Raw genomic sequence first — 72,089 nt, 5'->3', positions numbered from 1 at the left:
TTGAGCCACCCAGATGCCCCAGCACTGGTACTTTGGATGACACGAGGTTAAAACTGTCTCATACATTGTAGGATATTTAGCTTTCTGGTGCTCCAAATTAATAAATGACAATAGTGGTCTCCAATTATTGTGACTATGGAAAATTCCCTCTTATATTTCCAAATGATACATGGGGGTGAGTTAGTACTGATGAAATCTTCTAGTCCAGCTCCTGCATTATATAAATGAGGAAAACAGTCCAGAGAAGTCACTGAGCCAGATGATCTGACTTCTTCCCAAATGATCCTATCATTGTTGTGTATAACACTTGCTCCTCACTCTCTACTCAAGGTTAAAGGAAGAGCCGTTCAGCATTGAAATACTACCCTTATTTGGCCACCTCTTTCTTGCCTTTCCTTTCTACACTTTTTTTCTCATTTTGCAATACAATAGGTTCAAGAGTCCAATTAAACCATTTCATCCATTTATTTTATTTTTTTAATTTAAAAAAATGTTTTATTTTTTATGTTTTTACTTAAATAGTTTATTGTCAAGTTGGTTTCCATATAACACCCAGTGCTCATCGCAACAAGTGCCCTCCCCCAAGCCCTCACCCCCATTCCCCTCTCCCCCACTCCCATCAGCCCTCAGTTTGTTCTCAGCATTCAAGAGTCTGTCATCATTTGCCTCCCTCCCTCTCCCCAACTGTTTTTCCCCTTCTTCTTCCTCATGGTCCTCCATTAGCTTCCTCCTAATCCTCCTATATGTGCAAACATATGTTATTTGTCTTTCTCTGCCTGACTTATTTCGCTCAGCATAACACCCTCTAGTTCCATCCATGTTGCTACAAATGGCCAGATTTCATTCTTTCTCATTGCCATATAGTATTCCATTGTATACCACATCTTCTTGATCCATTCATCAGTTGATGGACACTTAGGTTCTTTCCATATTTTGGCTCTTGTGGAGAGTGCTGCTGTGAACATTGGGGTACAGGTGTCCCTATGCATCAGCACTCCTGTATCCCTTGGGTAAATTCCTAGCAGTGCTACTGCTGGGTCGTAGGGGAGTTCTATTGTTAATTTTTTGAGGAACCTCCACACTGTTTTCCAGATGGTTTGCACTAGTTTACATTCCCACCAACAGTGTGGGAGGGTGCCCATTTCTCCACATCCTCGCCAGCATCTAGGGTCTCTAGATTTGTTCATCTTAGCCACTCTGACTGGCATGAGGTGGTATCTCAGTGTGGTTTTGATTTGTATTTCCCTGATGATGAGGGACGCTGAACATCATTTCATCTGTCTGTTGGCCATCTGGATGTCCTCTTTGGAGAAGTGTCTGTTCATATCTTCTGCCCATTTCTTCACTGGATTATTTTTTGGGTGTGGAGTTTGGTGAGTTCCTTACAGATTTTGGATACTAGCCCTTTTTCTGATATGTCATTTGCAACTATCTTTTATCATTCCATCAGTTGTCTATTAGTTTTATGGATTGTTTCCTTTGCCATGCAGAAGCTTTTTATCTTGATGACGTCCCAATAGTTCATTTTTACTCTTGATTCCCTTGCCTTTGGGGATGTGTAAAGTAAGAAATTGCTGCGGTTGAGGTCAAGGAGGTTGTTTCCTGCCTTCTCCTCTAGGGTGTTGATGGTTTCCTGCCTCACATTCAGGTCCTTTATCCATTGTGAGTTTATTTTTGTGTATGGTGTGACAAAATGATCTAGTTTCATTCTTCTGCATGTTGCTGTCCAGTTCTCCCAGCACCATCTGTTAAAGAGGCTGTCTTTTTTCCATTGGATACTCTTTCCTGCTTTGTCAAAGATAGTTGGCCATACATTTGTGGGTCCAATTCTGAGTTCTCTTCTGTTCCATTGGTCTATGTGTCCGTTTTTGTGCCAATACCTTACTGTCTTGATGATGACAGCTTTGTAGTAGAGGCTAAAATCTGGGATGGTGATGCCTCCGGTTTTGGTTTTCTTCTTCAATATTACTTTGGCTAGTTGGGGTCTTTTGTGGTTCCATACACATTTTAGGATAGTTTGTTCTAGTTTTGAGAAGAATGCTGTTGCAATTTTGATTAGGATTGCATTGAATGTGTAGATTGCTTTGGGTAGTAATGGCATTTAACAATATTTATTCTTCCACTCCATGAGCATGGTATGTTTTTCCATTTCTTTGTGTCTTCTTCAATTTCCTTCATAAGTTTTCTGTAGTTTTCATCATACAGATCTCCTATATCTTTGGTTAGGTTTATTCCTAGGGATTTTGTGGGGTTTTTTGTGCAATTGTGAATGGGATCAGTTTCTTGATTTCTCTTTCTGTTGCTTCATTATTGGTGTATAAAAATGAAACCAATTTATGTACGTTGATTATGTACCCTGCAACTTTGCTGAATTCACGAATCAGTTCTAGTAGGCTTCTGGTAGAGTCTGTCAGGTTTTCTATGTAGAGTATCATGTCTTCTGCAAAAAGTGAAAGTTTGACTTCATCTTTGCCAATTCTGATGCCTTTTATTTCCTTTTGTTGTCTGATGGCTAATGCTAGGACTTCCAGCACTCTGTTAAACAACAGTGGTGAGAGTGGACATCCTTGTCGTGTTCCTGATCTCAGGAGGAAAGCTCTCAGTTTTTCCCCGCTGAGGATGATATTAGCTGTGAGCTTTTCATAAATGGCTTTTATGATGTTTAAGTAAGTTCCTTCTATCTCGACTTTCTCAAGGTTTTTTATTAAGAAGGGATGCTGTATTCTGTAAAATGCTGTTTCTGCATCTATCGACAGGATCATATGGTTTTTATCTTTTCTTTTGTTAATGTGATGTATCACATTGATTGATTTGCGAAGATTGAACTAACCCTGTAACCCAGGAATGAATCCCACTTGATCTTGGTAGATAATTATTTCTATGTGCTGTTAGATTCGATTTGCAAGTATCTTGTTGAGGATTTTTGCATCTTTATTCATCAAGGATATTGGTCTGTAGTTCTCTTTTTTTGCTGAGTCTCTGTCTGGCTTGGGAAGCAAAGTGATGCTGGCTTTGTAGAATGAGACTGGAAATTTTCCTTCGATTTCTATTTTTTGGAATAGCTTGAGAAGAATGGGTATTAATTCTGTTTTAAAAGCCTGGTAGAATTCCCCAGGGAAGCCATATGGCCCAGGGCTCTTATTTTTTGGGAGATTTTTGATAACTGATTCGATTTCCTCACTAGTTATGGGTCTGTTCAGATTTTCTCTCTCTTTCCATGTGAATTTTGGTAGGGAGTGTGTGTTTAGGAATTTGTCCATTTCTTCTAAGTTGTCTAGTTTGTTGGCATATATTTTTTCATAGTATTCCCTGATAATTGATTATATTTCTGAGGGGTTGGTTGTAATTAGTCCATTTTCATTCATGATTTTGTCTATTTAAGTGCTCTCTCCTTTCTTTTTGAGATGCCTGTTTAGAGGTTTGTCAATTTTGTTTATTTTTTCAAAAAACAAACTCTTGGTTTCATTGATCTGTTCAACTGTTTTTTATTTTTTTTTGGTTTCTATATTGTTTATTTCTGCCCTGATTTTTATTATTTCTCTTCTCCAACTGGGTTTGGGGTGCTCTTGTTGCTCTCCTCTAGTTCTTTTAGGTGCGCTGTTAGATTTTGCACTTGTGCTTTTTCTAATTTCTTGAAATAGGCCTGGAGTGCAGTGTACTTTCCTCTTAGGACTGCCTTTGCCACATTCTATTGAGTTTGGATTGTTGTATTTTCATTTTCATTTGTTTCCATATATTTTTACATTTCTTGTCTAATTGCCTGATTGGCCCATTCGTTCTTTAGTGGGGTGTTCTTTAATCTCCTTGTTTTTGGAGTTTTTCCAGACTTCTTCCTGTGATTGATTTCAAGTTTCATAGCATTGTGATCTGAAAGTGCATGGTATGATCTCAGTTTTTTTCTATTTATTGAGGGCTGCTTTATGTCCCAGTATGTGATCTATCTTGGAGAATGAGCCATGCGCACTTGTGAAGAAAGTGAATTCCATGGCCTCAGGAGGTAGAGTTCTAAATATATCTGTCAGATCCATCTGGTCCAATGGGTCATTCAAGTCCATCGTTTCTTTAGTAATTTTCTGTCTAGTTGATCTATCCATTGCTGTAAGTGGAGTATTAAAGCCCCCTTTTATTAGCACATTCTTATCCATAAGAGTGTTTCTGTTTGTGATTGTTTTATATATTTAGGTGCTTCCATATTTGGTGTGTAGACATTTATAATTGTTAGCTCTTCCTGATGGATAGACCCTGTAATTATTATATAATGTTCTTCTTCATCCCTTGTTACTGTCTTTACTTTAAAGTCCAGTTTGTCTGATAATAAGTATGGCTACTCCAGCTTTCTTTTGACTTCCAGTAGCATGATAGATATTTCTCCATCCCCTTACTTTTAATCTGAAGGTGTCTTCCAGTCTAAAATGAGTTTTTTTGTAGACAGCAAATAGATGGATTTTGTTTTTTTATCCATTATGCTACCCTGTGTCTTTGATTGGAGCATTCAGCCCATTTACATTCAGTGTTATTATTGAAATATATGGGTTTCAAGTCATCGTGTCCTTTGTGGGATTCATGCTTGTGGTGGTGTCTCTGGTACCTGTATTCCTTGAAACATTTCCCTCATAGAGTCCCCGTTAGGATTTCTTGTAGGGCTGGTTTAGTGGTGACGAATTCTTTCAATTTTTGTTTATTTGAGAAGACTTTTATCTCTCCTTCTATTCTGAATGACAAGCTTGCTGGATAGAGGATTCTTGGCTGCATATTTTTTTCTGTTTATCACATTGAAGATTTGCTGCCATTCCTTTCTGGCCTGCCACGTTTCAGTAGATAGGTCTGTCACCACTCTGATAGGTTTCCCTTTGCATGTTAGGGCCCTTTTATCCCTAGCTGCTTTCAGAATTCTCTCTTTGGGGGCTCCTGGGCCCTTATATTTTGCCAGTTTCACTATGATATGTCGTGCAGAAGATCGATTCAAGTTACGTCTGGAGGTAAGTTCTCTGTGCCTCTTGGATTTCAATGTCTATTTCCTTCCCCAGATTGGGGAATTTCTCTGCTATAATTTGTTCAAGGACTCCTTCAGCACCTTTCCCTCTCTCTTTCCCTTCTGGAATTCCTATGATACAGATGCTGGTCCATTTGATTGTATCTTTGAGCTCTCGATCTCTCCTTTAGTGTTCCTGGATCAGTTTATCTCTCTTTTTCTCAGTTTCTTCTTTTTCAATAATTGTGTCTTCTAAATCACTTATTCTCCTTTCTGCCTCTTCAATCCGTGTATTGGGTGCCTCCAGTTTATTAGGTATCTCATTTATAGCATTTTTTAATTCATCACAACTATTTTTAAGCTCCACAGTCTTTGTAGCAATAGTTCCTCTGATGTCTTCCATGCCTTTTTCAAGCCCAGCAATTAATTTTATGACTATTGTTCTAAATTCTTGTTCAGTTATGTTCCTTATAATTGTTTTGAGCCATTCTTTAGCTGTCATTTCTTCCTGGAATTTCTTTGGAGGAGAGTTCTTCTGTTTCATCATTTATGTTAGCTTTCTGTCTCTTGTTAATTTTAAAAGCTTGTTATGCACTCTGTGGGTGTTGCTGTATTAAAGAGGGCTCTTTGACTGTTCAGGGCCTGTCTGTTCAGTAAGTGTTCTTTGAATGGTGTCCCTTGGTGTCTCTTGTTGTGACTTTTGTTATTTTATTTTCCTGATTGTAGTGGTATTTTGGACTCTCCACCATGTGTACTTTGGCTTGTTTCTTGAGGTAGCCCTGGAAAAGAAAACAGACAACCACACAGGGAACAAAGGTACACAAACACACAGACAAATCCAACAAACATGCAAACTGAAAGCGAAAAAGAAAAAAGGAAGGGACAAAAAACAAAACAAAACAAAAAGGAAAAAGAGGAAGGAGGGAAGACCAATAATAAAAATTAAAATTAATAAAAAATAAAAAAAGAAAAGAAAAAACCCAAAAGACAAAGGACAGTCTAAAAGCATAAAACCAGAATTCCCAGCTACAAATAAAGAACAGGTGCTGATGGAAGAGCATATGCAGAGAAATGACAGGGCGGGAAGGATGCAAAATTGGAAATGAAATGACCAGACAGAGAGACTAAGAGGCTTGATTCAGAGGGGGAAATCGTAGAATGTTAGAGGCGAGAAGAAAGAAACGAAGGTGTTACTCAGAGAAACTATATAGTCTGATTACTCCAGAGGGAAAGAGATAAAAAGGTGGAGGTGTAGAATGTACATCTAGAGAATGGATTAAATGCGACTGGTTAAGCAAACCAGTGACCAGAGTGCCCCAACCCGCAGAGTGAAGGGTTACGAATGAGAAAAGGAAGAGTATATCTGAATAGAAAAGAATTACCTAGAATCAATCACGGCAATGCATCCAAGTTGGTCTTGCATCAGGCTCTGGTAAGAAGCAGCTCTCTAGCAGGGAAAGGCGTGGTTTGGTGTAGGCAGATCTTAGCCTCCACTGTGTCCCACTGGCCGCTCCCTGAGGCCCCACCTTGGTGGTTGTGGGGAGAAAAACGGCAGCGCCCCGGTCCCTTCTCGAACCAAGTGTTGCAAATCACTCCTTTGGATCCGATCTCCCTGTGCTGCGGGCATAGCCAAGGTGGGCTCTGTTCTATGCCCCATTCTCCGTCTCAGTTTCCAGGTCCCAGTCTGCGCGCTTTATTGATACCTCCGGAAACACAGTCCCGCAGGTCGCAGCTTCCCTGCTGCCAGGAGTCGAGGGGGGCAATGGCACAGCCTCAGATCCACTGGGGTCAAGTGGCGTCACAGCCTGGGATCCACTGCCTCAGCGCTGCCAGGGGTCAAGCCCAGGGAACTCAGCCTCGGCCAGCCCGCAGCATCATTGCCGCCGGGGATGGTGCCGGGAACGCAGCAGAGCAGTTTTTCCTGGCGCCCTCCGGAACCGGGGGGCACCTAGTTAAAAGGCAACATCCCAGCTAGAACTAAAAATCACTCTTCTTCCAAGCTAAGGTTTTTCTCTTCTCCAGGGACAGGTCTATGAGCAGTTTCAGCTGCTCTTTCTTTTTCCCTCTACTCACCACGGCTGCACGCTAGCGGAGCTAGCTCCCTCCCCTCTCTCCGTGTCTCTGGTCCAGCCCCGTTTATCTTGCCCAGTTCGCACTCACACACTTAGGAGGTTGCCTTCCCAGTGTACTCTGTTTCTTTCTCCTCCCAAACTCCTGTGGCTCAGTGTCCTATGACTTCAGCCCTTCTCTGTTTGAGAGATGAGTGCGAGCGAAATGCACGGAGCTCCCTACTTTGCCATCTTGCCTCCCCATATAATCTCATCTATTTATTTTAACACATATTTATTGAACACCTAGTATGTTTCAGATTCTAGACTAGGGGCTAGGAACACAGTGGTGAACAAAATAGACATGGCCACTACCCTCATGGATAAATTGAAGGAGATGAACAATTTTAAAGTAGAATAAACACATATAGATATATAATTATTAATTGTGATAGTGACAGAAGTGAAAAGAGCAATTTAGAATTGAAGCACAAGGGAATACCTCTGAGAGGATGTAACAATTAAGATTATGCCTGAAGGCCAATAGGAGTGAAGAGAAATACAGCTGAGCAAAGACCCTGAATAGGAAGGTGCTGGGAAAGACCTTTGTGGATAGAACACCATTATAATGAGCACAGGGTAGAGTCGGGAGACCATTCTGGAAGACTGAGAGGAATACAAGGGCTTGCTGGCCACAAGGAGGAGTCTGGATTTTATTCCAGGAGTAAAGATGATCCAATTTGTGTTTTAAATTTTTAAAGAGCAGGGATGCCTGGCTGGCTCAGTGGGAAGAATATGTGACTCTTGATCTTAGGGTTGTGAGTTGAAGCCCCATGTTGTGAGGAGTACAGATTACTTAAATAAATAAACTTTATTTTTTTAATGTTTTATTTACTTCTGAGAGAGAGACAGCATGAGCAGGGGAGGGTCAGAGAGAGAGGAAGACACACAATCTGAAACAGACTCCAGGATCTGAGCTGGCTGTCAGCACAGAGCCCAATGTGGGGCTCGAACCCACAAACTGTGAGATCGTGACCTGAGCCAAATTCGGATGCTTAACTGACTGAGCCACCCAGGCGCCCCATAAATAAATAAACTTTAAAAAGAAGTTTTAAACGATTTTAAAAGAAGTGATTTTAAACGGTCATTTATTTAAATGATAGAGCTCTGTGATAGAGCTTGTGATATGAGATTCAATTTCAGTGAAGTTCAAGAACTGGCAAAACTGATGTAGGCTAAATAAAGTCAGAAGAACAGTTTCCTGATGAGTGGGGAGAGTGGGAGACTGTGAAGGGCATAAGGAAACTTCCTGGGGTGATAATGACCATACAGGTGTATTCATTTATCAAAACTCATCAAAAAATATTAAGTTAGTATTTGTGCATTTCACTGTATGTACTCTTTACCTTGATTAAAAAGATAAAGATCCTTCTGGCTGCAGTTACTTAAGTGGTTTTGTTAATGGCGAGTCCCACTCCAGCTAAGAAAGAATTCAGAGCCAAACTCTTAAGTGAGAGTTTAATAGAGTTGCACGTGAATTTAGCCTCAGTCCTTCCATCTTGACGCAGAGTTTACCTTCTGGGCCTGCACTCGGAGGGCTATGTGACTATCCTCAGGTGCAAGGAAAAACCAAATAAGAAGACAAGGGTTAATGTTCCCTATTAATAGCTATTTATGATACAGTTTGCATACTTTGTCCTTAAGATAATGGCTATTCCCTTGAAACACCCCCAAAACCCTAAATCTTGCCTTCAAAATAACGAATGCTTTCCTACATACCAGGATAAGGGGTGCTCTCTTTTATCACTTTGTAGCCTTTTTACAATAACCGTTCAATTCCGCTTGTGTATTGCCCACTTGCCTGCTTGCTCATTATAAAAAGCCCTAAGTCCTTGGACTCTGGGGCCTCACATTTAGAGTTCTGTGTTAACTCTGTGCGGTCCCGGCCGGTAATAAAGACTCCCTTAATTTGGCTCCAGTGGTCTAGGTTGGCCTCTGTGTCTCTCGGCATAATAATAGTAGTTCTAGCACAGGTACATTCTGGAGATGGAATAGCAGCAGGCCCAGAGGTGGCAGTGGCCCGAGAGGGGTCAGGGCTGTCTTTCTTTCTTTTTTAAAAATTATTATTTCTTTTAAAATGTCTATTTATTTATTGGGGGTGTGTGTGCATACTCAGGGGAGGGCCAGAGGCAGAGGAGAGAGAGAATCCCAAGCAGGCTGGCAGCACAGAGCTCTATGAGGGCCTCCATCTCATGAACCTGGAAATCACTACCTGAGACAAAATCAAGAGTCTGAAACCAACAGTTGGACCCTTAACCAACTGAGCTTATTTCTTTTAAAGCAATCTCTATGCCCAGTGTGGGCTAGAACTCACAACCCCCAAGATTGAATCTCGGGCCTTACCTACTAAGCCAGCCATGTACTCCTTTTTTTTTTCCCTTAAATGTTTATTTATTTTTATGTGAGGCTCAAACCCACAAACCATGGGAACATGACCTCGCTGAAGTTGGGCACCTGACTGACTGAGCCACCCAGGCGCCTTGCCAGGTACTCCTTTTTATGTGTAGGTAGGTTATGGGTCATAGTGAGGGTGGTTCTTGACCAAGGTTGCAGCCAATCAGCTAAGGGACTCTTACTGGTTGAGAGGGTTAGTTTTGGGTCCTCTGTGGTCCTTGTCAGAGTGTCAAGGCAGCTTCCCTCCCTCCAGGGCATAGGGGGTAAAAACCACAATGTAAAAATACTTTAATGAAGCTATATATTACTGTAGAGTAGTGATCATAGGGAAGATCTTATGCGTCTCCCCTGGGGTCTGTCCAGGCTGTTTGGAACTTGGTTTCTGCCCTTTTATCAGTGAGATAGCATTTCTTTCCTGCTCATATCTAACTTAAAGCATAGTTTATCAGTGTCAGCTTCAAACTACATAAAATTGAGATTATATACTTTTTTTAATATTTATTTATTTTGAGGGGCGCCTGGGTGGCTCAGTCGGTTAAGCGTCTGACTTCGGCTCAGGTCATGATCTCATGGTTTGTGGGTTTGAGCCCCGCATCGGGTGCTGTGCTGACAGCCAACTCAGAGCCTGGAGCCTACTTTAATGTCTATTTATTTTGAGAGAGAGAGACAACACAGGGGAGGGGCAGAGAGACAGAATCCCAAGCAGGTTCCATGTAGAGGAGCTCAATGGGGGGGACTGAACCTACAAATCATGAGATCATGACCTGAGCCTAAAAGAGTTGGATGCTTAACCTACTGAGCCACCCAGGTGCCCCTATAGAATTTTTTTTTTAATCTGAGACCCAGAAAGACTAATTAAATTAGAGTCTTTCAGACCTCAAAGTATCATTTAGTTCATTTGAAACTACTGTGCTCTAAAAGGAAGGACAGGGGGAATCAACTAGTAAATATGATGAAATACCTTGTATATAGTTCCTGTGGAATATACGCTCCAATTTTCAGTTATGCCTAACACCATATCTACTCTTGAGTTTTATTGAAGACAAAATCCAACGTTTTGACTTATAAATAGACTATGTTAAATTCATTGAACGTCTGCCTGGAAGGTAAGACTTGGGCTTCCCAGCTCTTTACAAAAGTGCCCATCATTGGGGCTTCACAGGATATTGGAATCAGCTGGGCAGCTTTAAAACTATTACTGCCTGGATCCTATCCCCGGGAGATGCCAATGCAATTGGTCTGAGGTCTGACCTCAGGATTGAAATTTTTAAGCAGTCCAAGGCTGGAAGGTAGCCAAAGTTGGAAACAAATGCCTGGGCAGTTCCACCTGAGTTCCATTCTTCTGTCTCCCATCAAAGACAGACAGCATTTTTGCATAATAAGGGCCCTAGAAACTGCCATTGCCTTCTATTGGATTATTTAAAGAAAACTTTAAGATTTTACATTAAGATTTAGATTTTGGTGGCTTCTCAATCCCCAAGTCTCAAATTGTTTTAGTGCTGACCTGGAATCAAATGGCTCTCCAGTGAACTTATCCCCACTTTTGGGGCTCTGAGGCCCAAATTACATCTCCCTTTCTGGATATAATGGTTCAGTGCCCCATTCCCCTTGGTAATACTGTACTGAGTTTGCTTTTCAGTGTTTTCTGATTGACTGTCTTACAGCTTGCTAAGTTAAACTTTTTTGTCTCCCATATCCAGCTCTCTTTGGCCTAAGAAGGAAGGAATTAATGAGAGAAAAAAAGCTTCCTCCTCCCTCCTCTTTGCCCAGAAATATTGATGGGAGAATAGGAGAACTGCAAATCCCAATTCAATGGGGTCAGTACAGACCAATTACATCGTAGCCTCAGGCAAAGCACAACTACCTCCTCTGTCCTGTTGCGGTTTATTTGAAGGTATATTAATGTTTGCCCCCACGTTCCCCTCAAAAAGTCTCCCTCAACTTGTTCAGGATTTATGAAATTGCCTAATTTCCATTATATCTGTATAGTGTCCCCAGAGATTTAATTCATCGCAATACTCATTTGCTGAGCACCTACCAAGTGCCAGGTTAAAACATTTCCAAGTTCCGATGTTTAATTTACAAAATAAAGTGCTCTCTGTAAAACACATTCAACTGTGTACAGTACTGGTTTTTCTTTTAGTGCATTTATTTATTTTGAGTGACAGAGGGTGCAGGGAAGGGCAGAAAGAGAGAGAGAGATAAAATCCCAAGCAGGTTCCATGCTGTCAGCACAGAGCCCGACATGGGGCTCAAGTTCAAGAAGTGTGAGATCACCACCTGAGTTGAGGTCAAGAGTCAGCCACTTAAGCAACTGAGTCACCCAGTCACCCCCAGTACTTTTCTAACTTGGACCATGCAAATACACTGTTTGAGAATTTGTATTATAAAATGGTGAAATCCTGTGATTAAATGTTCTTTTGAATATGTAAATATGGAGATAATGTGACCTTCCTAAGTTAAAAAAAAACCCTCAAGAATAGCATGATTTCAGAACTGGGGAGCTGAGTCAACTGCAAATATTGTTGATACTTTAGCTGCTAAACAGAAAACGTTTCACCACAGACCTTTATCCAAATTAGTCTTGAAAACCGTGATACTTGAATTGATGTGAGGTCTTCAAGAACATAGATGTTGTTTAAAGCTAAATACATGATCCTATGTTTGAATTTTCTGTACATGAGTCCGTTTCCCCATCTGAACTGTGAGTTCCCAAAACTCAGGAACCTGCATCTCCTATCAGCATCCCCTTCCCCTAGTGAAGTACAGAATGTTTACATGAGGTAGGTGTTCAACAAATCTCTGTTGGAATTATAATGCTTAGAGAAGAATGGCTCATTTCACATGGTAATTTCTGAAGTAATGTGGTGGTTAAAAGATGACCTCTGGGAAATAAATGTAATGGAGAATTATGAAGGAAGAATCTGACTGGTGGGGCTCCTGGGTGGCTTAGTCGGTTAAGCGTCCGACTTTCGCTTAGGTCATGATCTCACGGTTCGTGGGTTCGAGCCCTGCGTCGGGCCCTGTGCTGACTGCCACCTCAGAGCCTGGAGCCTGTTTCAGTCTGTGACTCCCTCTCTCTCTGACCCTCCCCTGCTCACACTGTCTGTCTCTCTCTCTCCTAGAAATAAATAAAACATTAAAAAAAAAAAAGAATCTGGTTATTCTGCCCTCTTCAGGCAGAGGGACACTATTTCCGGCAGACCAGACTCAGGTGCCCTTTGAGAGCCCTTTATCTACTTTTCTATTACCTGCCTCACCTGGTGTTAAGGAAAAGGAAGAAGAGAGGGAATAAAGACCAAGAGATACAGTCACTGACCAGGATTAACTCATATTTTAGGGCTGAGGTCTTCAAGCTGGAGTACTGGAAGAATTGACAGGGAATATGTAGGTATATGTAATTTCAGAAAATTATATTCCCGTACCCTCAACTATACCTTTTGGTAGCCTGATTCAGGCTATCCTTACCCATTTCCTTTTCATGACAGCTCTACTACTTAAAAAGAAAAGTCACACCCACCTGGGTCCAGAATACTACTGCAGTGTATCAATGTTCCCAGTGCGACAACTTCTAAAATGCCATACAAATGGACAGTTGGAAGTGGACCAATTTAATGTTTTATCAAGATGCCATGAGCCCTCCTCAGCTTCTTGCCTTTTCCAGACTTAAATATATTTCTGTTAAGGGTGGATCACCGATTTATAAACGGGGTGTAGGGGCATTGGGACGTTCTGAAATCAGTGTAGACAATGGAAACAATGGTAATTCTTGTTTAACCTAATTTCTTTCATCCTTCAACTGTTGGGCAAGAATCTCTTTCCATGAAGGAAAGTCTGAGACAAAGAAAGAGAACTTCAGTTAGAAATATTGAAAGGCTTAAAATAGCTTTTATGATGAATTTAAGTTTTAAAAATTCTCTTTCATCTGTTACAGTGCTAATCCCCAAGATGTGTCATCAGCTGGAAAGAAAATACAATTGAGTAGCTGAAGTAGTACAGGTTAGTAAGGCTGATGCTTTTAAATATAACTAGAAATTTTTCTTAGAATACTTTTTTTTTTTAAAATAAACACTCTGCCAAATGTGGGGCTGGACCTCGTGGCTTGGAGATCAAGAGTCACGTGCTCTACTGACTGAGAGAGCCTGGTGCCTCTAGAGAATCAAATGTTTCAAGTTTTCAACACTGGATAAATCCTATAGATAAACATTTTACATAACTTAACTTTTTTTTAATGTTTATTTATTTTTGAGAGAGAGAGAGCACACAAGTGGGGTAAGGGCAGAGAGAAGGGGGACAGAGGATCCAAAGCAGGCTCTGTGCTGACAGCAGCAAGCCCGATGTAGTGCTTTAACTGTGAACTGTGAGATCTGAAGTTGGACGCTCAACTGACTAAGCCACTCAGGTGCCCCTTATGTAACTTATTTTAGATTCTGTGTTGTGGATTATCAAATTCTATAGTTACCACATGTCTTATTAAATCACATCAAAAATACTTCTTCCCTTACTATAGGTCATCTGTATAAGTTTCCTATGCTGCATAAAGTTACCATGAACCACACACTTGGTACCTCTAAACAGCATACATTTATTATTGCAGTTTCCATGGGTCTGGAGTCCTGGCTGGGTTTAACTGAATCTGCTACCGAGGGTCTCACACTCTGCAGTCAAGGTGTAGTCTGAAGGGTTGGTCTCATCTGAGGCTTGGGGTTCTATCTCAAGTTCACTGATTGTTGGCAGAATTCTGTTTGGCAGTTGTAGGAGTGAGGAGCCAGCTTTCTTGCTGATGACAGCTGGGATCCACTCTGCCCTTGGAGGCCCCTCAGTTCCTTATCAGGTGGCTAGCTTACAAACTCCTTCACCACAGCAGAGCTTACTTCTCAGAAGCCAGCAGGAGAATTTCTCCAGTGAGCTAAAACAGGTTTATGGAGGGGCACCTGGGTGGCTCAGGCAGTTAAGTGTCCAGTTCTTGATTTCTGCTCAGGTCAGGATTTCATGTTTTGTGAGATCAATCCCTTCTTCAGGCTCTGTGCTGGCAGCGCAAAGCCAGCTTGGGATTCTCTCTCTCTCAAAAATAAGTAAATTTAAAAAAAATGTTTAAAACAGGTTTATAGAATGTGACTTAATCAAAGGAGGAGCTATCCTGTGTGTTCATAGGCCTTGCTCACTTGGGAAGAAGAGTGATAGATACAGGAGAGCATGAATTCTAGGGAATATCTTAGAATTCTGCCTCCCCCACCATCTTCATCTCATTTCCATTTTTAAAATGTTTAGGGGTGCCTGGGTGGCTCAGTCGGTTAAGCATCCAGCTCTCACTTTAGGCTCAGGTCATGAACTCACAGTTTCGTGGGTTCCAGTCCCACATCGGGCTCTGTACTGACAGTGCAGAGCCTGCTTGGGACTCTTTCTCCCTCTCTCTGTCCCTCCCCTGCTCACTATGTCCCTCTCAAAATACATAAACTTAAAAAAAAATTTTTAATGAAATGTTTAAAATTTTTTGCCTTCTGTTACCAAGATACAAAATTGTATTTTAGTGGCTAGAGCAGCTGATTAATTTTTAGTATTATATAACTTCCTCTTTTTGCTACAATACACAGGGAAAATGTGATGATGGTGTCTAGAAAAATTAACAGAATAATTTAGGATCCATCTTTTTTTTTTTTAAACAAATTCTTTTATTTATTTATTTTTTTAATGTTTTTTATTTTATTTCTTTCTAGGAGAGAGAGAGAGAGACAGCGTGAGCAGGGGAGGGTCAGAGAGAGAGGGAGTCACAGACTGAAACAGGCTCCAGGCTCTGAGCTGGCAGTCAGCACAGAGCCCGACGCGGGGCCCGAACCCACGAACCGCGAGATCATGACCTAAGCGAAAGTCGGACGCTTAACCGACTAAGCCACCCAGGCGCCCCGGATCCATCTTTAATTAATGGAATTATTTCATAATTCTTATTTAACTATTCCCTCAAAACAATATCAGAGATATTGTACATAGATTTGCTTAGGAATGCCACATTTTTATAAATAACATAATTTTAGCTGTATATTATATTGTACTATTGTAAATTAAGTAACAAAAGCCTTAGATAAGGATCATGTTGGGGTGCCTGGGTGGCTTGGTTGGTTAGGCATCTGACTTTGGTTCAGGTCATGATCTCATGGTTTGCGGGTTCAAGCCCCACATCGTACTCTGTGCTGACAGCTCCGAGCCTGAAGCCTGTTTAGATTCTGTCTCCCTGTCTCTCTGCTCCATCCCTACTTGCACTGTCTCTCTCTTTCTCTCTCAAAAATGAATAAATGTTAAAAAATTTTAAAAAGATAATGTTTTATCATTATAATAAAAGTAAATTAATTTATATTACGTCAAAGTTGATTTAGTTTTATTTGGTTCCTTTTAATAATCTATTTAAATTATACATCCTTAGAAAAGTTTTTCCTTAAGGGGAGCCTGGATGACTCAGTTGTTTAAGTGTCTGAATTCGGCTCAGGTCACAATCTCACAGTGAGTTTGAGCCCCACATACGTCTCTGTGCTGACAGGACAGATCCTGGAGCCTGCTTGGAATTCTGTGTCTCCCTCTCTCTCTCTCTGCCCCTCCCCTGCCCCTATTCTGTCTCTCTCTTTCTCAAGAATAAATATTTTTAAAAATCGCAAGAAAAATGTTTTCTTGATTAAATTTATCAATTCTGAATCAACATCTGACTTAAACCCACAAAGTTCAGGAGAGAATAGCCTCTTCCAGAAAGTAATGTGCTTCCTAGAACAGGGTTTTGGCTGCCTAGGAATTTTACCAGTTACCTGCAGGTGATATTAATCTTGATGGTAATTTTTCTTTCATAAGAATATGGTATATTAACTGTAATTTTAATTATCTACTTTATTTCTTTTCTTTACTACTATCATCATAAATTTTTTTTTAAATTTTATGTCTTTATTTTGAGATACAGAGAGTGAGCAGAGGAGGAGCAGAGAGAGGGAGACCCAGAATTGGAGGCAGGCTCCAGGCTCTGAGATGTCAGCACAGAGCCCGACGTGGGGCTTGAACCCACAGACTGTGAGATCATGACCTGAGCCAAAGTCGACACTTAACCGACTGAGCCACTCAGGTGCCCCTAAGTGGTGTATTAATTTAACTATTTAGTGAACTTGCAGTCCAACTAATACACACACACACACACACACACAAATATATATATATATTTAAGTAATCTCTATTCCCAATGCAGGGCTTGAACTGAGGACCATGAGATCAAGTGTCGCACACTGTACCAACTGAGCCAGTCAGGTACCCTTAACTAGCTTATATTTTAAGTATAATTGCAAGAGATGCTATTTTTCAAAATCTCACCTACCATACACACATAAAACAGTTTTCTCATGTACATTCTACAAATGTTTATTGAATGCCTTCTATGTGAATGATAAGTGATATATTCCCCAAGTTCTATGTGGTCAGGAATTGTGTATTTCTTGTCCATGTTCATATCCCATTATGCTTCGTTATGTACTTGGTTGCTTTTTCTTTTCTTTTTTTTAGAGTAATCTCTATATTCAACATGGGGCCTGAACTCAGGACCCCAAGATCAAGAGTCACATGCTCTACCAAGACAGCACTCTGTATCACATTATGTATATAGTGGATATTTTGTAGTATTGATGAAATGATCAATTGAAGACTAAATAAAAAGTAACCTTAATATACTTAAAAAGCTCATTACCAAATAGGTGAGATAATACAAATGCACAAATAACTATTATAATACAAGATGTGTAAAATAAAAAATATCAGATACCAGTTTTTATAGAAACAGAGAGAAATATTCAAAAATGAAAATAAGTGATTTCAAGGTAGAATTAATATTAGTGGTAAAGGAGATTTAAAAAAAATAGGTCCCAGGGCTCCTGGGTGGCTCAGTCAGTTAGGCATCCGACTCTTGATTTTGTCTTAGGTCTATCTCACAGGTTTATGAATTTGGGCGCCACATTGAGCTCCATGACAACAGTGTGGAGCTTGCTTGGGATTCTGTCTCTCTCCCTCTCTCTCTCTGCTCCTCTCCCATTAATTCTCTCTCTCTCTCTCTCTCTCTCTCTCAAAACAAATAAATAAACTTTAAAAATAAAAAATAGGCCTCCATAAAGTTTTAAATAAAAAATATTTGATATTATTTGAACTGATAAAATTATGTAGAAACGTCAGAGGGCTCCATGAAAGAGGTGTAAGTGGCAAAGATGTTTCCAAGAAGACATTATCACCTGGATTTCTGTCCATTTCTTAATTCTTAAGGGGCTGGCCTAATAATCACAGCATACCTTGATTTTGCTCAGGGGACTTCAATATGTCTTTGAGCTGAGCCAGTGCCTCTTTGGAAACCCATGAGGTAAACAGAAAGCAGATTGTTCTGATCCATTATCTCTCAAGAATAGGGTAATTATTTAGAATGAATACATACCATTTAAGGGGCTTCCCAGCATTAGGAACTTGGAGAGATAGAAGAGATTATTACTCATCTTAGGTTTTCTCTGTTAGGTTTCGGAATCTTCCTTTGAGGCACTAGTACCAAAACTTCCTTGGCTATATGAATGATTAGGAACTTTATGATTCATTAAAAAAACATTTATTGAGCTCCAATGTTAATGCTAGACATTGAGTGAAAAGCTGAACCCAAAAGTGAAAAAAAAATGTGGTAATTGACCCTACAGAATGGAAAAGAGAAGACACTCATTTAAGTTTTTTTTTATTATCTAAAAATTTTTTTTAACATTTAATTATTTGAGGGGGGGAGCAAGCATGAGTCAGGGAAGGGCAGAGAGAGAAGGAGACAGAATCCAAAGCAGGTTCTAGGCTCTGAGCTGTCAGCACAAAGCCTGACACAAGGCTCAACAGGTGAACCGTGAGATCATGACCTGAGCCAAAGTTGGATGCTTAACCAACTTAGCCATTCAGGCACCCCTTCATTTAACTTCTTATGACATTATTAAATATCTTTGAAATTCTAGTAACACATTAAATAAATTATTTAGAGAAGTAATAGTTTGTATTTCAGTAATTTGTGAGATGATCTTATTAAAAATGAGCGATCAAGTATTTTTTGGTTTCTTTGTTTATTCTTTCTTTTTTATTGAGGTATCATTGATGTATAATGCTGTATTTGTTTCCGGTATATGACTTAATGATTCAATATGTGTATATTGGAATATTGTGAAATAATCACCATAATAAGTCTTGTTAACACCTGTCACTCACACGTTGTTACAGATACTTTTCTTGTGATGAGAACTTTTAAGACCTGCTCTCGTAGCAACTTCCAAATATACAATACAGTATTATTAACCATAGTCAACATGCTGTACATCACCCAGGACTTTTTTATTTCATTTATTTTGTTTTTTTAATGTTTATTTCTTTTTTTTAATTTTTTTAACGTTTTATTTATTTCTAGGAGAGAGAGAGAGAGAGACAGCATGCGCAGGGGAGGGTCAGAGAGAGAGGGAGTCACAGACTGAAACAGGCTCCAGGCTCCGAGCTGGCAGTCAGCACAGAGCCCGACGCGGGGCTCGAACCCATGAACCGCGAGATCATGACCTAAGCGAAAGTCGGACGCTTAACCGACTAAGCCTCCCAGGCGCCCCTGTTTCTTTTTGAGAGAGAGAGAGCGCATGCACGCAGGCGCGCACAAGTTGGGGAGGGGCAGAGAATGGGAGAGAGAGAATCCCAAGAAGGCCTGGCCTTGTCAGCACAGAGCCCAATGGGGGGCTTGATTTCACGAACAGTGAGATCATGAACTGAGCCGAAATCAAGAGTCAAATACTTGACTGACTGAGCCACCTAGGCACTCTACTAGTGTGGTTTTCAGAATGTAACAAAAGGTACAATATCCTCAGGAAAATGAGGTTAGTTGTGAGGTTCAAACAAGAGACACAAGAAGATGCTTGGAAACTGTTAAAGGTAGTAATCACTATTTTTATTATTATTATTATCATCATCATCGTTAATAGACCCTGTATTAGAGCCTCCCTTAACGGTCTAATGAGCTGGAAAGTGTTTAATACACTAAATATAAGTATATGTAGTGTACTTTACTCTGAAGACAAATCAGCATTGTCTTCAGAGGTGGAATGGTGTCAAGAATGGCATCAAATTTAGGGCACCTGGGTGGCTCAGTCGGAAAAGCAACCAACTTCAGCTCAGGTCATGATCTCACTGTTTGTGGGTTCAAGCCCTGAGTCAGGTTTTGTGCTGACAGCTCAGAGCCTGGAGCCTGCTTTGGATTCTGTGTCTCCCTCTCTCACTGCCCCTCCCCTCCCTGCTCGCTCTCTCTCTCTCTAATTAAATCATTAGAAATTAATTTTTATTTTTTTTAAGTTTATTTACTTTGAGAGAGAAAGAGACAGTGCAAGTTGGGGAAGGGCAGAGAGAGAGGGAGAGAAAGAGGGAGAGAGAGAATTATAAGCAGGCCCCACATCTCCAGTGCAGAGCCAGACATGGGGCTCGAACTCACTAAATGAGGAGATCATGACCTGAAATGAAACTAAGAGTTGGATGCTTAACTGACTGAGCCACCCAGAATCCCCGAATTCTTTTTTCTTAATGTTTTATTTATTTATTTTGAAGGAGAGAGAGAGAGAGAGAGAGAGAATGAGAAACAGCGCTTGCCAGCAGGGGAGGGGCAGAGAGAGAGGGAGAGAGAGAGCATCCTTAGCTGGATCCATGCTGTCAGTGCAGAACCCTGTGTGGGGTTCCAACTCATGAACGATGAGACCATGATCTGAGCCAAAATCAAGAGTTGGAGGCTTAACTGACTGAGCCACCCAGGCACTCCTAATTTAAAAAAAATTTTTTTTAAAGATTTAAGTATAAGTGATGCACAGTGTTACATTAGTTTCATGTGTACAACATAGCAATTCAACAAGTTTATATGTTACATTATGCCCTTATAAAATGCTTTAGTAATAGTTATCACAGTGCATAATTTCTGAGAAATGAAAACTTTTTTTTTAATGTTTTATTTATTTCTAGGAGAGAGAGAGAGAGACAGCGTGAGCAGGGGAGGGTCAGAGAGAGAGAGGGAGTCACAACTGAAACAGGCTCCAGGCTCTGAGCTGGCAGCACAGAGCCCAACACGGGGCTCGAACCCACGAACCGTGAGATCATGACCTAAGCGAAAGTCGGACGCTTAACCGACTGAGCCACCCAGGCACCTCAATGGAGAGAGAGAATTCCAAGCAAGCTCCATGCACATTGTGAAGCCAAACACAGGGCTCCATCTCACCACCATGAGATCGTGACCTAACCTGAAATCAAGAGTCAGATGCTTAACTGACTGAGCCACTCAGGTGCCCTGAATTTTTAATTTTAAAGTTAAAAAACAAAGTAGTGTAAATTTTATTATATTGATTATATTTTGAAATGATATTTCTATATACTGCTCTCAATGAAATACATTTTTAAATTAATTTTACCTATCTCTTAAATATTTTTAGTGTGGCTACTGGAAAAATTAGAATTATGTATTTGACTCTCATTCTGTTTTTACTGGACATCACTGTTCTGTACATTGTCTGAACTAAATCTGAAACTTCAAGTTTTCAACAACATATCTTCAAGCTACTTGATAAGATAAAAGGATGTTATCAAAAATGTTGTATTGAATTTAACAATATTTAATATTCTAACCTTTCCCTATTAAACAAGGTGCCTCTAATAGAAGAAAATTGGATACAATTATTTGTTTGTAAGTCTTGCTAACTTTCTCACAAAATTGAGAAAGTGAATGATTCTAATACTGAATACAAATTTTTTTTGAAGATTGGGTATTTTCCAATTCTTTCCTACCAAAATCCAAAGGAAGAACTAATCCAATTGTTAGCTATTTGATCATTAAGAATAATTTTTGAGGGGCACCTGGTGGCTCAGTCAGTTAAGCATCCGACTATCAGCTCAGGTCATGACCTCACGGTTTGTGAGCTTGAGCCGTACGTCAGACTCTGTGCTGACAGCTTGGAGCCTGCTTTGGAGTCTGTGTCCCTCTCTCCTGCTCCTGCTCTGTCTTTCTCTGTCTCTCAAAAATAAATAAAATTAAAAAATTATTTAATAAAAATTTTTAAAGAGTAATTTTTGAAAATAGAAAATTATGCGATTTTTGGCATATAACTAGGAAGAAGTTCAAACAATTGGATGACAGCAATAACAAAATTCCTTCCATTTATGGCTACTCATATATGCGGACAAAGTTTCTCAGAGCTGATTGATGCTGAACCTGTCTCATTCTAGTAATAACTAATATTCATTCACAGACACTTAAACTAATTGGAAAACATTTTAAATCCCATTTATGTCACTAAGATATGTAATTCCAATAAAAATTTATTTTTTCTTTCTTTTATTTTGAGTTTATTTATTTTGAGAGAGAGAGAGAGAGAGAGAGAGAAAGAATCACAGGCAGGCTCTACACTTTCAGCACAGCACTCTCATGAGGCTTGAACTCATGAACCAGGAGATTATGACCTGAGTCAAAATCAAGAGTTGGTTGCTCAACTGACTGAGCCACCCAGGCACCCCAAATTTTATTTTTTCTTAATAATTATTTATCTGAATTATATTAATGTTATTTTAATAAGTTGTATAATAGTAATAATGGTAACAATAGCTCAATCCAGAAGAAATGTTTTTAACCCTCAGGTGGTTTTTTAAATGAAATTTATATATATCAGCACTACATATATATATTTACATACATATGTATATGTATAGTACAAAGGTGTGATATGTGATCAATAAAAGGCTTCAAGAGGGGTGCCTGGGTGGTTCAGTGGTTAAGTATCTGACTTAGGTTCAGGTCATGATCTCACAGTTCATGAGATCAAGCTCTACTTTGGGCTCTGAGCTGACAGCTCAGAGCCTGGAGCCTGCTTTGGATTTTGTGTTTCCCTCTCTCTCTCTGCCCCTCTTCTGCTCATGCTCTCTCTCTCTCTCTCTCTCAAAAATTAAACATTAAAAAAAATTTAATAAAATTAAAAATACCATTAAAAATAAAAAACTACCACTTACAATAGCACCCCAAAAATATAGTATCTAGGTATAAGTTTAACAAAATATGTGCAGGATCTATATACTGAAAGCTACAAAACACTGATGGAAGAAATTGAAGTTCTAAATAAATAGGGAGATATACTATGTGAGAATATTGGAACATTTAGTATTATTATGTTGTTGATTCCAAATTGAACTATAGATTCAATGTGAAAATCTCAGCCTGGTTTTTTTAGATAGATATGGGCAAGCTTAATATAAAATTGTATATGGACAGGCAAAGGAATTAGAATAGCCCAAGCAATTTTGAAGAAAAGAAAAGTTGGAGGGCTGCTACTAACATTTTAAAAAAATTTTTATTTATTTATCTTGAAAAAGAGAGTGCATGCTCATGTGTGAGGGGTGGAGGGGCAGAGAGAGAGGGTGAATCCCAAGCAGGCTGCATGCTCTGCACAAAGCCTGATGCAGAGCTTGATCTCACAACCATGAGATCATGACCGTGAGATCATGACCTGAACCAACATCAGGAGTCAGACACTTAACCGACTGAGCCACCCAGGCACCCCTGCTACTATCAGATTTTTAAGATTTACTATAAAGTTATACAATCAAGATAGCATAGTATTGGAGAAAAACATATATACATCCATAGAACAAGGTAGAGTCCAGAAAGAAACCCACACAAAACCCACAATTGATTTTTGACGAAAGTGTAGAGTCAATTCAACGAAGACAGTACTTTCTAGAAGTAGTGATGGAACAAATGGATATCCATAGGCAAACAATAAGAAAACAAAAACAAAAAACACCTTGACTGATAGTTCATATAATTTTTACCAAAACTAGCCCAAATGAAGTGGAAGGAAATATAAAGTGTACAACTAAAACACTTCTGGAAGAAAAATGTAAGAAAATATTTGTGGCCTTGGGTTAAGCAAAGAGTTATTAGACATAATACCAACAGCAAAATTCATAAAAGAAAAAAAATGATAAATTGATTTTCGTTAATATTAACCTCTGCTCTGTAAAGGGATCTGGTTAAGAGAAAGACAGACCGCAGACTGGGAGAAATATTTGCAAATCACATATCCAACAAAGGACTTTAATTCAAAATATGTAGGGAATTTACAAGACACAACAAAATCTTATGACAAAAGAGCCAATAATATACAGTAGGTGAAGGATAATCTCTTCAATAATTCGTGTTGGGCAGGGCACCTGGGTGGCTCAATCCATTGAGTGTTTGACTTCAGCTGAGGTGATGATCTCATGGTTCATGTGTTCAAACCCCGAGTTGGGCTCTGTGCTGACAGCTCAGAGCCTGAAGCCTGCTTCAGATTCTGTGTCTCCATGTCTCTCTGCTTCTCCCCCGCCTGTGCTCTGTCTCTCTCTCTCTCTCTCACTGAAGATTAAATAAACCTAAAAAAGCAAAAAGAAAATGGTATTGAAAAACTGGATATCCACATGCAAAAGAATAAAGCTGACCCACTGTCTTTTACCATACACAATCATCAACTCAAAATGGATTAAAGACTTGAACATAAAACCTAAAATCATAAACTCCTAGAAGAAAACATGGGGAGTAAACTGCTAGACATCAGTCTTAGAGATGATATTTTGGATTTGACAACAAAGCAAAGGCAACAAAGCAGAAATAAACAAGTGGGACTACATCAAGCTAAAAACCTTCTGAATAGTAAAGGAAAGCATCAATGAGATGAAAAGGTAACCTATGGAATATGAAAAACTATTTGTAATTCACATATCTGATGAAAGGTTAATATCCAAAATATGTACCTAAAAAAATTCATACAACTCAAAAGGAAACAATCTAATCAAAAACACAGCAGAAGATCTGAATAGACATTTTCCAAAAAGTACATAAAGATGGCTAACAGAAACATGAAATGGTGCATCACTAATCAACAGGAAAATGCAAATCAAAACCACAATGAGATATTACCTCACACTCGTTAGAATGACTGTCATCGAAAAGATAAGAGGGGTGCCTGGGTGGCTCAGTCGGATGAGCATCTGATTCTTGATTTTGACTCAGATCAAGATCTCATGGTCTGTGAAATCAAGCCCCCCGTGTTGGGTTCCATGTTGACAGTTCAGAGCCTGCTTGAGATTTTTTGTGTGTGTCTCTCTCTGCTCCTCCCCACTTATGCTCTCTTTTTCTCTCTCTCTCTCTATCTGAAAAAAAGTAAGTAAACATTTAAAAATAAATAAATAGGGGTGCCTGGGTGGCTCAGTCGGTTGAGCGTCCGACTTTGGCTCAGGTCATATTCTCACGGCTCCTGAGTTCAAGGCCCACGTCGGGCTCTGTGCTGACAGCTGAGAGCCTGGAGCCTGCTTCAGATTCCGTGTCTCCCCCTCTCTCTGCCCCTCCCATGATCATGCTCTGTCTCTCTCTGTCTCTCAGTGATAAAAAAAACATTAAAAATTTAAAAAAAATAGTAAAGAGAGAAGATATTAAGTGCTGTCAAGGATGTGGAGAAAGAGAACCCTTGTGTACATTGTGGGAATGCAGCTACAATGGAAAACAGTATGGAGGCTCCTCAAGAAATTAAAAATAGGGGTGCCTGGGTGGCTTAGTCGATTAAGCATCTGACTTTGGCTCAGGTCATAATCTCGTGGTCCACAAGTTCAAGCCCTGCATCGGGCTCTGTGCTGACAGCTCAGAGCCTGGAGCCTGCTTCAGATTCTTTGTCTCCCTCTGTCTCTGCCCCTCCCCCGCTCATGCTCTGTTTCTCTCAGTCTCTCAAAAATAAATAAACATTACAAAAAATTTAAAAAAGAAATTAAAAATAGAATTACCAAATAATCCAGCAATTCCACTTCTGGGAATTTATGTAAAGAAATTGAAATCACTATCTTGAAAGATATCTGTAACCCCCCATATTCACTGCAGCATTATTCATAACAGCCAAGACATGGAAACAACTTAAGTGCCCATCACTGGACGAATGGATAAAGAAGATGTGAAAATATGATATATGTGGAATATCATTCAGCCATAAAAAAAGAGGGAAATCCTGCCACTTGCAAAAACATGGATCAACCTTGAGGGCATTATGCTAAGTGAAATGAGTCAGACAGAAAAAGATTAATATTGTATGATTTTATTTATATGTGGAATCTAAAACCAAACAAACCAAATGCATACAGAGAACAGATCGATGGTTGCCAGAAGCAGGGGGTGGGGAAATGGGTGAAGATGATCAAAAGACATAAATTTCCAGTAATAAATCCTAGGGATGTAGTGTACAATATGGTGACTTTTAACATAACTGTGTATATATACAAGTATATATACATTCAAATATATATATTTGAAAATTGCTAAGGAAGTAAGGCTAAAAGTTCTCACACACATATGTGCAAAATTTTGTAGCTATGTGTAGTGGTGAATGTTAACTAAACTTATTCTCGTAATCATTTTGCAATATATGCATCTATCAAACCATTATATTGTACACCTAAAACTAATACAATGTTTTGTGTAAATTATAGTTCATTTGATTAAAAAGGGGAAAAAACAAAACAAACAACTAAATACAAAAGAACTAGATTGATAAATTCGTCTACATTAAAACTAATGCTTCTAGGGGCGTCTGGGTGGCTCAGTGGGTTGGGCATCCGACTTCGGCTCAGGTCATGATCTCACGGTTTGTGGGTTCAAGCCCCACATCGGGCTCTGTGCTGACAGCTAGCTCAGAGCCTGGAGCCTGCTTCAGATTCTGTGTCTCCCTCTCTGACCCTTCCCTGATCATGCTGTCTGTCTGTCTGTCTGTCTGTCTCTCTCAGAAATAAAAACATTAAGAAAATTTAAAAAATAAATAAAACTAAGGCTTCTGTTCATCAAAAGACACCATTAAAGAGGTAGATGCATTTGGTGAAAAGCTAATAGGAAACTTTTATAAAATTGTAATGAGTGGATCCAGCTGGCGAATTGGCCATGTAGCTAGATTTTATTTTAATGCTCATCATGGTCGTCTGTTTGCCCTCAACTCCATTTTGTCACCTTGAATGATAAAATTTCCAAGGCTTCCTTGCGTGTAGTCACTTGACTGTTTCTAGACAGTTGAATGAGATGTAGTAGCATCCCTTCCAGGACTGGGCCATAAAACCTTTCAACAGATGTTACTTAATTTCCTTTGCCTGTCCAATGGCAGAGCTATAAGATAAAAGGAATAAAGGTCTCTTGGTCACTTTTTAAAGGAAAGCTGACCTCAGAAGCCATCAGATGAAAATCAGACATGTAAGATTGTTGTGAGAAGTAAACTTTTGTTATATTTAGCCATTGAAACCTCTGGATTATTATTACAGCAGCCCATCTACTCTACCCCAACTCTGACAGTAGCTTTTTTACTGTGTGCTTTTGGGACCCTGAATCTTAATGATGCCTTAAGGGATGCCATGGTAGAAACTTAGGGAGACTGCTTCAATCAGAACAGCCCTCCTTTTATATATGTAAGATATATAATGTATGACATATGAACGCACGTATGATACGTAATGATGCACATGGTGAGGACTTCAAAAGGCAAAAAGGGTTTTACAGTAAAAAAAAGCTTTTAAAAATTTATTTTATTTTGCTTTTTGAGAGAGAGGGAGAGTGCAAGCCTGAGAGAGGGGCAGAGGGAGAGGGAAAGACTCTCAAGCAGGCTCCACACTCAGCACAGAGCTGGACATGGGGCTTATTCCCATGACCGTGAGGTCATGACCTGAGCCAAAATCAAGAGTTGGATGCTTAACTGACTGAACTACCCAGGTGCACACTCCCTCAACCCCCACCTCACCTCACCTGCAAAATCTTTCACCTTTGTCTTTTAGTCTCCCATTTGCATGCCCTAGGAGCAATTTCTGTTACCCATTTCCTGAGTTTAAGTGATAATTCATATATATGTAAACAATATGTACTGGTTATATGTTTAACCAATTTCTTATTAATGGCAAATTAGTGTGTTTCCAATCTTTTGCTAGTATAAACAATGGCACAATAACTACTCTTGCATAAAAGTCATTCTACACATATGCAAGTATGTGTATCTATAAAAAATGGGTTTCTAGAATTAGAATTGCCAGATTAAAAGGCACATGCATTTTACATTTTGACAAACAGTGCCAAGCTGCTTTTGGTAGGGTTGTACTAATTTACATTTTTACTATTACTGTAAACTGGGCCTGGCTCTTCACATTCTTTTCAATACAAGCATACGATCAAATTTTCATTCCTTACTACCTTGATAATGTGAAAAATGGCATTTCATTGTAAATTAGTGTTTCTCTTTTCATGAGCGAGGTTTTACATCTTTCACATGTTTAAAAACCACTTGCATTTCTCTTTCTGTGAACTGAACTCTTCATTTTCAACTGGCTATCAATCTTTTTCTTATTGATTGGTTGGAGTCCTTAAAATATTAAAGGAAATGGATCTACATTATCTAATGGGGTTAAGATTATTCAATAGATAAATTCAGCTGCTAAAACCAAAGTCTGAACACCACTCTCTATGCTACTTTTTAACGTGGCCTTGCTAATAAAAACCTGCCCCCCCCCATTCCCTTGGGAATCTTTGTCACTTAGAGTCCCAGGCAGTACCACTTGCCCTTGTGGTTGAAACTCTAAGACAGACTTTCTCAACTGTGGCACTGCTGACGTTTTAGCTAGAAAATTCTTTTTTGTTAGGGGCTGCCCTCTGCATCATAGAATGTTGAGCAGTGTGACTGTCCTCTAACTGCCAAATGTCAGTAGTACCTTCCCTACCTCCTCCTCTTCAGGGAGCATCTTCAGGGGCGCCTGGATGGCTCAACTGGTTGGGTGTCTGACTCTTGATTTCTGCTCAGGTCACGATCTCATGGTTCATGGGATCAAGGCCTGCATCCGGCTCTGCTCTAGCAGTGATAAGTCTGCTTGGGATTCTCTCTCCCTTTCTCTCTGCTCCTCCCCAGCTCGTGCACACGTGCTCACTCTCTTTTTCAAATAAATAAACAAAAAAAATGTCTTCAGATTGTCAAAAATCCTCTGGAAGATAGGTGAGCAAAATTGCCCCAGTTGACCACCACTGGTCTAGGTCTTTATACAGCTGGTGGAAGGCAGGCCACATTACCAAACTATCTGTTGGCTTTAGTTTGGACATCCCACACATCTGCCCAAATGGTGTTTGATAATGTAGAGAATAGTAAGTTCTTTATGGAGGTACAACACTTGTATTATAAACTAATCCAAAAGACTAAATAATATACATGAAACCATGAAAGAATAATGTCTGCTAAACTTGTGATTATACTTTGGAAATTTAAAAAGAGGCAGTGTAAGACAGGAAGGTCAGCCACCACTTAAGCCTCACAGAGTTGGAGGAGCTTGAGGAGATCTCCAGAATCCAGAGTTTCAAAAAATGGTTCCTCTTTTCCTTTAAATATATAACATATATATATATATAAGCTCATTTTAATATGTGAAATTTTAGCAAGAAACATTTATTGATGTGTCCTTTACCCTTATATCTATGCCTACCCCCTCTATCAGAGATGTTAAAATGTTAATATTTTGACATGTAACTTTCCATACTTTTTCCAAGCCTCGACAGCCATATCTACATATAGGTTTGTATATAGGTATTTAGGGGTCTTATTTTTTATTTATTTAATATTTAAAGTAGCCTCCATGTCCAGCATGGAGCCCAGAGTGGAGCTTGAATTCATGCCCCTAAGATCAAGGCTTGAACTGAGATCAAGAGTCAGATGCTTTACTGGCTGAGCTACCCAGCACCCCTACAGGGATTTTAAAACTAATACAAAAAGGGGGTATTTGTTAAATAATAGAAAAGTTATTTTCTATTGCACATATTTTTGTGCAACTTCCTTTGTCACAGTGCATCATAAACATTTCTTAAGATCAGTTATAAATCATTTTCATGATTGAATAATATGCCATAGTAAGGATACACCATAATTTGATCAACAGGTTTCCTATTGAAGACATCTGGATTGTTTCTTTGTTTTTTCCTGCAACATCAATACCATAATAAACATTCTTGCATTCATGGCCTTACATATTCACACTTTTATTTCGTTAAGATAAATGGGATTTTGGGTTGAAATGTATGTGTATATTTATAATTTTAATAAATATTCCAGATTACTTTCCAACACTATAATAGCAATGTATGAGAGTATTAGTTCCCCCATATCCTGGTAAGCAATAGATGGCAACAGTAAAATTTGTTTTGTGTTTGCCTACTTAAGAAATGAAAAATGGTACCTCATTGTTTTACTTGCATATCTGACTACTAATAAATTTGAGCATACTTTAAATTTTTATGTAGTCAAATATATATTCTATTTTTTTAATTTAATTTTTTCTTTAAATTTTTTGGTGGCCCATACGGGGAAATACAGACTTTAAATGGCTCCTGTCCTGGGGTGTCTGGGTTGCTCAGTCAGTGAAGCATCTGACTTTTGATTTTGGCTCAGGTCATGATCTCACAGTTTGTGAGTTCAAGACCCATATCTGGCTCTGTGCTGACAATGCACAGCCTGCCTGGGATTCTCTGTCTGCCTCTCCCTCTTCCCCTCCTGCCTTCCCCCCAAAATAAATACAAATTCTAAGACAAAGAAACAAATAAAGAAATGGCTCCTGTCCTAGTTAAGTTCTTTCTTGATACAAAGTTATATGATGTTCTTATTGTATTTTTAAATTTAGATCCTTGGCCCACTTAGAACTTATTTTTTTAATCTACTTTGAGGTAGGAATCTATATTTTTCCATGTTAGTAACTAGTTTTGTCAATACCGTTTTTTTTTTAAAAGACAAAGAGTTGGTACTAACTCCCCTAATAAATTATAGTCATATGAGACTGATATTAAAGCTCTAAAGCCAGTTTATTTGTTTATATAAATAGAATTGCAAAGTCAGCCATACATAAATGTTGACTCTTCAAACATTTTCTCCCCAGTGAGAAATTCTATATGGAAACCAAATTACTGTTGAAAGCTGCTTAGGGGGCTTAGCACTAAAAAGCAAGTAAAATATCTTAATGACTTGGTGTCAGAAGTCTATGACAGGCTTTGGTATAATAAAAATTATTTTGTCTTTGTCCCTAATTCCTGACATAGAACTCTGTAACACTTTGCAATTTCCTGAGTGATAAGAGCATTTTGGGGGGCACGTCCGACTTCGGCTCAGGTCATGATCTCACAGTTCGTGAGTTTGAGCCCTGTGTTGGGCTCTGTGCTGACAGCTTGGAGCCTGGGACCTTTTCAGATCCTCTCTTTCTCTTTCTCTTTCTCTGCATCTGCCTCGCTTACACTCTGTCTCTATATCTCTCAAAAATAAATAAATGGTAAAAAAAATTTTAAGCGTTTTTTTGTTATTCATTATGAGCCCCTTTACATCACTTCTGAGTTCATGCTAATGATGTAGTTCTTGGGTGAGGAACCTTAGATAGCCTCAAGATGAGGCTGGTCACCAGAAAGATAAAGTGATTAAAGGTTGGGAACTTTCTGGGGCTGGGTTTGCTGGAGATTGAGCTCTATTAAAACTCTTGAACAGGGATGCCCAGGTGGCTCAGTCGGGTAAACATCCCTTTGATTTTGGCTCAGGTCATGATCACATGGTTTGTGGGTTCAAGTTTGGGAATCTCTCTCTCCTTCCCTCTCTCTCTCTCTCTTTCTCTCTGCCCCTTCCCCTTCCTCAAAATAAATAAATAAACTTTAAAAAGAAACACCCAAAAACTCTTAAACAATTCAGAGAGCTCCTGAATTGGTGAGCACATCCACATCCTGAGAGGGTGGTGAACTTCAACTCCACAGGGACAGAAGCTCCTATTTTCAGGACATTTCTGTACCCTGAACTCAAAACTTTATCATCTGGCCGTTCATTTGTATTCTTTGTAAGGATACAGAAGATATGTTTACTTTGTAAATGTAGGTAATACGTCTTCCTGAGTCCTGTGAGCCATTCTAGGAAATGATTGAACGTTAGGAGGGTATCAGGGGAACTCCCATTTTATAGTCAGAAGTACAGCACTTCTAGGACTTGTGACTGGCATCTGAATTGGGGGCAGTCCTGTGAAACAGAGCCTTTAAGCTATGAGGTCTTTACTAACTCTGGGTAGTTAGTGTCAGGATTGAGTTGAATTGTTGAACATCCATTTGGTATCTGAAGAATCAAAGAACTAGTTGTTGGTATTGGAAAGCAGATCACAGGCCAGTACACCCATGTTCCTCTTGTCTAACACGGACCACCAATCTCCTGTCATGTTTCAAAAACTTTCTCACCTGAACTGTGCTGGGGACAAACTGAATTTCCTCCCTTGCTTCTTGCCTTTTTTCCTTTTCTTTTTTAGGATCCACACTGCCCATCATCCTTCATTCAGTAATTCTTTTCCTATGTGGAAATGTTAATTTACATTCTTCATGTATTCTTTCATTTAATAAATATACATGCCAGTTACTCTAATAAAAAGCTGATGATACAGAGGTGAACCACATGGACAAAATTCCTGCTCCAGTTGGGAGAGACCATCAATAAAACATAGAGAAAAATAAATTAACACATAAAACAGGGGAATGCACTTTATAATGTATTGAATAAGGAGTAGAGAGGACTTGTTTTAGGGAAGGAGGCACAGGCAAAAAAGTATGACAAATATATGGCAGACATGTATGTATTTAAGTGCTTTCAGAGTTATTTTCCACATATATAAGCAAATACGTATATATGGTCTCCCTTCCACACTTCCTCTTCATTTTTTCGCAAATAGTATTATATTATACACTCTGTCCTACATAGTACACTGTGCAGCTTGGAGATCATCCCATATGAAAACTTAAAGAGCTTCTTCATTTAAAAAAATGGCCTCCTAAAATGATAAACTCAAGTTAAAGTATACTAATGCTAAAAATTACGTGCCATCAAAAATAAACTCAAAATGGATAAAGGACCTGAACGTGAGACAGGAAACTATCAACACCCTAGAGGAGAAAGCAGGAAACAACCTCCTTGACCTCCACCGCAGCAACTTCTTACTTGACACATCCCCAAAAGCAAGGGAATCGAGAGCAAAAATAAACTGTTGGGACCTCATCAAGATTAAAAGCTTCTGCACAGCCAAGGAAACAACCCAGAAAATTAATAGGCAACCAACGGAATGGGAAAAGATAGTTGCAAATGACATATCAGATAAAGGGTTAATATCCAGAATCTATAAGGAACTCACCAAACTCCACGCCCGAAAAACAAACAACCCAGTGAAGAAATGGGCAGAAGACATGAACAGACACTTCTCCAAAGAGGACATCCAGATGGCCAACAGACACATGAAACGATGCTCAGCATCCCTCCTCATCAGGGAAATACAAATCAAAACCACACTGAGATACCACCTCACGCCAGTCAGAGTGGCTAAAATGAGCAAATCAGAGAACTCTAGATGCTGGCGAGGATGTGGAGAAACGGGCACCCTCCTACACTGTTGGTGGGAATGTAAACTGGTACAGCCCCTCTGGAAAACAGTGTGGAGGTTCCTCAGGAAACTAACAATAGAACTCCCTTATGACCCAGCAATAGCACTGCTAGGAATTTACCCAAGGGATACAGAAATGCTGAGGCATAGGAGCACATGTACCCCAATGTTCATAGCAGCACTCTCCACAATAGCTAAAACATGGAAAGAGCCTAAGTGTCCATCAACAGATGAATGGATCAAGAAGATGTGGTTTATCTATACCATGGAATACTACATGGCAATGAGAAACAATGAAATCTGGCCATGTGTAGCAACATGGATGGACCTTGAGGGTGTTATGCTGAGCGAAATAAGTCAGGCAGAGAAGGACAAATACCATATGTTTGCACGTATAGGAGGATTAGGAGGAACTTGACAGAGGACCAAGGGGGAGAAGAAGGGCGGAAATGGTGGGGGAAAGGGAGAGAGGCAAACCATGAGAGACTCTTGAATGCTGACAAAAACTGAGGACTGATGGATGTGGGGGGAGGGGGGGATGGGCATGAAGGAGGGCACTTTGGGGATGAGCACTGAGTGTTATGTAGAAACTAATTTGACAATAAACTATTTGTAAAAAAAAAAAAAAAAAAAGAAAATAGTAAAGTTAATAGTTTATAAAACAATTAAAAAAAAAAAAGAAAATAGTAAAGTTAATAGTTTATAAAACAATTAAAAAAAAAATTACGTGCCAGATTCAGGTAACATTTGAAAAACCAAATGCTAACTTGCAAGCTTTAAGGACTAAGAATGACTTGAATTTCAGGCAAGTAGTTCTCAACTACTGGTAGGCCAGAAGTCTAGTTAAGAGGGTTTTGTTTTGTTGTTCTTTAATATCATTTGTGTCTCACTTATCCTACCTGTCATGTATACCACTTTCTGATTTTTCAGCATAGTAGCAATCATATTAATCACATAGTATTTCATAAATAACAGCAAGTATCTTTGACGTACAGTATACATAAATGAATAAATGAATCAATAAGTAATGGATGCCCATAAGCTTACAAATACCTTTCTCACAAAAAGCTGAGAATTTTCTCTCAAAACTTTTTAATTTTTTTCATGTTTATTTATTTTGAGAGAGGAGAGAGAGAGAGAAACAGAGAGAGAGAGAGAGAGAGATTGAGAATGCACAGGGGAGGCCCAGAGAGGGGGAGAGAGAGAATCCCAAACAGTCTCCACACTGTCAGAACAGAGCCAACATGAGGCTTGATCTCACAAACCATGAGATGATGTCCTGAACCAAAATCAGCAGTTGGACATTTAACTGACTGAGCCACCCAAGTGCCCTCAACTTAAAAAAAAAAGTTTTTTAATGTTTATTCATTTTTTTTTCTTTGAGAGAGAGACAGCCTGCGAGTGGGGGAGCGGCAGAGAGAGAGAGGAAGACAGAGAATCTGAAGCATGCTCCAGGCCCTGGGCTGTAAGCACAGAGCTGGTTGTGGGGTTCAATCTCTTAAACTCACAAAGCATGAGATCATGACCTGAGCCAGTCAGACACTTAATCAACTGAGCCACCTAGGTGCCCCTCAATTTTTTTTAAAGAGATAAACTGTTTTCTTTATTTTGTAGGGGCTTTTGTTTTTATTTTGTTTTTAAGTAACCTCTACACCCAAGGTGGGGCTGGAACTCACATCCCCGAGATTAAATCATATGCTCTACTGACTGAGCCAGCCAGGCACCCCAAACTTTCTCTCAATTTTGATGGAGTACTGACTTTCAACATTTCATGTATTACATCCCACCAGTGTGGGATCAATTTACGGTCCCAATTTATGAAATATTTTGTAGGTTAAGACAGAGAAAGTGGGGAGAGAACAGGATTAAGAGTGTCAGCCAGGAAGGGTGAGGTGCCTATGTAGTTAGGAACCGGAGAAAGTGTGGGAGGAAAGGAAGGACAACAGGAATTGGTCACAGATTGGTTAGAGGGCATCAATGTAAAGGAACACTTCATATATGACTCCAAGGCTTTAAGGACAAAAGAGATTACTTTCAGAAATGAAAAGTCAATAGTGTAGAGAAAGTTTCTCAGTTTAACTTGAAGTGCAATGGCTTTTGGATTTAGATGGGATCTTAGGCATACACTTGCAACATTCTAATTTTTTTTTTTTTTGAGGTTGAAGAAACAACTTAAGTTGCTTGCCTAAATAATAGGCCCAGTATAGGCAGGCCCGCATGGTAAGCTTAAGGTTGATTTCCTATAAACTTGGAGAGGTCCTTTAAGCAGTTCTAATGCCACATTGCAGGGGCAGACGCCCTACCCAACATTGGCTCCAGATCTTCCATGTATTACAGGAGTCTTTGTTAAGGCTAGATACGGAGTGACAGGCTCCTGGAATTTCAGGGAAAGTGGAAAGGCTTCTTGTATGCAAAGAGCTACACTATTTGTTTAAGGAGCTAATATTTTTGAGCCACTAGGTACTCTTCACTTTGCAGTTATCTCGTTCAATTCTCACAACCCTACGAACTAGAAATTACCATACTAAAGATGAGAACATTGAGTTTAGAAAAGCTAAATCGCTCAAGCTAGTAGGCACGTATCTCAAATTCCAACCCAAATTCGGAAGTGTATACGGGCCAACTCATGCTTTTTCTATTCTTGCCATATGGCCCGCTGGACTTAATACACTCAGAAGGTAATTCACACACCTTTGGAGCCAAGCTGGGGTCAGAAAGCAGTTAGGTTATTTTCCAACCCCCCAGGTCAGAGGTTTTTCAGGGGAACACATGCCGTTAAGGATTTGACAATCTACACCTCTGTATTCGTGATGGGGGGCGGGGAGGTAGCAGCCAAACACAGAAGAGAAAGCAAAGTGCAGCTATCAGAAGGGTGTGTGTGAAGAAGGTGCGGAGCGAACTGCCTCTTCCCCTCTACCTACGCTGGTTAATGAGACTCTCCGGTGTAATTCACGAAGCAAGCCTCGGCCAGCTTCATTCCTTATCGCTTCTCAAGAGCTACGTTTTAAACCTTTAGCTTAAATCTAGAAAAGACTAAGGCAAGCAAGGTGTGCACTTCAGACTCAAGTGGAAACTCGCAGGGTGAACCCAAACTAGGGCCACCCCAGCGGCAGTGATTTGAAGACAGTTTTGAAAATAAGTTGGGAAACAGGCGAGTTTGGCTGCGAGACGCGCCTGCCGCAGAGGGGTGGGGCCGCGCTTCCTCCCAGCCCACGCCGCCTCCGCCCGCCACGTGACCCGCTGTGTTGTGGTCCAGCCCGCGTGGGTGGCGGGAGCGGCGGGAGGGCGGGGGCGACGAGGGCCGGGTCACGTGACGGGGTTTAAATCTCCCGCAGCCGGAGCCGCGGGGGCGCCAGTGCCGCGAGTCGAGCCGGAGCAGAGAAGGCGAGGGAGGAGGGCCAGAGAGGCAGTTGGAAGATGGCGGACGAGGCGGCGCTCGCCCTTCAGCCCGGCGGCTCCCCCTCGGCTGTGGCGGCCGAGAGGGAGGCCGCGTCGCCGGCCGCCGGGGAGCCACTCCGCAAAAGGCCGCGGAGAGACTGTCCGGGCCTGGGGCGGAGCCCGGGCGAGCCCAGTGGGGCGGCCCCGGAGCGTGAGGTGCCGGCGGCGACCGGGGGCTGCCCCGCGGCGGCCGCGGCGCTGTGGCGGGAGGCGGCGGCGGCGGCGGGCGGGGAGCGGGAGGCCCAGGCGGCGACGGCCGGAGAAGGAGACAATGGGCCGGGCCTACAGGGCCTAACCCGGGAGCCGCCGCCGGCGGACGACTTCTACGACGACGATGACGACGACGAGGGCGAAGAGGAGGAAGAGGCGGCGGCGGCGATTGGGTACCGAGGTGCGCAGGGCGCGGGCGGCTGGGAGTGCGCATCCCCTCCTCCCTTTCTCGGGGCCCCTTCTGGTGTAGGGTGAGGGAGGTTCTCTGGGGCGGACTCGGGGCTCAGGGCGGGTGCTGCGGCGTCCTGCTCCCCACCGCGGGCCTCCTTAGCTGTGCGTCTCCGGGGCTGCGGGCCCGGCTGCGGGAGCGGCTCGAGTACTCCCCCCTCCTCTCCCTCTTTCCCTCCCAGCACGGCCCGCCTGGGCGGCTCTGCGCAGCCGCGGGGCCGCCAAGCTCCCGCAGTTGGTTTTAAAGTAAGTTTCTCTTTCCTCTTACTCTCTTAGCATACTGCCTTTGTTAAACGTCGTTCGCTTTCCCACACTCCTTCCCTCCACACTTAAACCTGCAACTTTTGCCTGTCCCTTGTCTTTTGCAGTTGTCATTGCAAACTGACACACCTGTACAATTGGTGTTTTGTTTTTTTTTCTTGAAGGCGTTTATTTTTAAACTTGTTTTAAATTTTAAGGAGCAAAGCTTTTTCTAAAGTCATAGCCTGCAAAATTTGAAAAGCAAAGACTTTTCTAAAGCCATTACCATTCTGGGGTGCAATTAATGCTGGGTATGGGATCATGGTAGTACCTTGAGTACTTAATATAAATAATACTTTTTTCTGATTATGTGCTTATAATGTTTTTTAGAGTAGTTGTAATTTCGTATGTATGCATATCTGTAACCCTGAAACACGAATTGACATTTTTCTGGCATACTAAAGCAGATGTGTTGTATATGTCATGTCATCTTTGAGAGTTTGATATTTTTGATCGGAGTTGTTTATGTCTTGGATGGATGTTTGTCTTTATCAGTAAATCTTATCAGTGGACCATTTGGCTATACCTAAGCATTAAGGTCTACATTAGTAAAAACAACCCCTGATTTCAATAAATATAGTTTAATATGGGAAATGAATAATGATGCAAAGAAATCTTTGTGTCTGGTATTATATAAGGGAAGGGCAAATTATTGTAGTTGTATTTGAATGACCTGTTAAATTTTTGACAAGTTAAATGCATTCCCATTTTTTGTGATCAGTCAATTCAGTCTAACTGGATTGCTACTTTTTGTGTTTTGATGAAGTACAGTTAACTTACTTCTAGGTTTTGATGAACTGAAAGTTTTAGATTATGGGCAGAATCTCTAAAGATGAAGACACACTGCTCCTATGAATGGTGCAGGCTGACCCAGTAGGCATTTTTTTTTTAACACGTAGTGAGTATGAATGAATGTTAAGTGGTTTATTCAGTGAAAATCTTCATATCTGTTACAGATCTGTATACATTTTAGATTCCAATTGTTTCAGCAGCCTTGAGTTACTTTGGTTTCTTTTGCAGATAACCTTCTGTTTGGTGATGAAATAATCACCAATGGTTTTCATTCCTGTGAAAGTGATGAGGATGATAGAGCCTCACATGCAAGTTCTAGTGACTGGACTCCAAGGCCACGTATCGGTATGCCTTCAGAGCTTTAGAGAATAGTGCCTTTTTCTTGGTATATTTTTTTGTGCCAACTGAAAATACAGTTTTCTGTACCCTTATAACCTGGTGATGAGGTCCTTAGGTACTTCCCGAGATTTAGTATCAGCTTATGTTTCTAGGGAAAGTCTGGTGCTTTGTTGTTTTTGTTTTTGAGTAGCCCAAACCCATGGAAGCTGGCCTCTGGTGTTTCTCAGTCAGGTCCTTCTCACACCTGCAGCCCTTTTCACTTGTACCCCTCTGCGGAGTTCTTTTTCTCCATTTAGAGTAGCTTGCTCTCCCTTAATTCAAATCTGTTCTTTTTTTTTTTTTTTTTTCCCTTTAACACTTACTACTCCTTAACAAAGTCTGTATCCAACTTCTTCATTGTCATACTTCCTGTGCTAGAATATAAGCCCCATGGGGGCAGGGATTTTGTTTGGTGTAGTGTTTTGTCAGTGCCTGGCACACAGTTTGTGCTCAATAAATATTAAGTATGTGGATGAAATGGGAAAGTATTTTGAAGAGAACACCATCAGATTTTTATACCAAAGTTACAACATGACCATCTTGGAAATGATCTTTCTCTTAACATGCTTTCATTCTTTTTTCAAAAGTGTCTTGACTCTTTAAACAGTGGTGATTAGTTCCTGTTTAGTGTCTGTAATGTTTACTCTATTTTTGGTTTTTTCAAACTGGGAAACTGATCTAAGAAATTTCATGGAAAAAATTATGAATGTTCAAAATATCAATAATGTATGTATCATTTTGGGAGATTGGTGAAGATCAAATTGAAGATTATTACTGGAAAAATTTTAGAAGATAGTAATTGTATATAGACTTCCTGTGGGCTTTTGGGACTGGTACCTTTCCTTAACTGATTTTTAGAACTCTTGTGTACATAACTTGTGTTATTAATTAATTTGTTTTTACTGCTTTTGTTCAATTTTATCATGGAGGTTCTAGCTACTACAATAGACAAGAAAAATAAAAGGAATCTACATTAGAAAGGCAGTTGGAAAGCTGTTACTATTTGCAGAAGACATCTAAGTAGAAATTTGATGGAAACGTCAAAAACTAGAGTTAAATGATTAGAACAAAGTTGTAGGATATATGATCATTATTAAAACTGAAGTGTATTCCTATATATTATCAACAATCATAATTTGAAATTTAGACGTGGATATCATTTGTTGGGGTGCCTGTGTGGCTCAGTCGATTGAGCTTCCGACTTCAGCTCAGGTCATGATATCACGGTTCATTCTCAAAGTCATGTTTGAACCCTAGGTCTTGCAGAGCCTGCCTCAGATCCACCACTGTTTCCCTCTCTTGTGCTCCTCCCCTGTCTCTCTCTCTCTCAGAAATAAAACACTAAAAAAAAAAAAGTGGATATCATTTGCAGTAGCATTAAAAATTAGTAGTTAATTAGATTCTTAAAATATATAGTATTTTATAGCTCAAGGAGATTGCCTCTTTTCATTTGTAATTGATATTTACCTTTCCTTGGCTTTTCATCAAATGATGGTGCTCAAAATGATTAAAAAGACAAAGAAATTGCAGAAGTAGAAACAATTGCTTTGGAAACTTATAAAATTACTTAGAGCGTGAAATTTGGCATGCAGCTCTGGGTGTGCATTTTGGCTTTGCAACTAACTCGGTACTCTTGAGCAAACTATTTTGCCTCTCTCAGTGTTTGTTTTCTTATCTGCTAAACCTCTTTCAGGGAAGATTTATGAGAATTAATAACTGACAGTTCCTGACATTAAATACATATTTAGTAAATGAAGGTGATTATTATCAGCAGTTGAATAATTAATATTTGTAGTCCTTTGATCCAAATCAAATTAACATACTGAATTAAAAAAAAAGTTTATTCATTTTGAGAGAGAGAGCAAACACATGAGCAGGGGAGGGCCAGAGAGAGAGAGGAAGAGAGAGACTCCCTTCCATCAGCACAGAGCCTTACCTGGAGCTTGATCACACGAACCAGGAGATCAGGACCTGAGCTGAATCAATTGTCACCACCTAGGCACCCCCATTAATTTTTTTTAAGTCTAACATGACAAATACTTTTTTGAAAGAGAAAATATTAAATGATCTAAAGAGTGAATTTTGGTTTTAGAAACCGGAGAGACGAGGCTTGATTCAGGAACTCCAGGGGCAGGCACAACTCTTGATTTGATCTCCCTAATGTCATTGGGGGAGAGCACTAGCACTAAAGAACAAAATACCTTTATATTGCATTTTCTTACTTTGCAAAAAAAAAAAAAAAAAAAAAAACAACTTTAAAGATTGGTAGTTCATTACTTGAAAATAAATGAGGTTTTGAATTACTTGGAAGTGGATTAGATCTAATTCTTTTTTCTCTTGATACAGGTCCGTATACTTTTGTTCAGCAACATCTCATGATTGGCACAGATCCTCGAACGATTCTTAAAGATTTATTACCAGAAACAATTCCTCCACCTGAATTGGATGATATGACACTGTGGCAGATTGTTATTAATATCCTTTCAGAACCACCAAAAAGGAAAAAAAGAAAAGATATTAATACAATTGAAGATGCTGTGAAATTACTGCAAGAGTGCAAAAAAATAATAGTTCTAACTGGAGCTGGGGTATGTAAGATGTATATAACACTAGTAAAAGGGAGAGGTGGTGTATGATTTTTCTTAAAGCTTTTCTAATTAAGAAATATTTTTCTTGTGTAAAAGAATTTATCCTAACATGATAACGGGAATTTGTGTTTAGAAACTGCTAAAAAAGTACAGCAGCAGTTGTTAAATTGGTTCAGTTTTTTAAAAACCTCTCCAACAACCTTAAAAAAGATTTGTGTTAAACAAATGGAGCCCATTGCAGGGCTCCATTCCAGGACCCTGGGATCATGACCTGAGCCAAAATCAAGAGTCAGGTGCTCAACTGAATAAGCCACCCAGGCACCCCACCCCCCTGAAATAAATTTTTTTTTAACACACTAAAAAAGATTTTTTTAACACACTAAGTGGAATTAAAGCAAGATTTTTACTTATATTAAACTACAGCTCCTAAAGGAGATGCAGGGAAGTCTGTTTGCAAAATATGTGTCAGAGTCTGATGGAAAAATTGGATATTCCATCTTTATGGGGAAACCAGGAACCTAATTGGTATTCACAAGTAAAATAACTGAGTGTTGGGAAGGCAACAGATTCCTACCTCTCTTTCATTTTAGTTTAAGGTGATGTGATGGTGGTGGCTTGACATTTTTCATTTGTCCTACTTTGGGTTCACAACTAGCTACCTAAGGCTCTTATTGTGTGTTGAATACAGAATATGTTACAAGTTAATGACCTAGTGCAGCTGTTAGAGTAAAATTCAGTCCTGCTTTTTGCCATTTCGAGTTAGGCAGAGTGCTAGTTAATCATAAATGGTTATCAGGTATCATTCTGCTTTGTTCCCAGATGTGATTTAGACTAGTTAGTTTTACTCTGAGGTCAAAATGGAGTCAACTCTGAAAATTGTGAAACAAGTAGTTAACTTCTGAAATCCGTATTTGAAATAACTGTTAAGGATTAAAAAGCTGTGTCCTAGAGTTAAAAAAATTTTTGATTTTAAATTTATTTTAGAGAGAGTGCATGAGCAGGGAGGGGGCAGAGAGAGAATCTCAAGCAGGTTCCACTAAGTGTGGAGCCTGCATGGGGTTTGATCCCATGACCTGAGCTGAAATCAAGAGTTAGATGCTCAGCCAACTGAGCCACCCAGATGCCCCTACGATAGCATTTTTAAAGAAAATATAGGAATTTAATATTCTTGAAGTAGTAGAATCCTGACCAATGACAGTTTTTTGGTTTTTGTTTTTGAAAATATTTGACTGTGATAGAAAGTCTTGCCTGCCTTCTAGTTAAAATAATTTGAAATGGTTTATTCTCAAATTGCAGTTGCTTTAATTTGTTGGCTAAATCTAGCCTGACTTAAAATTCCTTACCCCATTATGTGGTGGATTGCATTGTACTGGTTATTTGGTTTTTATTTGAATTTGAAATTAGAGCAAGACAGTCTTTTTCTTCTTCAAAATAAATTGTTTTTTTTTTTTTTTTTAAATGTTTAGAGAAAGAGAGAGGAGGGCAGAGGGAGAGAGAGAGAGAGAGAAAATCTTAAGCAGGTTCCATGCTCAGCATGGAGCCCATTGCAGGGCTCAATTCCAGGACCCTGGGATCATGACCTGAGCCAGAATCAAGAGTCAGGTGCTCAACTGAATAAGCCACCCAGGCGCCCCATCCCCCCAAAATAAATTTTTTTTTTTAGTGTTTTATTTATTTTTGAGAGAGAGAGACAGCATGAGCAGGGGAGGGTCAGAGAGAGGGAGACACAGAATCCGAAGACAGGCTCCAGGCTCTGAGCTAGCTATCAGCACAGAGCCCGACATGGGGCCAAACCCATGAACCATGAGATCATGACCTGAGCTGAAGCTGGATGGTTAACCGACTGACTGAACCACCCAGGTCCCCCCGAAATAAATTTTAAAGTAAAATATTTTTCAGTTCTTCTCTAATTATGTGATGAAAGAACTAGTAATTATAAATATAGAGGTAAAAGATTTAATTGTATATATTTCAGGTTTCTGTTTCTTGTGGAATACCTGACTTCAGGTCAAGAGATGGTATTTATGCTCGCCTTGCAATAGACTTCCCAGACCTTCCAGACCCTCAAGCAATGTTTGATATTGAATATTTCAGAAAAGATCCAAGACCTTTCTTCAAGTTTGCAAAGGTACTATGAAGTCTTTTTAGCTGTTCTTTGGTCTTCTTTCATGAAAGTATATTATTCACATTTAGTCTTCTTAAGTTTACCATTTATTGTCCGCTAAATTGGGTACTAGTACTGTGGTAGGGTAAGATCACTGAAATAAAGTTATTTCAGTCAGAATTTCCTTCTTCCCAGAAGGAACCTATCATTTACTTTTCATTTTAGGACTGGGTTTATGTTTAAAAAAGAGATTAGTTCATATTTTTCGAATTTGCACTTTAGTAATGGCCTTTCCATCACTCAGACTATTTTAGAGGTTAGTAAACCATATGAAAGTAACATCACTGTTTTTGATTTTTAATATTTTTATGGGTCATAATGCACTGTCATCTCTGTTTTGATGTGTTTTATAGTAGCTAGGTTTTAACACATGAGGATTTGCCTAAAAAATTTGTGATTAGGTATGAAGATTATTAGGTTGAATTTTAGTCAAGTTTGCTTTATTTTTCTCTTAGAGCCTCTAGGGCTGCACTGTCTAGTTCAGAAGCCACTAGCCACAAAGGGCTCTTGGTCCTTAAGTGTATTGAAATGTTATGTAAGTGTGGAAGACCTACCAGATTTTGGAAACGTAGTATGGAAAAAATAGAAAATATATCATTATATTCTATACTAACAAATACTGATTATATGTGGAAATAATTTTTTGATATTGTGTCAAAAATTATAATTTCATGCTTTTAATGTGATTACTAGAAAATTTAAAAATTGTGTATATGGCTCACATATTTCTATTGGGCAGCTTTCCTGTAGAGTATAAAGTTTGATAATTACATTGTACCATGCCCAGGAGATTTGAGTCATTAGAAAACTTCTATTTTTTTATTCTATAGTCTTCTGGAGAGAAATTATAAAATTGTTATTGCTAAACTTTAATATATTTGGTAAGGGTCTTCTGTATTATTGATTAGTTGTTCATAAATCTAGAAATTAAATGAACCTGGATTTTAATTAAAGAGTGCTACTTTCAAACCATATGGTCTATTTATTATAATTTGGAAAAGCTCTAATGTTCCAGTATTACTGGTACTACTGCATGATTTTGAAGAACAATGAAATATCACTTATAGATTTCTTGAATTGGACCTAGGATATTCATATTATAATAGCTCTAGTTAGTAGAAATCAACAAGTAAGTAACTAGAAATTATTTTGATCTTATATCTGATGATAAAAGTTGATTCACTACTGCATTTATATAATGTTCACTAGATTTTTGCTTTAAATTCTATTCTGAGAGCAAACATGTTGCCCAATTGACTTGTCAGCTTTTTTCCCTATCTTAAGTATATATTAAGTTGCCTACTAAAGGAGTAACCTGACGCATGGGAAAATGTGGTAACTGAGAATAGAAATAACAAGGGTAAGAAACCTTAGTTGTCTCATATACAAACTGGGTTCTCAGTTGTAGCTTAAATTAGCTTTGATACATAAGAATCTGTAGAAGCAATTAAGAATTTCTCTGATAGAGACAAGTTGTAGGAACTTTAAAAAATATACTCAATAGAAATCTAGACTGTGCATACGAGAAAATAAGTGAGTTACAGTAAAAATGGCACACTGTTAATGTCTTATAATGTTTTATAATCACTTGTGTACATCTTTCATGCCACCTGGGAGAAGACAAGTGTGGAGAGGCAGCATTTTTCACTCATAAAAGTTTTGAGAATTTATGTATACTAGTTAATAAAGTGAAAAAACACTAAAAATTGATAGTAATGGCAAAAGACTGAGTTAATTTGGGTCTACAAAGAATAGGGAAAAGCTTAAGGGGAAATAAGTATGGACATAGAGTGAAAAATCATATTTAAAAGTGGAGGATGGAGAGGGTATGTAAATATTACACCGTATTTTACTAGGTTCTTAAAATGCTACATAATACTCCTAACATAAAATTTTTTTGCCATTTTTTCTAACTGGGCAGAAAGTTCATAAAAGTAGCTTATGATTTTTTTCAGTTATGAGAAAGTGAATTTAATATGAAGCCATGAAAAGAGGAAACATTACTGGTGAAATTGAGACATTTTGGAAGGAAAGAATTTCTGTACATGTATGGAGGCATCAAGTGTATATAATTATTGAGAAGAAACATAGATTTTATTTAGACAAGAAATTCCAAATGAAAGAGAAGTGTGTTAAAGAGGTTACTGGCCCATTAGAGCAGTTTCTCAACCTATTGACATTTTGGGGTGGTTAATTCTTTGCTGTCAGGAGCTTTCCTATGCATTGGTGGATATGGAGCATCATCCCTGGCCTCCTCCCACTAAATGCTATTCATAACACTGTCTCTCCTAGTCTTGACAATCAAATGCCTCCAGACATTGCCAAATATCCCCTGTAAAATTGCTCCCAATTTGAGCACAACTGTATTACAGTGTGCTTACCTGTGGTTATCTCTTTGAATTCTTGAATATAAGAACAATTAAGCCCAACATGAAAGCTGTTTAGCCATATTCTGAACCATTATCCTACTGCATAGTAAGGGTTTGGAGTGATAATGAGTTTGGTCATGGTTCTCATGAGTCCAAAATAATTCACTGGTATTGTTAAAAATGAGTGGTTATATTAAGAGTTAAGGTGAAACTGAGGCTATATAAATAACTATTTGTTGTTAAAAAGGACTGTGTTCAGAGTATAGATGCTACCCCATATTGAATTCAGTGAATGTTCTTTACCATAGGGGGAATCAAGAAAAAGGGGGAAATATGTACTGAATTTTTATGTACTTAATTCCAAACCTTTATCTTTACATTTATTCAGTAAATTATTACTTTTTTGATAATGTGCAAACATAACAGTTTCTGTAGTTATAAAGTTAAGGAATCTTAAAATTAGCTCATTACCTAAAAATTAAAAAATGTAAACCCCCACCCCCAAAAGTCACAGCCCCATTTATCTGTAGACAGTTTTAATGTCCATGTGTATGTGGGTTGCATATAAATGTAAGTATAGTTTTATAGCTGGAATATATATATTATTTTTATTATAAAAATGGGCTCTTTTGTCTTTATAATTTCTACTTAATAAAACTTTTAATCTATTAAACTGTTATATATAATTGTCATAATGTTCATCAAGTGGTGTACTGTAATTCCACAAGAGTACATTTTGAGTCCTTCCTACTTACTTTTATTGTAAATAGCGTTGCTATGATTGTCCTTTTTGGTATGTTTCCAGTGTTAGAATAAATTCCTGAACATGAGATTGCTAAGGGTCAATATACTCCTATATACTCCTATCAGAAATATATAAGAAGGCTGGTTTAGCATGCCCCTGCTCCTTCCCCATCCGAAAAACCCTCCACAATACATCATTAGCATTAAAATACGTTTAAAAAAATCACTTGCACATGCGTGTTTGTGTGTTGTTGTATTTATGGTTTAAAAATTTCTTCTAATGGTAACAACACATATTTTAGTTAGCTTCTCCCTTCAGTTCTCTCTACCTCTAATCTCTTTCTTCAAAGGTCACTACCATTATAAGATGTATTCTTGGGTATCCTTCCAGGAAAAAGAATGAGTAAAATTGTTTATATAGGAGAGGGGCATTATTTTAAGTTTCCAATATTTTAAAAATAATTACCAACAGAATCATACTCCCTTTTCTCTGCCTTGCTTTTGTTTGTACTACTTAATAGTCATGAAAATAGTTTCATAATGGCACTTAACAGATACACCTCATTTTTTAAAAGGCTGCATAGTATTATAGTTGTATCACAATATGTTTAGTTTCCTGTTAGTGGATACCACTATTAGTTTAATAGATAAAAGTTAGCATCTTCTTACCATATTAGTATTTTGTTTTCATTTATTAGGATAGATGATTGCATTTTACTACTGGCCATGTGTGTATCTTTGAATTGCCTGTTCTTAACTGTTTTTTTCCTATTGGGCTGCTTTTCTTATGCCTATTTGTGGTGAGATCATGCATCCTTGAGTGTTTTTAAGTAGAATGTGATTGGAATTCCAGCTTGCTGTAATCCCATGAAAATGTGCAAAATGAAGTGTATTTTTTAAAATGTTTTATCTATTTTTGAGAGAGGGTGGGGGAAGGGCAGAGAGAGAGGGAGGCAGAGGATCTGAAGCTGGCTATGTACTGACAGCAGTGAGCCCAGTGTGGGGCTCAAACTCATGAACTGTGAGACCATGACCTGAGCCGAAGTCAGACGCTCAAGCAACTGAGCCTCCCAGGCACCCTGGAAGTATATTTACTTTTTATCTTTATTATTGAGACAGAGGGGAGGGAGAGACAGAATCCCAAGTAGGCTTGGCACTGTCAGCACAGAGCCCAATGTGGGACTCAAATTCATGGAACTTTGAGATCATGACCTGAGTGGAAATCAAGAGTTGGGACACCTGACTGAGACACCCAGGTGCCCCAAAGTGTATTTACTAGACTAGTTTTACTAGATTAGCTTGGATTACCTAATGGCAGTGGTGCTTATTAGCTTAAAAGACAAATAGGAAACTTAATGTTGGAAGGATTAAAAAAAAGGCAGTATGCATTAGTGGTTAAGAGCTACACTTTGGTGTCAAAATTGGATTTGAATGATAGCTCTGCTATGTACTGGCTCTTGTGACTTTAGGCAAGTTCTTTTTTTTTTTTTTTTTTTTTTTTTTTATGTTTTATTTATTTCTGAGAGAGAGAGAGAGCGTGAGCAGGGGAGGGTCAGAGAGAGAGTGAGACACAGAATCTGAAACAGGCTCCAGGCTCTGAGCTAGCTGTCAGCACAGAGCCCGATGCGGGGCTTGAACCCACTAACTGTGAGATCATGACCCGAGCCAAAGTTGGATGCTTAACTCACTGAGCCACCCAGGCACCCCTTGGCAAGTTATTTCTGTGCTTTAGGTTTTTCATCTACAAAATGGCGATGTATGTATCTACAGTAGAGTCTGCAAACTTCAGTATAGGGCCAGGTAGTAAATGTGATTTTCTTTGTGAATGATACAGAACTCTGTCATTTTTGATTACCTTTCCAACCAAAATGTAAAAATCCAGTCCTCATTCTGGACTACAGCATTATAATAAATAGCGTGGAGCCTACTTAAAAAAAAATAGAGGGAATAAGGGATAAGGCACAGAAAGGTCATTCCGGTAAGGTAGAGTCTTGGTACACTTGTTCCAGGCCTGTGCTAGAGGTATTCATTTATTCATCTTATGAGTTAGGCATGCTGTTCTCACTGTCCTTATTATCTTAGAACCTATTTTGTTTGTAGCCTAGCATATTGTAGTATTTGTTGTAAAAACTTTTTTTGGTAAAAACAGCTATTTCCAGAGAGCTTAGTAAGTAAGCTACAAAGCATCGTTGGGAGAAAACAGTGGTTAGTATAGCACAGTCCATTAGTTCAAAGCATAATGTAGCTTTTGGTTTTCTATGAAACACAGCTTTAATAAGCCCTTCACTTGTTACTTCTTTCTTATATGCATTGTCTGTTTTTTACATTGCAAAGTTGTCAATGAAATTCATGATAAAAATTTGAAAGTGAGGCAAAGTTTTTGGATTTTTGTATAACATTTTCAGTTGCTTTTGGACATGTACATCGTTTTTATAATGACATTTGCTTATTATTTTTATGTAAAAAGTATCCCTATTGATTTCTTAAAATTTGAAATGTTAAGTTAAAAGTAAAGTATAACCTTATTAAACTTTTTTTGTATAATGTCAGAAGTTGGAAGTTTCCCCACCTCAATTTATAGCTTGTTTGTATCCTTCTGTGTTTATATGAGTGTATACATGTGGATATAAATACCGTTTTTGTTTAATAACAAAACAACAGAAAACCAAACTATACACACTGGTGGCTAACCTGCTTTTTTTCACATGTCATAGGACCATTTTCCAGGTCAGTACATCTAGACCTCTCACATTCATTTTAATGGCTGCATACTCCACTATTACGGACGTACTATATTTCTACAACCGGTCCCCTATTGATGGACATACGGTTGTGTCTGATTTTTTGCTAGCATTGTAATACGTTAGAGGCTGTAATGAATGGTAAGGAAGTAGGTAGCATTACTACTTTAAAGAAAAAAGAGAAGAAACTTCCTTTGCCATAGTCACTTACTAAATGAAATTTAATAAAAACACTGTCAAAAGTTGAGAGGACCAAAATTGATACTTTTTTTCTGATCTTTTTGCCATGTGTATATCTGAATTCTTTGTTTTTAAAGAAGAAACAGCATTGAAGCATTATTTGGGGGGAAAAACACACACACAAAATCCAGCAACTCAGCATTCATGAGCAACTCTATACTATACCAGTATGTGCCTGTGCAGTGGAAGGAAAACAATTTTGGTAAGGAATTAAAACTTTAGCTTTAAACTTCCAACAGGTTGATATTTATAATGAATGATGAATAAACAACTTTTAATATTGTGTTGACAGTGCCTTTTTTAGTTTTTAAAAGAAGTCACCATACCTTTGATATCTTTAATTTCAACTTAAACTTTTCTTTTTCCTTAAAAAACAACAACAACAACAACAACAACAAGATACCCCAAAAAACCTGAATTCGCAGCCAACAAAATTTAGATATATTCTCAGGTGTATATTTCTTCTTTTATTTAACATTTGTTAGAGATGCTTATGGGTTGACTTTTTCCTTCAAGGGGCCAAGTTCACTAATTGCTGAGTTTTATACATCTTACAGCAGCAATCCTTTTGTAGGTGTGTGTTGCAACCATCTAGATGCTTTGAGATGCTCATGTATTGTTTTTAATTTATTTATACGTGGGGGACTATCATGGTAGTTTTTTTGGTTAAACCTAAATATCACATGTGTAATCTTTTTTTACCTTTTGCATTATGTAGGAAATATATCCTGGACAATTCCAGCCATCTCTCTGTCACAAATTCATAGCCTTGTCAGATAAGGAAGGAAAACTACTTCGGAACTATACTCAGAACATAGATACACTGGAACAGGTTGCAGGAATCCAAAGGATAATTCAGTGTCATGGTTCGTAAATTTCAGAATTGCTTTCTGTTATTTAGTTTTTTTAGGAAAAAATAGGATTAGAAAGTAGGCTACCATCCAGCACTGGAGATTTATTTAGTCCTGTTAACTGATCAATAGTAAATAAATTTTAAAAAGTAGAATGCAAAGAGTGAAACCAGAAGTATTGGCCTTGATACTTAATTGTACAAAACATCAGATTAATGTTCTGTTGTGTTTCAAAAGGGGTAGCAGTTGTATTCCATTAAATCCCTCTAAATAACCTTTTTTGGTTACAAAAGTAATAATTAGCTATGTAAAAAAATAATGACTTTTTTTAGGGTATGAAACTAAAGGAACAAGGTAGTTTAGATGTATAGAATTTAGAAATTTGGAACTCTTTAAATTTAAAACAAGTAGGAACAGACCGTTTCCTTATGTATCTAAACTTGTTTTTTTAAAAAGTATATTTATTTATTCTGAGAGGGAGAGAGAGCATCCCAAGCAGGCCCTGCGCTGCTAGAGCAGAACCCAACCTGGGGTGCAATCCCACAAATCACAAGAGCATGACCTGAGCTGTAATCAAGAGTCAGACATGGGACACCTGGTTGGCTCAGTCAGTCTAACTCTTGGTTTCGGCTCAGGTCATGATCTCAGTTTGTGAGTTTGAGCCTCACACTGGGCTCCACGCTGACCGGTGCAGAGCCTGCTTGGGATTCTCTCTCTTCCTGTCTGTCTCTGCCCCTCCCCTCCTCACTCTCTTAAAATAATTAAGCTTAAAAATAGACACTAACCTGCTGAGCCACCCAGGTGCCCCCGAACTGTTATTAATGTACAGCTGTTAAGCTAAGGTCATACAGTTGTAACCTTCCAACTCTGCAGAGTTTTGCTCTGGACGAGTTGGTTTATTTTGTGGCGCTTGGCTGGCTCAGTTAGTAGAATGTGTAACTCTTAATATTGGGTTCTGAGTTTGAGCCCCATGTTGTGGATAGAGTTCACATAAAACAGAAAAGAAAAAGAGAATAGCTTTAGGAAGAGCACTATATCAATATCTCGGTAATTGAGGATTGGATTGTCTGTATTTATTAATATATATAAGTATTTTAATTATTCATCCCTGAGATTTCCTTGTGGAGTCTTCGTGTTTAGAACCATTGTGGTATGTTTTAAGAAATAGAAACATTCCTTTAATAAAGTGTGTGTGTGTGTTGGTTATTATAGGTTCCTTTGCAACAGCATCTTGCCTGATTTGTAAATACAAAGTAGACTGTGAAGCTGTACGAGGAGATATTTTTAATCAGGTAATTCATCACCTATACTTGAGGAATTGTGCTTGTCTCTGATCTGTTTCTTCTTTTGCCTCCGAATTCTTTTTTTCCTGAAAGTATGTGGTACAGAGAGTGTTAACCACTGGGGGTGCTGATGAAATATACAAGAGCCTCTTAATCCCTTAAATTGAAAACATGGCTCTATAATGTCTCTAAAAGGATGATATAGGCTCCTTAATATCTAAGTTAAAATAAAAGCCCAAATCCTAAGTGAGGCATTGCTCTGTTAGAGTTGCTCCTTACTCTTCTTTTTTTTTTTTTTCAATTTTTAAAAAACGTTTATTCATTTTTTGAGAGGCAGAGCGTGGGTGGAGGAGGGGCAGAGAGAGAGGGAGACACAGAATCTGAAGCAGGCTCCAGGCTCCAAGCTGTCAGCACAGAGCCGGATACGGGGCTCAAACTCATGAACCACGAGATCATGACCTGAGCCAGAGTCGCACATTTAACCGACCGCGCCACCTAGGTATTCCTCCTTACTCTTCCTTTTTAAAATTGTCTGTTGGATTTTGAGTTTTAAATTCTTGGTAATTCCTTAAAACATTTAAAAAGTTATTGTAAGAGATGTTTCATTTATGATCACTGCCAAAAAAAAAAAAATTCATGAAAATAATGTCAGAATAAAAACCATCCAGAATGTAAATTCTGTGTGCTTAGCTGCATATATAGTTAATCATACATGGTGAGGGTAGCATGTTAAAATGGAATCATATCTTACATTTTTTAAAGGATTAAGGGGTGTGTGTGTGTGTGTGTGTGTGTGTATGTACATATATACAGATGTTGGTTTTTCTTAATCTGCAGTAAACTCTTAAATATCAAATGTAGGTCCAATGGATATACACCAGTAATAACCCCTTTGTGTTTTATTGTATGTTAATAAAGTAATTATTGACCCTTGATATTGCCATTGAGGTTGTATCCAGTTTTCCCTGCTATTTATCCACAGCTCTTGTTTTCTTTGATAACTTTTTTCCCTAAGGACTTAAAGCATGTATAGCTCTTTCCACAGGCTTCTCAACTTCAGTTTGAAAACCTGTCTTTTTTTTTTTTTTTAAATATTTCCCAGAATTCTAAATTTTTTTGATGTTTTTTTTTTTTCCCCGCTGAGAGAGAGAGAGTGTGAGCAGAGGAGGGTCAGGGTCAGAGAGATGGAGACACAGAATCCGAAGCAGGCTCCAGGCTCTGAGCTAGCTGTCAGCACAGAGCCCAATGTGGGGCTCGAACCCACAAACCGTGAGATCATGACCTGAGCAGAAGTCGGACGCTCAACTGACTGACCCACCCAGGCTCCCCTAATTCTTTATTTATTTATTGTTTTTAAATCTTTTAATTCTGGTATAGTTAACATATAGTGTTCTGTTAGTTTCAGGTGTACAACATAGTGATTCAACTTCTTTGATCATTTTGAAATACATTCTTCGTGTGTAATTGTTGACTCTGTCTAACTTTGGCTCTTTTCTTCCCCATCTCAACCCAAATCTGGAACATGTAGGTGGTTCCTCGTTGTCCTAGGTGCCCAGCTGATGAACCACTTGCTATCATGAAACCAGAGATTGTCTTTTTTGGTGAAAATTTACCAGAGCAGTTTCATAGAGCCATGAAGTATGACAAAGATGAAGTTGATCTCCTCATTGTTATTGGGTCTTCCTTGAAAGTAAGACCAGTAGCACTAATTCCAAGTAAGTTGGTGATGATTTTTAGAGAATACTTCTGCATGTATTGCCATGGGTTGTGGGGTCTGTACAATGGACCCCAGTGATTTTATTCTCTAGTTAAAGAGTGGTAAAGAGCCAATTTTATTTTCTAGGTGACATTTTCGTTCACAAAGATTGGTTAATATGATATTTTGGTGCAGGGGTTGGGTGGAAGGGTTGTCAGAACAGAAGTAATGTCAAATTAACAAGGGAAACAGTTCCGGTTTTCAGTGGAATGTGTTTTTAATATGACAGGAGTTAGCTTCAGCTGAGTTACATGTGTTTAGGAAACATATGTAATCTTAATCTATGTGTTCTAGTCTTAATTTGATTAAAGTTGTCAAGCTTTCAAATTTAGTTGATTTCAGGTCCAGTAAGTTGAAATGTATATATAGCTGGATACAAGTGTAATATACTCACATTAGAGAATTTGGAGGATCATTCTGATTGGTCTGTTTATATAAGAGTCATGCCTTGTGATTAATATCCTATGTGGACCAGCTTTGCCCATAAGGGTGTTTGTGTGTATGAAAATACTCAAATATAATTTAAGTCCCTTTTACTCAGGAATATTTAACATGTGCTTTCATACTATCTTTTTTCTCCCTCTAGTGAGGAAGCAAAAGGGAGAGGAAGATAGAGGCACTAATTCAGTAGCATCAGGTGTGCCCTAAAAGGTGAGGGAGAAAGAGAGGAGAGAGTATCGAACTCTTAACCAGAGAATTAAATTAGACCCTACTTCAGCAGTCATGTAGGCACCCAGAGCAAACAGTGGAAGAAACAGGAGTTCAACTCTACAGTTCTGCATCTTTTTCCTACTTACATGTGGTGGCTTTGTTTAACTTCTATAGCTGTGAAATTCTTTGAAAGTAGAATATAGAATAATTTGTAATTAAAACATGAAGTTTAATGAATAAGTTCCTTTACTTTTGAGTTATTTTTTCTCTTTAAAGGTAAGGCAGAAAAATTCTTAAAAACTTTCCGTGGGGCAGTGTAATAGTGTGTCGGTAATAGGCAAAGGCAATTTTTTAAAAATGTAAGACACAGGTATATGTGGAAAATAGGTTTGTGTGAATTTCTTCACATTATATCAGGAACCATTTCGGTAGAATAACTATCACTATGTGCCAAGCAGTTTCTATGCATTTAACATATATTCTCACTACAACCTGGTGAAAAAGTAGTTATTATCTCCATTATATATAGATAAGGAAATTTAGGTACAGAGTAGAAAACTCAGATTGCTCAGAAGTAATTAGGTGATGAGAAACAGGACCTGAAATTTTATAAAGATGTTTAAATGCTCATCTGTTTATTCGACATCTTGATGAAATGTGATGAGTTGGTTTAGTAGTAATGGTGGGTTTTTTTTTTGATATTGGGAGCATGTTGGATTTTTGCATAGTGCATTTGTTGTGGCTTTATTAACTTAGCTCCCTTCCCTTTTTCTAATGCATTTTTCACCTTAATTTTAGGTTCCATACCCCATGAAGTGCCTCAGATACTAATAAATAGGGAACCTTTGCCTCATCTGCATTTTGATGTAGAGCTTCTTGGAGACTGTGATGTCATAATTAATGAATTATGTCATAGGTTAGGTGGTGAATATGCCAAACTTTGCTGCAACCCTGTAAAGCTTTCAGAAATTACTGAAAAACCTCCACGAACACAAAAAGAGTTGGCTCATTTGTCAGAGTTGCCTCCCACACCTCTTAATATTTCAGAAGACTCAAATTCACCAGAAAGAACTTCACCACCAGATTCTTCAGTGATTGTTACACTTTTAGACCAAGCAGCTAAGAGCAATGTTGACGATCCTGAGGTGTCCAAACCAAGAGATCATATGGAAGAAAAATCACAGGAAGGACAGAATTCTACTAGGAACATTGAAAGTGTTACTGAACAGCTGGAAAGTCCGAATTTAAAGAATGTTGGTTCTAATACTGGGGAAAAAAATGAAAGAACTTCAGTTGCTGAAACAGTGAGGAAGTGTTGGCCAACTAGACTTGCAAAGGAGCAAATTAGCAAACGACTTGATGGTAAGGAAACACTGTTGAACTGTTTTGAAGGTATAATTATTTTAACAAAATATTTGAAAGAAATAAGCAATTTTGGCAGGTTAGGTGATAGCGTATAGCTTTATGTAACAGAAGATTATGTTTAGAGAAACTGTAAAGTTGAGAATTTAACCTAGAGAAAGGATAAACAGCAGTATTGTATGCTAGAGGAAAAAATAGTGTGTTTAATTAAAGTGTTCTCTGTACCTTGTTTCTCCAGGAAATGAGAAGGTAAGCATTGAATTGGGAAGAAAATTGGGAAATATATTGTGTTCTGCCATTGTCTGGTGAGCTCTAGCTTGTAGAAATGATGACTTAGATTTGGGTGGTTACTGTAGGGTAGCTGCTTTATTTATATACATTATCTGATTTTAATCTCATGAGGTAGGAACTGTTACTTTGCTGCTGCTGGTGGAGAAACTGAGACCCGTTGAGGTTAAATACCCTGTGCAAGGTTGACAATTAGGACATGGAAGAGCCAAATTGGATTCTAGGTCTATCCTCAGAACCTGTCCTCTTAACCAGAAGGCTGTGTTGTCTCAGAGCAGAAAAACATCTCTGATCCTTCTCCATAGAATTAAGAATAGCATCTACCCTGTTTTTTGTTTTAACTGAAATTTAGTTGGCACAATATTAGTTTCAGGTGTACCACAGTGATTAGATACCTTATGAAATACTTACCATGAGAAGTGTAGTACGATCTGTCACTATAGAAAGTTATTACAACACCCCACCCTCCCTTCCCTTCCGGCAGTCACCAGTTCTATTTTTATGAGTCTGTTTTGTTTTTTAGATTCCATATGTAAGTGAAACCATATGGTATTTGTTTTTCTCTGACTTACTTTACTTGGCGTAATACCCGCTAGATCCATCTGTTGCAAATGGCAAGATTTTATTTATTTTTTTTTTATGGCAAAGTAATACTCCTTTGTATTTATACAGGACAACTTTATCCATTCATGTATAGATGGATATTTAGGCTGCTTCCGTATCTTGACTATTGTAAATAAATACTGCAGTGAACATAGGGGTACACATACCTTTTCAAATTGGTGTTTTTGCTTTCTTAAGGAAGATACCCAGAAGTAGAATTGCTGAATTCATCTTCTATTTCTCAATTTTTGAGAAACCTCCATACTGTTTTCGGTAGTGGTTGCACCAGTTTACATTCCTACCAGCGAGCACTTCATGAGGGTTCGCTTTCCTCCACATTTGTGGCTAAACTTGTTATTTGTTTTTTTGATAATTAACCATTCTGACAGGTGTTCATGATCTCATTGAAGTTTCAGTTTGCATTTTTCTGATTAGTGATGTTTAGCATCTTCATGTGTCTGTTGGCCATCTGTATATCGTCTTTCGGAAAATGTCTATTTGGGGCCTGTGCCCATTTTTTTTTTTAAGTTTTTATTTTTTAACTAATCTCTACACCCAGTGTGAGGCTTGAACTCACAATCCTGAGATCAAGAGTTACATGCTCCACTGACTGAGCCAGCCAAACACCCCTGTTTGGGGCCTTTGCCCATTTTTTAATTGGGTTGGGTGTTTTTGCTGTTGTATGTTCTTTATATAATCTGGACATTAACCCCTCATCAGATACATCTTTTGCAAGTATCTTCTCCCACTCAGTAGGTTGCTTTTTTGTTCTGTTGTTTCCTTCTCTCTACAAATTAATATTTTTAGTTGATGTAGTCCCAGTTGTTTATTTTTAGATCTTTAATCAGTTTTGTGGGTGTTTGTGGTGTGAGAAAGTGGTTGAATTTCATTCTTTTGCATGTAGCTGTCTCGTTTTCCTTAACACCATTAATTGGCTAGACTGTCTTTTCCTCGTTGCATGTTCTTGCCTCCTTTATCATACATTAATTGACCATAGAAGTCTGAGTGGATTTCTGGGCTCTCTATTCTGTTCATAGATTTATGTGTCTTATTTTTGTGCTAATATGGTACTGTTTTGATTACTGTAGCTCTGTAGTATAGTTTGAAATCAGGGAGCATGATCTTCCTTTCAGTTTTGCTCTTTCTCAAGACTGTTTTGGCTATTCAGGATCTTTGTGATTCCACACACATTTTAGGATTATTTGTTCCAGTTCTGTGAAAAATGCTATTGGTATTTTGATAGGGATTGTATTGAATCTATAGATTTTTGATAATATGGACATTTTAACAATATTAATTCCAATCCATGAACATAGGTCTTTAAATTTGTCTTCAGTTTCTTTTCATCAATGTCTTATAGTTTTCAGACTATAGGTCTTTCACTTCCTTTGGTTAAACTCATTTCTTGGTCATTTTATTTTTAGTCTTTGATGCAGTTGTAAATGGGATGGATTACTTAGTTTCCCTTTCTACTACTTCACTGTTAGTGTATAACTGTGTATAGAAACATCTACCCTGTTTTGACTCATGAGAACGCTTTACCAAGTAGTATGGTGAAACATCCTAATTTAATAAATAAAAAAATATATATACTAACTTAGATATAACGATGTTGTGCAACTTAAAACATTAAGTCAGGTCCCATGGGTAAACTGACATTTTAGGCCAATGTATTATGCATTGTAATCATTTACCATAAGTGAATTTTAGTTCAGTTGAATAAGCCTTCATGCCTTTTCCATACCAGGCACACTGTAGTTAAGTTCTGGATTATACAGTGATCAATCTATTGGTGTTTGTGTAGAATTATAAAAGTAGCTGATTAAACAAAAATAGGTGATATATAGAAACATTGAAGCTGCTTGGAAGGGATTAGGTTACAGAAGGCTTTCCAAAAACCTGATTTCTGACCTTGGTCTTGATTGATATGTGGAGAGTTAAAAGTAAAGGACATATTCCAGGAGAAACTTGAAGAAGCATAGAAGAATGCTTAGGTTTATAAATGTGGCAAGAATCAGTAGAAAAATTGCTGTCTAGTCAACTGGTATCATATACAATGGCAACTTGTATACTGAAAGACTTTTGTATTTGAGATTTTTTTTTTTTTTTTGTGTATTTGAGATTTTGTGTTATCTTTTTTGTTTTTTTAACGTTTATGTATTTTGAAAGCATGCGCGAGGCGGGGAGGGAGAGACTCCACACTGTCAGCTCAGAGTTCTACACGGGCCTCCATCTCACAAACCCATGAGATCTGACATGAGCCGAAATCAAGAGTTGGACTGAGCCACCCAGGCGCCCCTCTTTGAGTATCTTTTTGACATCTGGGTCAAACACAGAAAACTCTCTGCCCCAGGAAACAAAAATTAAACTTGGATCAGTCTCTAGATTTTTCTCTACCAATTTAGGCCTTAAAGGTACAGGCTTTGGAATTAGACCCAAGTTGTCTCAGATTTACTGGGGCAAAGTTTTTAATCTGTTTCTTAATTTGTAAAATGGGAATAAAATTGTTTACATGGCAGCATTGTGAGAATTTAAAAAGATAACTGGTGTGGAGTGTAAAATTGCAGCTGTTAAAAAAAAAATTACCACACTAGTCTTTTTTTTTTTTTTTTGGAGAGAGAGCAAGTGGGTGAAGGACAAAGGGAGAATGAGAGAGAGAATCTCAAGCAGGCTCCACACCGTCAGCACAGAGCCCTATGCAGGGCTGGAACTCACAAACCGTGAGATCATGACCTGAGCCAAAACAAGCAGTCGGGTGCTTAACTAAGTCACCCAGGCAGCCTTACCACACTAGAGTTAATTTATTTTTGTTTACCATGGTTTGTCGGTAAGGTCAGATTGAAAAGGAGAAAGGAGCACATATGAAGCAAACTAAGTCTGTCTTGATGGTTCCCAAGAATAAGCAAAAACAGGTATAGGATTTTTGGATTCAGAAGTAATAGATTATTCTGTTCATCAGGTGGGATAGAGCACGTGAAGCATTTTTAGAAGCGTGTGCCAAAACTATAGAAAAATGTACAACTTCAGGACCCCTCAGTAAAAGACACATTAAGAAGTGTCAAGTGGCTTTGTTAGCTAGAATAAAGGTACTCTCCTCCAATCATGGAAATTAATACTAGTGGCTTAGAAGACTGACGAATACTGTGTATTCTCCCAAAACAGAAGGAAATAATTGGTTTTCACATTGCAATTTGTGATGTTAGTGGAATGTGAAATCAGTTTTGTGTGTTCAGATCAGAATTATACACCTACGAGGTTGTTCAAAGTGAGAATCTGGGTCATGATGGGGTATAAAGTTTGAAAGCTATTTTGAAGAGAAACCTGGATATGCTTGACAGATGGCATGTCACTTCAACTATGTTAGTAGCCAGGTTTTTGCGAATTAGTCTGGGATGTGGTGCAGTAAATAATGACATTTATTTTGTGTAGAAAGATTTAAGTTCGAAGTTAGTTGTTCTTGTGAATTCCAGGGTAGAAAACATTTCATCATTAATGTTTAAGGTTCCCACCAAGAGGTGCTCTTAACCTGGGACTTATAATAGCTTAGGGTGAGGGAGGGAATTCTCTTTACCATTATATGTCACATGTTATAATGTGAATGCACATTTTGGTGGGGGTTGGAGAAGACAGGTTAACGTCCAATTCTGGATCAGCGTTTCTCATAATGTGTCTAAGACTCTGGTAAAAATAAATACTGATTCAGTAGGTGGGTGGTGGGGCCTGAGAATCTAAACTTCTAATAAACTCTCAGGTGATGCCATTGCTTGCATACTACACTTTTGAATAGGTGGTGAAGCTCTTAATGAATTAAAACTCTTAATTTTAGGTTCATCATCTAAAGTTAAGTGAATATAATGAAAGTGCTTTGAAGGCATTTATACTTTAGAGAAGCACATATTTTCGGTGAACATGAATTGAGTAATGTAGGCTGGCCTGGATATTTAATATCATGAGATCTGTTTGGAGGAGTTGGTTAAGCTTTATTGAACATTGTCCTCTACATTCATATTTAAGCAACTTAATAGAGTTGTGAAAATCACTTAATTTTCCAGATGAGGAAATTGAGGCATAGAGACAACTGCCTGAATTTATGAAGGTGGCAGAACTAAGATTTGCAGCTAGGACTGGAGCTTGTTTTTAAAGACCGCTATTGTAATAACCATTAGTAATGACACTCCGGTAAAGGCAGAGCTGGAATGTACAACCAAAGTTAGTCTTAAGAAAACTTGGAATAATTCATTTCTCTTTTGTTAACTGTATTTCAGATAATCAGTATCTGTTTTTACCACCAAATCGTTATATTTTCCATGGCGCTGAGGTATATTCAGACTCTGAAGATGACGTGTTATCCTCTAGTTCTTGTGGCAGTAACAGTGATAGTGGAACATGCCAGAGTCCAAGTTTAGAAGAACACTTGGAGGATGAAAGTGAAATTGAAGAATTTTATAACGGTTTGGAAGATGATGCTGATGTTAATGACAGAGCTGGAGGAACTGGATTTGGAGTTGATGGAGGTGATCAAGAGGCCGTTAATGAAGCTATATCCATGAAACAGGAAGCAACAGACATTAATTATCCATCAAACAAATCATAATGTATTAATCGTCCAGGTACAGGAAATGTTCCACCAGCATTAGGAACTTTAGCATGTCAAAAGGAATGTTTACTTGTGAATTCAACGGAACAAGGAAACCAGAAAGGTGTAATATTTATAGACTGGTAAAATAAGATTGCTTTTTCATGGGTAATTTTTAACTTCTTATTTCTGTACTTGTACACTCAACACTAACTTTTTAAAAGAAGGGTACTAAGTATCTTTAATCACCTATTGGTCAAGACTTTTCTTTTAAAAATTCATTTGTATGATACATCCGTTATGTATATATAATTTTGTTCTTGCCTAGTGAGTTTCAACATTTTAAAGTTTTCAAAAAGCCATTGGAATGTTAAATTAATGTAAAGGGAACAGCTTATCTAGACCAAAGAATGGTATTTTCACACTTTTCTTTGTAACATTGAATAGTTTGAACTCCTCAGATGTCTGTTCTGCTAAACTTTTGATTCTTTATTAGCACAATTACCTATTTTTAAACACTGGCATTTTCCAAAACTTGTGGCAGCTAACTTTTTAAAAATCTCATAACCTGCAGTGTGTGTAGAAGGGAGTCAACAATATGTGGGAGAGCACTTTGTTGTCTTTGCTTTTTAAAGTAAGACTTGGTGCTAAGAATTTCAGGAATATTGTATTGAAATGAAGACGGCTTTTGTACTTCCTGTGGACATGTAGTAATGTCTATATTGGCTCCTAAAACTAACCTGAAAAACAACAAATAAATGCTTTGGAAATGTTTCAATTGCTTTAGAAACAATAGTGCCTGCCTGGGTACCCTTAGTTTCAAGAATATTTGCCATTGTTTAAATACCTATCACTGTGGTAGAGCTTGCATCGATTCTTTCCCACAGGTATTCAACTGCCAAGATGTGAATATGCAAAGCCCTTATGAATCTATAATAATGGTACTTCAACTGGGAAGAGTGTAATATTTTGGACTGCTGCTTTTCTTTTCCATTAATGAGAGCAACAGGCCCCTGATAACAGTTCCAAAGTACTAAGATGTTAATTATAACTCAGCCAGTAAGTACATGTCTCCTTTGGGGAGGATTTGGTGTAATAGACACCAAACTGCTAGCCTAGTATTACGGAGATGAACACGACGTAACTTGTAATAGCAGAATAGTTTATGAAGTTAGTTCCTGTAACATCTTTATTTAAAAGCTTAGCCTGCCTTAAAGCTAGAGATCAAACTTTCTCAGCTGCAGAAGCTTCTAGCCTTTCAAAAAAAAAAGTTCATACTTTATAAAATTGCACAGAGCAATTTATTTTCCAGACCTTTTCCCCACATTACTCCCCAATTATACCCCACATTACTCCCCAATTATAAAGTATTCCTATGTTGCTTTAGTATTTATTACAATTTTAAAAAAGGGTTTGAAATATAGCTGTTCTTTAGGCATAAAATACCCAGCTAGGACTGTAACTGCCAGAGAGAAGAATTTTATTGAATGGCCATCTCCCTACCTAAAAGATGTTTCAGTCTGAATTTATTTGGCTACACTGAAGAATGCAGTATATTTAGTTTTCCATTTGCATGATGTGTGTTTGTGCTATAGATGATATTTTAAATTGAAAAATTTGTTTTAAATTATTTTTACAGTGAAGACTGTTTTCAGCTCTTTTTATATTGTACATAGTCTTTTATGTAATCTACTGGCATATGTTTTGTAGACTGTTTAATGACTGGATATCTTCCTCCAACTTTTGAAATACAAAACCAGTGTTTTATACTTGTACACTGTTTTAAAGTCTATTAAAATTGTCATTTGGCTTTTTTCTGTTAACTTACATTGTTTGAGATATAAAGTTTAAGTCTTACAGAATCTGTATAGTTCTGAGGGCCATGTGAAGATGCTTTCTTCTCACATTTCTTCATTCACCTTACAAGAGTAACTAGAATGCTACTGAAGCAAACACTGGTAATGCTGGTTGTAGCATCACCACCAAAAGTTTCAAAACTAGTATTTTAGTTCTAGGCCCAGTAGCCTAAAACTTAGGTGAAAGGTGGGAGAGAGAAACAAGGCAGGGCCTAAGAACTTCACCTATGAAAGACTTGACATAGGCTTAGGACTTCTTTTGGGATTAGGGGGACAGTAGAGAATAGTGGAAATGTGAACTTGAGTATATTTGCTATAAAAGCCAGGTTATCTGTGAAGCACAGGTTAACACAAGTCTTAACATAGGAGCGTGTGCACAAAAAATGACTGCAGACTGTAGTCCAAGTTCTTGAGGGACAAAGTACAACAAGAAGCCAGAAACATGCCCCTCAGAAAATGTGATGAATAAAGCCTTGACTGGCAGTTTCCTGCTCTCAGGTCTCCTGCCTTCCTCACCAGCAAACTTTCAAAGTGAACTTAAAATACTACTCTGTCCTGGTATGTCCTGTTTGCACTAGAAAAGTTACCTTTAAAATCTCCTCCTCAGATGTAAGGAAACAGCAACTTGAATTCTATATATGCACAAAATGGGAAGGTAGTTCACACCTTAAAAAGTGGTTGTGTGGTCAAGTACTTATGCTAAGTATGTTTAGACAACAGCTAATTTTAAGCCTTGTATTCAATACTATTCCAGGTCTCCTTGGTTAATGCAGTATAATTTCACTGGTTGTACTACCCTAATTGACACATGATGGTTTAATTAGCATTGTTCTTCATGGTTTCTAAAATAATGGGGTGCCTTCAATCAATGGCTTCATCATCCATTACTAAGCATTATTTGGGAAGTTTTATTCTTTATTTTTTTTAATTTTTTTTTTAATGTTTTATTTATTTCTAGGAGAGCGAGAGAGACAGCGTGAGCAGGGGAGGGCCAGAGAGAGAGAGGGAGTCACAGACTGAAGCAGGCTCCAGGCTCTGAGCTGCCAGTCAGCACAGAGCCCGACGCGGGGCTCGAACCCACCAACCGCGAGATCATGACCTAAGCGAAAGTCGGACGCTTAACCGACTAAGCCACCCAGGCGCCCCATGGGAAGTTTTATTTGAAAGCATTCTTAATTCCTGGACTTGTAACCTAGAAGGGGAGTGTGTGTATGCACACCCTGACCTTTCCTCTCCTCTGAAATGAACAGTCTAAAGCCTTAAGCTAGGATGCTAGCAGAAATATGGAAAAATGGTCAAATAACATGTATATATGTATGTATGTAACCTGGACATCAGCTCCATTTAATTGGCAAAAAGACCTGTGCATAGCATTATTTTTAAAAAGTACCCCCACGGGTACCTGGGTGGCTCATTCAGTTAAGCATCCAACTTTAGCTCAGGTGGCGATCTCATGGTTCGTGGGTTTGAGCCCCCCATTGGACTCGCTGCTGTCAGTACAGTCCGCCTCGGATCATCTGTCTCCCTCTCTCTGTGCCCCTCCCCTGATCAGGCTCTCTTCCCTCTCTCAAAAATAAACATTAAAAAGTACCCCCCGGTGATTCAAAGTATAGCAAGGCTTGAGAAAGGAAAAATTGGGGGGGTTCCCTTCTGCATTTAACACTCCATTCCAGGAGGGCTTGGCCTCACCGGGAAGGAGCAGACTTTAATGAAACAAGCTGACTTCTCAATTTCTCTCTAGAGGTAGTAGTTCACCAATTAGCAAACACTAGCAAGTATAAGGAGCTATCGAAATACGGTGAATTCCTTAGTAAAGAAACTACCATAGGGAATATGGATGGCCAATGTGCACCAGAGGATGGGCAGTTGGGAAGTAGCTGAGAACAGGAACACCTGCCCTTGCTCAGCTAGGCACACACTCCTCAGGGGAAGACCGCCCTATTACACTTTGGGGACTTTTTGTTAAACTAAATGCAGTAAAAACCAAATGTAAGAAAGGCCAAAATTCTGTTAGCAGAAATTAGCCCTAATGAGTGCTTCTTATGAGTGGACCCTAGAAGAATGCCATGACAACTGAAGTCTCCAGTTTTAAAAACTGCATTCTGGCTTTACTTCATGCAATGTGTGTCTTGGTTCTACCACTACAGTCAGTCTGAAAAATGGCTATTGGTTAATTAAAATCACTACTGAATCCAGACAGGAGCTACAAACAGTTACTCTTAAGAATAGATCTATATGGAGGCCAAATATTTTAAAGTTCAGTCAATTCCATAATTACAGTCCTTATAATTTAGTGAACTCTGTAAATGCCCACTTTCTAATCTACAAAGCTCATGGTATTTTTTAAAAAGCAAATAGCAATTTGAAAAACCTTAAATGGTATTTTCATTTTCTACCATTAATCTCCCTGCCATTAATGCTACTTACTGTATGTCTGCAGCAACACAGGAAGGAAAAGAGTATCAGACTTACCCAATTTAAACCTTGTACTGTTGTGCATGCGCCTAGATAAGACGCCAGGTCCTTGTTAAAATATTTGTTCAATGAACTCCATCTGTATTAGGCCAAAGTGGCTGCTATTTTACAGATCAGCTACATATCATAGAAATTACTGAAGAAAAAAAAATCACTTGACACATACACCTAAGGTGTGTTCAATGTGAACAATCACTACCCTCAAGAAATGGACACACACTGGGGGTGCCTGGGTGGCTCAGTCAGTTAAGGCATCTGACTTAGGGTCATGATCCCATGGTTTGTGAATTCAAGCCCCCCATCGGGATTTCTGCTGAGCCCGCTTCGAATCCTCTGTCCTCCTCTCTGCCCCTCTCTCCCTCCCTCCCTCACGCTCTTGTCTCTTTGACAGGGAAGAGTGCTACTTTGAGGTAAATTATCATATATGAACATGCTGTTTAAGGGCTATTTATAAAAAGACACCTATGGCTTAACAGTAAAGTACAGGTCCACAATCCCTTCTCCAAACCCTTGAACTCATTTGTATTTTGGAATTATGAATGTTAAAGCATTCTTAAAGCACCCCAGAGGGGTCTGAGGTAGCACCTAAGATCAAACACATTGAGTAATCAAACCTATTAATATCACCATAGTAAAATACACAAACACTCCCACTTAATAAATAGCCTCAACAATTCAAATCAAATTTTGCTGCAAAATGAGATATGCAATTTTTTTCAGAGTTGTTTTGGATTTTGGAATTACAGCTAAGAAAATTGGAGACTTCTGTAAAACACAAATTTTGTATGTGAATGGTAACAATCCAAAATTTTTTTTAAAGACTTTTTTTCCTTGAGACATTTCGAATGTTATGAGAACCACTGAAAGGTTAAATATTAAACCAATAAATCTTTATTACTTAAACAATTTTCACGGCATTTTTTAAAATAAATTTAAAAAATAAATATTTGCATTATAGCAGAAAGTCACATGTGTTGTTGCATCAACTCACTGTTACAGTTAATCACAGGAGATAACTAAGCATCAGCACCATAAAACCGTGTTAAGATCTGTTTCTAAAAATTCAAGGAAAGAGTTCTAAAGCACTGAAAATTCTGACTAAATATCAAGCTGTAGCATATCAAAAGTTCTGATATAGCCCAGTAGTTGTTGGTTCTCAAAGTAGCCAGGTTCTATTCCTGGCAATTACAGGACAAAGTTCTTCCAACACTAAATACATATTAAGCTTCCTGATTAAGCTCCCCTTTATCAGAAGCATCTCCAGATTCAAAAAAGGAAAGAACTACAAGTTATTTAGATAACTCCTATCTGTGATTTAGTTTTGCACAAGGACATTTATTCTAGTTAAAAAGCAAAGACTGTGTTTCATCATGCTAATTTTTTGCTTTTATAGATTCTCAGAATAAGATTTAATCATAATTGTTAATCCTTTTAAACGTCAGCTCAGTTCAATTACAACCATAGAAACTGTACTGGTATCAGAACATAACTATTTTATTACAAAACTTAACATTATTTACAAAATGAAAAAATAATTGGATGACTATTGCAGGCCAAAGGTAAAGATTTTTCACTCAGTGATTGAAGAAAAATTAAGCAACATTTCCATGCACTCACACACCAGATCATTTGTGAAATATGCAAACCCTTAAAATTCATGTTAGTAAAACTTTGATGTATTCACAATGCTTGTATGTTTATTGGAAGATGGCAAAAAAAAACCCATGGTTCTGTACAATAAGTTTAATATTAACAGTTTGTTCATTTTCCTTTTAATATTTTTTGGCTTTCATGAATACTCATAGCACTGAACATTTTGCAAGTAAGAATTATAACAGTACCTCCTGTCACCTTGTTGAATCCATCACCACAAGAAAAACACAAATAATTAGTTTAATGCTTCTGCAATAAACTGATCAGTTCTATTTCCAAAGTTATATTAAACTGAAGCCTTCATTATGATCAATTGCTTGAATCAGTTTAGAGCGTAGAGTTTCTTTTTCTGTATATTTTGGAAGATCCAGAAGATTAAAACAGGTATGGGAAACTGGGAGATATTCCTCGCCACCTCCTGTTGACTGGATGACTAGTTTTAAACTCTTCATACCAAGAATAGGAATGCGATCACTACCTGTCAAAAATACTACCAAGAAAAAAAAATCATTCAGCCAACCACTTTCATCAAAACAATATAGAGAGTACTAAGTTATTTGGTACAGTTACTATGGAGAACTTTACATTAACATTTGCTCTAATGTGGAAGCCAATCTCCAGAATTTATGGTAGCATGATTTTTGAGCCCAATACATTACACATCCACACAATATTTTTTCTTTAAAAATGTAATCCTGGGGCACCTGGGTGGTCAGCTCAAATCATGATCCCATGGTTCATGAGTTTGAGCCCTTCATCAGGCTCTCTGCTGTCAGTGCAGAGCCTGCTTTGGATCCTCTATCCTCCTCTCTGTGCCCCTCCCCCACTTGCCTACACTCTCAAAAATAAGTAGCTTTTTAAAAGTATAATCTTGGGACACCCTGAGTGGTTCAGCTGGTTAAGCATCCTACTCTTGGTTTTGACTCAGATCATGATCTCACTGTTTGTGAGTTCAAGCCCTGCACGGGCTCTTGTGTAGAGCCTGCCTCTTTGTTCTTCTCCAACTTGTGTTATCACTTGAGAACCGCTTGTCAACCTTAAAATATACAAAATTTTACCAAAATTCTCATTTCAACTATCAAAAAGAGATTGACAAAATATTCTTGGCAATAGCGGGAGTTTCAAAGGGAATACCAACTTCAATTAGAATAAAACAACACATGAAAGACACATAGAGCTTAGGTTATAAAAAAGTACTACATCCTGGAAAAGTTCTATTTTCTACAGGAATTCCCAAAGTTTTGATATGTAAGCAAAAAGAAAAAAAATGAAGACAATGAAAAAACAAGCTATCCTCTAGAAACCTTTTAGAAATTCTAAAAGGAATTACAGCCCCAGTTTATTGTAATCATTTACAGTTTTTTTCATAAGAAAGAATCCATTCTATTTTGGAAGCAAACTGAATGTAGCTTTCAAAGCAAGAAAGGTCATGTAATGAACGCAGGTCAAAAATTTACTCTAATTGAAAATTAAAAGCAGTACCTTGGAATAATACTAAGAGGAAAAATTTTATCCAACAAAGTGAATCAATTACTGTATGAAAATAAGTTTAACAGTTAATTCTATTTCCTATAGAACATAGGACTAGTCAGTAATACTTACACAGAAATTGTTTTTTCTTTTCCAACGGCAATTCATGAAATACTTCCCAAAACATTTTTATCGTTGGATGTTCTGCCCAATACTCCCCTTTGTATTCAGTATTCTAAAAACAACATAATCTTCATTAATATTAAAGGATGTTAGTTTTGTCTTGAATCTGACAGACTTGCCTCCTTATTAGCACAAAAGCTAACACTGTCCAGGATTTTGAAACTTGTGCAATTCAACTGATTACCTCCTATTTCCTAGGCATTTTGCAATAGTTCTAGGGAAAGGCAAGAAAATGTTCCAATCAGCGGAAATGTCTCCCTGCCACTTCAAGGAACACAACAGGGTTGTAGTATCTTCAAAAGTAAATACCTAAAGGATAAACTAGAATTACCAAAATGTTAATGGATTATTAAAGTTCAACCAAGAATTAGTTATCTGTGATAATTATAACATTCTTTTCCTATACTCATGAGCAGGAATCAATTATTTTACATTCTATCTTTTCTTTAAAAAAAAAAAAAGTACTAAGAACAGTAATTTTCTGTGGGAGTCAGTTTCCACAATGGCTCCCAATGATCTCTGCCTCCTGTTCTTCATGCCCTTGTGTAGTCCTCTCCCACAGTGTATGGGCCTGACTCTGTAATCATTAGGATACTGCATGTATGAGAAACACATGCCTTCTGGGGCTAGATCATAAAACACTGTGTGGCTGCAATCTTTTTTCGATTATTCACTCTGGGGAGTGCCAGGTGTGAGGATACTCAAAGAGCCCTATGGATAAGTCTTCGTGGTGAGACACTAGGACTAGCCAACAGTCTTGTGAGTGAGCCATCTTGAAAGAGAATCTATCTTTAATCACGCTTTCAGATGACTAAAGCACCAATCAATATCGTAACTGTATGCAACCTCATGAGAGATGTCTAAGCTAAAAGCATCCACGTAAAGCCATTTTGAATTCCTGACCCACAGAAAATAATGTGAGAAAATAAATGTTCACTGTTACTTTTAAGCCACTAAATTTTGGGGTCATCTGTACCAATAGAGCTAATATCCTTCTCCTTTTAAAAAAATGCTAGTACTGGAGCCTCCGGGTGGCCCAAAGGACTGAGTGTCTGACTCTGAATTTCAACTCAGGTCATGATCTCACAGTTCATGAGATCAAGCCCCTCATCAGACTCTGCAATGACAGAGCAGAGCCTGTTTGGGACTCTCTCTCTTTCCCACTCTCTCCCTCCCTCCCCGGCTAGTGTGCTCTCTCTCTCTTAAAAAAAAAAAAAAAAAATAAGTACCAGCACTAACAGAAAAAGGGGGTTAGGGAGAAGAGGGAGGAGAGAGTGATTTCTTTTTTGGGGGTGGGGTGGGGAGGGTAGACAGAATCTGAAGCACGCTGCAGGCACTGAGCTGTCAGCACAGAGCCTGACGCAGGGCTCAAACTCCCAGACTACGAGATCATGACCTGAGCCCAAGTCAGACACCCAACCGACTGAGCCACTCAGGTGCCCCTGAGAGGGAGTTAATATTAAACTGTAAAGTGTTTTTAAAATCTAGCCACAGTTGGCCTTAACTTTTAGTTCTTAGCAAGAATCTTCCAGCATCAGGGTGTTTGGACATACTGTTCCTTCAGCCTAGACCACTGAGATACATCCTCCTGTTCTCTTTGTTCATCAGGCTAATTTCTATTTACCCTTTAGGACTCAGATTAAATGTCACCAAATTCAGTGATTCATTCAACATATACATAGAGTTTCAGCCAAAATTTGGAGCCTTGGGGAAACTACAGTGACTCAAGTCCTTACTTACCTTGTATACAGCATGACTACCATCTACTGAGATGCTTTCCCAGATATGTATAGCGCAGGTTAAGTTCTTCCTTCTATACCATTCACTGAGCTCTTCCTTAGATTCAACAGAGTTAACTAACTTAATGTCCACTTTCCTTATTACAAGGCAAAGTCCATGTCTCCATCTTATTTACTGATATCTCCCTCATCTCTTGCATAGTATTAAGTATCCCTAAGGGCTCAACTAGTATTTACTAATGGTCTTCTTAAATTTTGGGCTCTATTTGTAGCCATGATTATCTCAGTGACTGAACTCTTGAAGTCTACATGGTATTTTCTATTTACCTGTAAACAGGTTTGGAGAAAATGGCTGAAAATCTAGCAACCAATTAATAGATTAATGAGTATGAATTATAGTCTATGAGCATGTTAGTGGGAATGAAAAAAAACATGGCTCAAGTTTTTGCTTTTATCCTTCTTTTTAATTAAAAAACCTCTAAACGGTTCTGGGGAATGTGTACACAGTTCTGATGAAGAAAACATTTCAAGTCACAAATACTAGTCACTGTAATTATACTGAATCAAATATACAGTGGAAGAAACCAAAGCATACTAAGTACACTAAAATATACTAAAAGAGCTATCTTACTAAATGAATATTCTATCAACTGTATCTTCAGATACGGTTTAAGTACTTACTGAGTGCTCTAGGCTCTGGAAATATAGCAGTGAACAGACAGACAAAAACCTTGCTTTCATGGTGCTTACATTGTTGTGTTTGTGGGGGGGGGAAGCATCAGCAACAGATAGTAAAGACAATTAAGTAAAATTCATATTAAGTCAAATTCAAAGAGAAAATAAAGCAGGAAGAGTGACAGGGTGTGGGAATGGGTGTGTGTGCACACATCCAATTTTAGGTAAGTTAGTCAGTAAAGGTCTCTGAGAAGGTATAAAGACATGAAGTAAGAGCAAGAAGCATTTGAAATTATCAAGGTGAAAAGAGTTCCAGGCACAGGGAATAGCTAAATAGAAAGTCCTCAAGACTGGTTCAGCAAAGAGGCCATAAAGGCTGAAGCAATGTAAGTGAAAGGAATAACATGAGATGGAGCAAAAAGGACAAATCATGTGGGATGCAAAGTGCGATTGGAGGCCATTACATCCTTTTCCTTTTAGGATGACTGGAGGTGAAGTCCTCTTCCACTGGGGCCTCCTTGAAGTCAGTACAGCTTTCTTCTCTTTAGGAGATCAATTTACCCCCCAAAATAAATCTTCAATCTCCTTCCTGGAGGATTTGGATTTGCCTACCAACTTTCCTCAGTTCCACCTGATTGTGTGTCGCATTCTCTAGAGTTGTCTCCCGGGTAGGAGAGAGAAGCTGAGGGGTCTACAATTCTTTAAATTAGCTTTGAAGTAACTCTATTGCTTTTAGCCTAACCACACAATCTGCCACTACAGTAACACAATGTACCAATTCCTGAGCCTTTTAAAATTTCTATGGTGTGAAATGAGTTGTGTCTTAAAACCTTTGTCCCTCAGGAGGCTCAGAATTCAATTTTCTTTGCTCTTATCAACTCATCCACATATTTTCCATCTGCCAAAACTATTTTCTTCTCTCTTTTGTCTGTGTATTCCTATATTTATTCCTTTATTGTCATTCTAATTACGTTTTGGAAAAGAGCAAATATATATTTATTGTAGTATGTTCAACCAGAAGTCCTAACTATTCTTAAAATTAAAAAATTTACTCCCTAAATTATTACACAGTAAAATTGACTTTTTTTCTGGTGTGGGTATAGTTCTATGTATAGACTTGTGTACCCACCACCACAATCAGTATACTGAACACTTTCATCAACCAAGAACTCTCCTGCACTACTCTCTGCCGTCACATACCCAGTTCACCATAGTTTTGTCTTTTCAAATATGTCACATACATGGAATCATATGGTAGGTAATCCTTGAGACTGGCTTCTTCACTCTGCATAAGGATCTAAGTGTCATCCCAGTTGCTGCACGTATCAGTAGTGCATCCCTTTTTATTGCCCAGTAGTATTCTACTGTATGAATGTATCTTAGGTTGCTTTATCTATTCACTCACTGAAGGACATCTGGGCTGTTTGTAGTTTTTGACATGTCTGCAGAATTTTAAAACCGTAATTTAAACTGTGGTTAAATACCTATCACAAAATATATCATCTT

The 72,089-nt window shown here is 38.4% G+C and overlaps 2 protein-coding genes across 7 annotated transcripts in view; one reads left to right on the top strand and one right to left on the bottom strand.

The window, feature by feature from the left end:
* The first annotated feature begins 36,305 nt into the window (after nucleotides 1-36,305).
* On the top strand, nucleotides 36,306-62,355 carry SIRT1 (sirtuin 1). 2 transcript variants are annotated; one of them, XM_039233277.1, is made up of 9 exons: nucleotides 36,306-36,799; nucleotides 38,167-38,283; nucleotides 40,663-40,904; nucleotides 42,880-43,032; nucleotides 49,881-50,028; nucleotides 51,226-51,305; nucleotides 52,825-53,011; nucleotides 54,502-55,065; nucleotides 60,222-62,355. In XM_039233277.1, the coding sequence occupies exons 1-9, from the start codon at nucleotides 36,388-36,390 to the stop codon at nucleotides 60,548-60,550; spliced, it is 2,232 nt and encodes a 743-aa protein (XP_039089208.1). In that variant the 5' UTR covers nucleotides 36,306-36,387; the 3' UTR covers nucleotides 60,551-62,355. The 2 variants fall into 2 exon arrangements, with proteins under 2 accessions (XP_039089208.1, XP_039089210.1); XM_039233279.1 differs by lacking the exons at nucleotides 36,306-36,799; nucleotides 38,167-38,283; nucleotides 40,663-40,904; nucleotides 42,880-43,032 and adding an exon at nucleotides 49,261-49,364.
* Nucleotides 62,356-66,336: 3,981 nt separating this feature from the next.
* HERC4 (HECT and RLD domain containing E3 ubiquitin protein ligase 4) overlaps nucleotides 66,337-72,089 on the bottom strand; it is a 142,758-nt gene continuing 137,005 nt past the window's right edge. For all 5 annotated transcript variants that reach the window (XM_039233220.1, XM_039233223.1, XM_039233222.1 and 2 more), the window contains 2 exons: nucleotides 68,119-68,221; nucleotides 66,337-67,006 (listed from right to left, as the gene is read on the bottom strand). In XM_039233220.1, coding sequence (XP_039089151.1) covers nucleotides 66,798-67,006; nucleotides 68,119-68,221 — 312 coding nt within the window. In that variant the 3' untranslated portion in view covers nucleotides 66,337-66,797. The remainder of the gene's footprint in view (nucleotides 67,007-68,118; nucleotides 68,222-72,089) is intronic.

Source organism: Hyaena hyaena, unplaced genomic scaffold (genome assembly GCF_003009895.1).
Source record: "Hyaena hyaena isolate Hyena2069 unplaced genomic scaffold, ASM300989v1 scaffold_73, whole genome shotgun sequence".
Lineage (NCBI taxonomy): Eukaryota > Metazoa > Chordata > Mammalia > Carnivora > Hyaenidae > Hyaena > Hyaena hyaena.
This window is presented reverse-complemented; position numbering and strand designations above follow the sequence as displayed.

Coding starts and splice junctions, on each gene's coding strand:
- SIRT1 (XM_039233277.1), top strand. CDS start 36,388: ATGGCGGACGAGGCGGCGCTCGCCCTTCAGCCCGGCGGCTCCCCCTCG. Junction 51,306..52,824: donor GAGGAGATATTTTTAATCAG/GTAATTCATCAC, acceptor TGGAACATGTAG/GTGGTTCCTCGTTGTCCTAG. Junction 55,066..60,221: donor AATTAGCAAACGACTTGATG/GTAAGGAAACAC, acceptor ACTGTATTTCAG/ATAATCAGTATCTGTTTTTA.